Source organism: Epinephelus moara, chromosome 20 (genome assembly GCF_006386435.1).
Source record: "Epinephelus moara isolate mb chromosome 20, YSFRI_EMoa_1.0, whole genome shotgun sequence".
NCBI lineage: Eukaryota > Metazoa > Chordata > Actinopteri > Perciformes > Serranidae > Epinephelus > Epinephelus moara.
In genome coordinates this window covers 28762043-28832386 of record NC_065525.1, presented here as the reverse complement: position 1 = coordinate 28832386, position 70344 = coordinate 28762043, and the positions used below count along the sequence as shown (strand labels likewise).

Genomic DNA, 70344 nt, shown 5'->3' with positions numbered 1-70344 from the left:
TTTAACAGTAAGCTAAATAATTTTTCTTAAACATTTTAGGTGGGAAAAAAGCAACTCAGTAATAGAATCATCGTTTTTTTTTTTTGTTTTTTTCCAGACTCATTTTTGCTGTCCAGAAAACAGTAGGGGGGGGCTATCTAGGCACTGGTTAGATAAAGGGAAGTTTACTACAGTTCATTTACACATACTACCCATATTTTGATATAAAGTTGGTTGAAATTTGGGGAAGTATCCCTTTAATTAGTTGCTTTGAGATTGAAAATGAAAATGAAATAATGTGTTTGAAAAACTACTTGAAAGCCCCTGAATTTCATTTTGTAATGTCTGCATGAACCCGGTGTTTAATGGCAGTTTTGTTTTCGTTATTGATGTCTTATCTTGCTGATTTCACCCGCAGCTCCTTCAGCAGTTAAAGCGCCTCATTTGTGATCTCTGTCGGCTTTACAACCTGCCACAACATCCAGATGTAGAAATGCTCGACCAGCCTCTACCCGCTGGCCCAATTACCCAAGAGCGAAAGGTACTCACCTAAAGCAAGAGAAGAATTCAATATCTTTTTATTGCATTTTTAAAAGGTACTTTTTGTCTACTCACAATGTTTCACCACACTGCAGAATGGGCCATCAGATGAGGTGACATCTGAAGAGGAAGAGGAGGAGGAAATGGGAGAGGTATTTAATTGTATTCCTGGTGGTTTAGCAAATTTAGATTCTTCATAACCTAATGGTCCAATTTGTTTTGCATCCTGTCCCTAAACATATTTGATTCACTGACAGCAGGACATTGACCTGGACCAAGACCTGGACCATTACGACATGAAAGAAGAGGAGCCAGTTGATGGAAAAAAGTCAGAAGATGACGGGATAGAAAAAGAAAATCTGGCCATCTTGGAGAAGATTCGGAAAAATCAGAGACAGGATCACTTGAATGTAAGTGCCTGATCCATTCAGTGGAGTTGTAATGAAGCTGAATCCAGTATCCTTGTTCCTTTGGATCCCCCCAAGAAAGTCGTGGATAGCCCATATATTTGTCCAGACATCCGACCCTTAATTAGGGGATAAATTAAGTAATACCTAACTGAAACTCACAAAGTCAGTTTAGATTTGTGATCACCTTTTGGTTGCTGAGAATACTTTAACGCTGTACTTGCAAGTGGCATCCCAAATAATGTTAACAACCTTTCACTTTCTGTTATCCTGGTAATTAGATGAGCAGCATTAGATATTAAAGTTGATCGAGTTGATCAAATTCCTGCTCCATGAAACAGATGTTTTCTGCATTGCTCTTTATGAATAAAAAAGAATAAGGAGAGATAAAAGAATCGATCTGGCAAAATGGAACCCAAATCTTCTCCTGGATAGTTTCACAGTACTATAGTATTATACTACATCCACTGGACATAAATTCATCTTTATGTTCCTTGTGTCAGTTTCACCATGTTCACATCAACAGCAGCACAGTGTCCAAAACGCAAACTCATCGTTCCTTTCAGTGCTGACACAGTGTGGCTGCTGCCGCAGAGGGCTCCAGCTGAATAAAATGATATAGGCTGTCCAGCAAAAAGTTTAGTTGGCTCTCAACTTTCAGAGCAGCGCAGCCCAGCATCATTAGACAAGGCAGTGGATGAAAGATGGCTGCTGGAATCAGGAGCAAAACACCAGACTGTTGTCGAAATGTCAGTGGACTGAAACATACAGGACTCTCATGTCATGATCTCTAATTGCCCTGATGTAGCCCAACCTCATTTTACAGTGCCCTGCATCTTCTTATTTATCCCGCTGTCCTACCATCTGTGTGATCCACTTCTGTGATTTTACATTGCAGGGCGCAGTGTCTGGCTCTGTGCAAGCCTCAGACCGCCTAATGAAGGAACTCAGGGAGATCTACAGATCACAGAGTTACAAGACAGGTGACTGCAGTGACACATTTCCCCACAGAGGTGGCTTTTATTGTTTTAATGTCCTGTCAGCAGATTGAAGTGAAGCTCTGTGTTTGTGTCACAGGTATTTATTCATGCGAACTAGTCAGTGACAGCCTTTATGAATGGCACGTCAAGTTAAGGATGTAAGTTCTCACATTCAGTTGCCTTTAACATTTTCTAGTATTGTGTTACATAGTGTTTTCTGTTAGATTTGACTCGTTGTTCTTTATTACAGGGTAGACCCAGATAGTCCATTACATAGTGACTTGCAGGTCTTAAAAGAAAAGGAAGGAGTGGACTACATTCTGCTCAATTTCTCATATAAAGTGAGTCCCGTAATAATATTTGACAGTTGTTTTGTTCGGGGAGAGATTTTTCTCGAGACTCAAGATATGTTTTTGTCTTCTTCTTCTTCTTCTTCTTCTTCACATGACAGGATAATTTTCCTTTTGACCCACCTTTTGTACGGGTTGTCTCACCTGTGCTCTCCGGAGGGTGAGTGTGTAGCGATGTCCCCATGTCCAGTTTGTATATGAAGAAAGTATTCACTCAACTCATTGGGACTTGATCCACACTTGTTATGCACACAATTTTGAGATTGTTTTTAGACCAGTGGTTCCCAACTGGTTCAGCCACAGGTTCCAAGTTTCTCCCTAGTCTTTAGTTCGGGGTCCACACAGTTAAATATATTCAGTGTCATACTTGTGTTAGGCAGTGTCGTTGAGCTAGTTCGTTGTCTCTGTCAAGTAGCTGTCCGTTAGTCACTCATCACTCAGTCTACAGGAGCAAACGGCACTTTAAAATCAAAGGTCTGTGCCTGAAATTCACTGTACTTCAAAACGAAGTGTTTTTTACAAACTTGACACATTCACGAGTCACTTGTGATCCATTCAGAATGGACCTGCAACCCACCAGTTTGGAGCCACTGTTTTAAACTTTGTTGGGAGAGATTTACTCACAATATTTCTTCCATCATGGATGAAATAACTTAATTTAGAAATACTAACGCCAAAGGTTTCACATCAGATGTTGTGCTGGCAGCTGTTGCGGATGTGTTGACACTACGCTTTGCTTGCTTACAACCTGATGTCAGAGCCTGTCAGATGCAAATGATCATCTCTGACTCTTAAAGTAAATAAAAGCATCGCGATACATTAGTGCAGGTGGCTATCAAATGAGAACAAGACGTTTTGGGAATTCATTCAATGAATTGACTCTGTGATCAAATCCATAGTGTGCCTCAAATTACACAGATCCTTTAAGGGTTCTGATTATTAATGAAAGGCATAAACAAATCAGCCTGGAAGATACTTTTTTTGTATCATAGTACATCCAAAAATTGTATGCACAACAGTTTCTAGATTCAGATTTCCTTTCTTTGAAAATCTCTCCCGCAAGGCAAAGCAAGATATTTTGAAATCAGTTTGATGCACAATAAATTTGCGAACACTTTCTTCATCAAATGTACAAGCTTGCTCTAATACATGTATTATTTAACACTAAAACACACTTATGCTGATTTTTTTTATTTTTGTTTTCAGTTACGTTCTAGGAGGAGGGGCCTTGTGCATGGAGCTTCTCACAAAACAGGTTTGTAAATGAGTTTGATACATTGTTAGACACAGTGTTTGTCAACTTGAACAGCAGCAGCATTAATGGTTTTGTGTGTTTCCAGGGCTGGAGCAGTGCCTATTCCATAGAATCTGTCATTATGCAGATAAATGCAACTCTGGTTAAAGGAAAAGCCAGGGTGCAGTTTGGAGCCAATAAGGTAAGCGTTGTCATCAGTCTTGTCTCAGTGTGCTTAAAATGAACAAGGTGGTATTACATGTTGTTCGACCACTGGGGAATCCAAGGTGAGGAAATTTCCCACCGGTTAACAACACCGGCATCATCGATTGCACTTACATTTCATAAGAAGTTTTTTTGTTATTTTCGGTTGTGACTTGTGGCTCCTTCCGCCTCTTCATCTCTCTCTTTTTCCACGGGGTAAGCTCCCCTCTTCTTTTATCATCCTTATGGTCTCCTCAACATACAGGTCAAAGTCACCCGGTTGGTAGCATGGGTCCGTGAATATTCCCTTGTATATAGGGTCCCGGCTCGCTTGTGTTAGACCTCGCTGCAGTCACGCTATCTTTTTTTTCCTCCCGTTAAAGGTTTTTTTTTTTTTTTTTTTTAGTTTTTCCTTGCCGCTGCGAGGATCCTAAGGACAGAGGGATGTTGTATGCTGTAAAGCCCTCTGAGGCAAAAAGTGATATTGGGCTTTATAAATAAAATTGATTGATTGATGATTGATCATCTACACTGACAGCAGTCAGCTCTGTGTGGCAGCTCTGCTGCTGCTGTACAGAGCAGACACTTTCAGTTTAAAATTCTAGCATGCATCATCCAAGTGATAACAGCAAATTAGAGTTTTTTAATTTGATGAACGTTGGCGCTGAAATGCAAAAATAAACTGAATGGGTTTTATTTCTGAAGGCAAAAGTGTTTATAGCTGTTCCAAATAGCCACAAGGTAAAAGAGCCTGCTGTCAGAGAGAGGCGATGAATCCTATAAATGAAGAAACCCGGACGTGCTTTAGGACAGTTTCTCATCAAAGGCTTTCACGATGTTGCACGCTGTCGTACACATGCTAAGTAGCTGTCTGGGAAAAAAAGTATGCTGGAGTAGGACGAGGTTTCAGGCGCTGTTTGAAGATAAAACAAGCAGCACACTTGAAGCATACTGAGGCTTTAATTGTGCAGCAGTTTGATACAGAAATTGAGTGATGGGTAAAGTGTCTGAAGTTAAATCATAGGTCCCATTTGCACCCATAATTTCAAGTGTCTCTTGTGTTATATTTCAGAGGGCTAAAGGTTACATATGCGTCTTGCCGTTTTTAGTAGAAAGATGACGAGTAAGAGTTATGGGTAAGAGAGATGTGGATTGACATTCTGTGCATCTTACAGAACATTATTTGTTTTTCAGAACCAGTACAATCTTGCCAGAGCACAACAGTCGTACAAATCCCTCGTGCAGATCCATGAAAAGAACGGTGAGTAAATATTTCCAAATGTTTGGGCTCAGCAGACACAAAGTGATATGGATCCATTGGCAAAGGGGTTTCTCTTTGTGTTTCTACAGGCTGGTACACACCACCTAAAGAGGATGGATAAGGAGCTACTACCACTATGCACTGGGAACATGTCTTTGGGTCAAAGTATCTTGTTTTCTTTGGAATATTTTCCCCCCTCTGACTTAACTGGGGATATATCATCTTTCTTGCGGAAACCATCTCGTTGGCTCATCTGACAAGTATTCCTTCGCCCCGCTCCGGGAAGAGACTTTATTCTGGTATCACTTTGCTTCTTTCCTCAGTGTTTTAGTGAGGAGGAGGAGGATGTGAGGGGTATCACTAGTCCTGTTTTCTAAATATGCTCATTTGTCTTTAAAAAAAAACCTTTTCTCCCTTTAAATGTGGGGAAATGCTTTTTCTTTAGCTGCTTCGACAAAGTGGGCTTCACAAACAGTCAGTTAACCCTCTTTAAATGGGAATTTTAACAGAAGATTGATACTGAAGCTCTTGATGTGGCACGTCATAGCACCTGTTTTTATTGGCCACTTTCCCCCCTCCCATCACATCTCAATAAACAATCAGTTGAGATGACCTACAAACTCAGTATCTTTTAGCTCTTACTTTTTAAAATGCGCGAAGAATATTGGGCCAAGCAGAATCAAAATGCTGCAGTGTTGTTGAACTAAGATTAACTGTTGTCTGTGAACAAATCCACCCGTGGTTGATAATAACACAGGGCCAGTGGACATGAAATATCTCCAAATCTGTTTGTTGCATATCTTTGGAAGAAGACACCTACATTTATTTTCACCAGAGGATGATAAGACGACTGTTGCAGCATTATTTTTGGAAGTTTTAACAGGTCTAATGTCAAAGCTAAAGAGCGCTTTTTGCCTCAATTCTGTTAACACAAAGGCCCAGCAAGCACTCAGTTTGGCTATTGGTGTTTCTATTGATTATAGCTGTAGAGGTTGATGGCTAGTTTGATGCTGAAAATGAAGCCATGTGTGTGCAAAGTTAACAGCATACTGCACCGGAGCCTTGTCTCAGCCACTGTTATAAACAGGGTTCCCACTGCCATGAAATTTGTGGAAACAGTATGAAACTTTTTCCAGAATGTTTTGGAAAAGTTTTGAACATACATTGTTTTGGCTTTTGTTTAAAATATGTTCATAAAAATCCCAAAACACGTCTAGCATTATGTAAAGTATGTTCACCATATTAATAACTTAAAATCTAGTGCTAAGCTGCTGTTGAAATATCACTGGTCTCCCATAATATGCATAGACCACACCGTCATCACCAACGACTTGTCCCCTTTTGGGAGAAAGAAGTACATATGAGAAGACAAACAGGAAAATGCCAAAAAGCTGTTATGTAGCCAGTTAAACAAGGCTTTACGCTGAGATTTGAGGCTCAATAGAAATGTGAATATTCACTGTCAGTGCGGTAAATCTCTAAATGATGCTAGTGACAGTTATTACTGATGGATAGCTAACATTAGCGGGAGTGCCACGCTGCTGCAGTACAGTCAGTCAGTACAGCAGCATCAAGCTGTCATCACCAGTTAAATCTCAGCCTATAGATCGAACAGTGTGCCATTAACAGTTTGATTATTGACAAACACTCAGCCTAATGATACCTGGCGATCCAGTCCAATATTTATATTTGATTGAAACACCAGGTATCCTGATCAGGACGTGTATACGTGTCTAGACATCCTGATAAGCAGGGGTCATTCCTCCACTGTGATGTGGGAAGAAGGAAAAGACATGACGGCAGTCAACCTCAATGTAGTAGGGTATCGTGAACGCTCAGGTTCAGGCAACATCACAAGACAATTATTAAACATGTCCATAAAACAAACATTAGTTTAACTAGAAATACTTCCATACAAACATGTAAAAATTATGATCCAAAATGCGTCACATTACATCTGCATCTACAGCATCTTTGGTTTTCTGTCCCCCAAATGGTCGCTGCCTTGACGTTCCTTCAAGTACCCATATGTGCCAGTCTGGTCTGTTAGCATAAGAGGGCAGTTAGTGGCAGGAATATCTGACTGAGACATGAGCAAGTGCTAGCAGGTGGCTTATCCGCAAATGTGTGGGAAGTGCGTATTTAATTATCTATGGCTATATTGCAGTGTAGGCTTACCCAATTTAGACAAAGTTTATGTAAAGACATGGAATATTATGGAAAAGTTTTGAAAATTCATTAGTAAAAATATGTGGGAACCCTGTACAGAAGGTAGTTGGACTTTTTTCAGTCACTCTGTGAAGCTCTGGGCTTTACAGAGGCGATAAATAAAGGGTGTTTGGATGTGATGTTTTCATCATTTTGCCCAGTTTAGCAGATGCCTGTATGTCACCTCCTCCTGACATACATCGAGTGTAGTGGTTTGCCCAGTTTGGAGTTGAAACTGCTTCCCTGTTACGTGACGTCACACATGCAACTGGATTCATCCCCTCCCGTCTTTTTTTTTATTTTTATCAGTCAGCAGTTAAACATCCACCATCTGCAGGGCTTCCTTTGCCACAGCAATGTAGCACAAACATTTTGGGTGCCACTTATGGTGTGTAACAAGGATCCTTCAGAGCTGACCTGGAACTCAATGAAACCGTAACCATGCAATATACATCACAGTACATCTTCACTACTGCTGTTCCCCCATACTACAGCGACACACACTGTGTCTATCAATCTGTCAGCTCTTTTGCAGTTTATTTGTTAACACTGTCTGCAAAAGTACGTTTGAATGGCAACTCAGGTAACAAACAATACTTATGAGGGGAATCTGTACATGTACATGTTGAGTTTGGGGTTCTTTTCTTGGGTTAATTAACGCTCTGTACCGCTGACGTTTAGGCTGACTCACCCACTGATCTGATGTCAGACACAGAAAATGTAAAGAGCTTTATAAAAATATGGGCCACATGTTTCCTTTAATTCGAGCGATGTAAGAGGAAGATGCCATTTTAATAGGATTGCAGTAGCATGATGATCACCTCATGTAACTGCTCATCAACACCCACTGTAGTATTGTATGCTTTGTTTTCCTCCCAAGTACTGAAGTAGAGTTGATTTCTTCTTTAAATATTCCTGATAAAATAATATTTGCACAACAACGTCCCGGGAAAGGTCAATTACAACAAACACACACTGAGCGAAATAATTTAAAGTCACGATTTTTTCCTCTCAGCACACACATCCTGTTGTTACATGTCCGATAGAGCCGAGGGGGGGAGGAATCATCAGGTCTCGTTATCAGAAAGTGTCTTCACCTGATATTCAGAGATGATTGGAGTTTGACAGTCATGCCGTGGTGAATATAGACTTGCACGCTTCTCTAACTGGACTGTGTGTTGAAAGGATTCATTTATCTCGTCTCTCGATTTAATTTTCTGGCACCAACGAGACACGATCAAGTCTGGCACCGTTGGCTCGCTTTGGTTTTTCTTTTCTTTTTCATTTTCCATTTGAAGAAATTTTGACCATGTACAGTAATTTGTAAACTTGCATCAAGTTTATGAATAAAGAATTTTAAGATTATTGCTGTTTTACTGGTTTCTGTGTGTATTATTTTTCCCTGTTGCTTCATGAACTGCAGATGTATTGAGCTGATATTGATATTTTATTAAATGTGTAAATGACACGGTGGTGCAGTGGTCATTGTTGCCTCACAGCAAGAGGGTTCCTGCTTCGAACCCAGGATGGGGGAGCCCTTCTATATGGAGTTTGCATGTTCTTCCTTTGTTAGCGTGGGTACTCCTTCTATATGGAGTTTGCATGTTCTTCCTTTGTTAGCGTGGGTACTCCGGGTACTCCAGCTTCCTTCCACAGTCCAAAGACATGCAGGTTAATTGGTGACTCTAAATTGGCCGTAGGTGTGAATGTGAGTGTGAATGGTTGTCTGTCTCTATGTGTCAGCCCTGTGATAGTCTGGTGACCTGTCCAGGGTGTACCCCGCCTCTCACCCAATGTCAGCTGGGATAGGCTCCAGTTCCTCCCCCTAACAGGATAAGTGGTTACGAGCGATGGATGAAATTATGTACTGCTGATACAACTTTCATACTGATTTGTGTTGCATGAAAATGTTTTCTAGATGATCCTTGTCAAAGACTTTCTTCGTTCAGGTTTCAACTGAAGATTTGCAGGTCCTTAAAAAGTCTTCAAATGTCTTAAAATGTGAAAAATCATCTTTAATTTTATTTTTGTCAAAATGAGTCGAGCTCTTCAGTATGGAAGTCCACATTTCTGTAGTTAAATATTTAAACCCACCAGTGAACCTAAAACTGTATTTTTACTTTATACTTGGATTTACCTGTTGGCAAAATGTAGATTAGTCTAACTCACTCTAATTACCATATTTTTACATTAAATGCATGGGACCACACATACCAGAAAACTCTTACTAGCCTGGTGTGGCTACACATTTTGACAAATAAAGGCCTGTCTTAGTGAGACGCCTGGTCTGGTTGCCAAGCAGTTCATTTTTTCTATACGTTTTTTTTATGTTTTTTAATATTAAACAGGTTGTTGCCTACTTACTTGACCTAACATAAGTTAGCTGCTTCAGTGGCCCACACAGATATAAATGTTAAACTTCTGTCAATATGGAGATGCTACATATTGTTAGCTCACTTAGATTCTCTACAATTCTATCATTAAGTTTTATTGAAACTAATGTATGAGCACCAGAGAAGACAGTAATTCATTGAGATTTACCTGCCTGATAAACGAGGAAAAAAAAGTGGTGACTCCCCACGTCACCTCTGAAGTGGTCATTTAGTCAGACTATGTGTCCATACATTGATTTTCCTTCATATTCCATCAAAATAATCAAGAGGGTTTTTCATAGAAATTAATCCAAGTTATGAGTATTGTTTTAACAGGATAAGGTGGTGTTGTGTCAGTATGCTGAAAGTTATAAGATGAGTGTCGTAACTCTGAAGTGCTGTCTCTCGGAGCCAGATTAAATGAGTGATTCATAATTGATATGTTAATGGAAACCTAATTTTTATACAAGTAATATTCATACTGGTTTAAATAAACTTTTTTATTGTATTCTCTCATCTTTGCTGAGAAAAAGTTTGTGTGAAAGGAATTAAAGGCCTGTCCCACATAGACGCCCGTTGAGTTCAGTGATTTAAGCAAATAATAGCCAGGATAATAACTGAAGTTTACAGTATACTACTTGTCTTAATAACTTACCTGCAATGCCTTCACAAGAAAAAGATTATATGTCCAAAAATCAGGCTTAAACTTGGTTAAAAATTATCTTTAAAAGGTCTAAAGGTCTAAGCTTTTCATTGTTGCTGACGTCGTTCAACACTTTACGAACAAATCAGTATTCATCACAGGAGCAACTCTGTTCAGAGCAGCTCACAATAACTTTGATTTAAAGCGAGTTTTAAGGACGCAATAAATAATTCACTTTTTGTTGGAGGGCATTTTATGGATAGGAGGGTGTAGACCTAAAGTTTGTGGCAGCTGTTTTTTAGTGTGTTTTTTTTCTTTCCAGTCTTTCAAACTTAAAAAAAAGATCCATGTTTCTTCTACATCTTCAGCAGTGTGGGACCAGTGTGCAAACTCATCAAATAACAAAACAAGATGCAACAAGAACTGTTTAATATCTATTAGGGTAAGACCAAATAATACAAAAGTAATACACAAAAATGTATTCCTCATTTACTCCACTCATGGAGACACAGCCTCCTCAAACATTTCATTCACCTAATTAGAGCATGTTTCTATTGAATGTGTTTATCCATGGCAAATATTTACCTCACCTCAAGTAATTATATATTTATATCTAGTTATGATATAGTACATGATAATACATATCAAACAACATACAGTACATGTGGGAACGTGGGGGAGTTGATGGGAGATGGCTTTCCGAAGCTTTGATACATTAAGATGAAATGCAGAGTCTTAGTACCCAATGCACTGCAGTTCCTGCTGCACGATTACTATACAGCTGTAGTTTCCAGAGTCACATTAACTGTGTTGTATGTACATATGGCAAAAAAGAAAAAAAAAACAGATCCAAAATTCACCTACGCACAGAGAAAAGTAGCTTGTTTGTTCACCTCTGCAGACTTCACACTTAATTTATAGAACAGATCAGCTAAACTTTGTGCAACAGATGAGCGTGTGGATGGTTACGGTTTACAGGGTTATACTTCATAACTACTGTATGTGCATCTGCTGGTGAGAATGTTATGCAGTTGTACAATTATACTAGTGGTGTCCAACTTGAAAACAGGCTCCTTGTTCATTTCGTAACAGTTTATGTTACGGTCATTACGTCTATATTTCAGGCCTGCACAACAGGACCCTGCTTAATCTACCATACTAATGTTGGTATTGCTCCACTGTGATCCACTGTGACTTAAGTTTGCACTGACGTCGACAGGTAACCCAGTGCAAAACATTATCTAAAGTTTTTTTTCAAAAATTATAATTAAAAAAAAATCTCAAATTTCCCACAGCCATGGAAAGACACAAGGAACATGTGCTTCAGACTCATCCACACATCATCCAAAATACACACACGAGAAAACAAAAGGTCGGTACAAAAAACAACAACTGAAAATTAAAACAACAAACAGCCTACTGAATACCACGTCATCACAATCAGACAAGACGACTCACAGGTTTTGAAATAACGAGCATTCAGACACGAATCTTCACATCTGTTTCAAGTCTAATACTGTATTACTGTAATAACCACCTACTGAATCTTGAAGACGTTTTTCAAAGAAGACTTGAGAGACACTGAATTCAGCATGACGCTGTCTCTGACCGAGTGGCCACACGCAATTATCCTCTCTCTCAGTTTCACCTCATACAGAAATAATTGGCTTGAATTTTATATTTTCTTTTATATAAATATCATATTACACCTACTCATAGATTAAACACCAACAGCCACGAAATGACACACTAAGGCCTGAAATCCAGAGCTTCAGAAACAAGTAGTCATTTAAAGCATTTACATGGAGGGGTAAATTGGGAAAATTTGCCAAAGGGGTGAAAACATCCATCACTTCATACAATGCTATGACCACCTACGACAATGATTATTAATATTTACTGTGTGTCCAACCTGCAAGTGTTTTGGTTTTCTTTTAACCTGTACAACGTTGATTTGGAATGTTTTATCCAATGAACTGCAATCCTAATCCTGCATGTGCTTCACTTTAATATGTCATAATAATTAATTTCACCGAAATCAACCCGCTGAACACAAAACCAGTGTGCGATGATGAAACCAAACACCCCGGATGGTTGAATGATGGAAATTAAAAGGAGACAAAAGCCAGACATGTTAACACTTTAAGGGCTTTTACAGGAAGAATTTAAAACCAGCTGTCACACCTTTCCTGAGAATGTAAAAAATAATAATAATAAAAATAAAAAAATTAAACTGAGAGGTTCACTGATGTAGAGCAACTTCTCATCGGTTAAAATAAACTATCAGGTCACCAAAACATAAATTTTAGAATATTTTCTCTGGGATTTAAAAGTTTTTGGGTTGGGAAAATTACTTTCTTCATAAATTTTGTGCCATCTGATTTCAGTCATGTGCCCAATTACATTTTTATTCATCTTCCCTTAAAATTTCATTTTATTTAGGATTCTGTTATGGAGTTTTGGGTCAGGTTAAACGTTTTCTTTCTCAACAAAAAGTACCAAAGTAAGAAAATTATTGGCCAGTATTAAAAGGATACTAGGCTGCTAAAAATATAACTTATGCTGCATTCACAAGGAATTAGCAGACAGTAGATGGCAGACGGAAAACAGCATCTGGACAACACGAAACATCTATGACAATATGTTGCAATGGTGATGCCACCTTTTAACACCTTTTAACCAAATTCAGGACAGATTTTTTAGGTATATTTTTTCAGTATTATATTTTGTTAAAGATTTGTAATATTAAAAATGTGAACTTTTACATAGAAATGCTCCACTCATATTCACAAGAAGAAATAAAAAATGGATAAATGAAATTAGATAAAAAGTATGTAGTAGTTAAGACCTCACAAAATAAAATTTAATACTGTTTAATGACTTTTAAGGCCTTGTTTTATTGTTGTAATATTGAATTTAAGACTTTTAAGGACCAGTAGACACCCTGCTAATTTTAACGTCCTGCTGCCATCCACTAAAATATCCGGTTTGCTGTCTACTATCACCCTGATTTCACGTGAACACAGCATTACAGTTTAGTTATACCCTAAACTTGTAAAAAAAAAAAAAAAAGAAAGAAAAAAAAAAGATTGATACCGCTATCATGTCTGTACAGCTAATATGAAGCTATGGCTAGCTGCTTGTTAGCTTAGCTTAGCACAAAAAACCTGAAAGCAGGGGGAAACTGCGAGCCTAGGACTGTGTATTATGTGTTTCCAGTTTTTTTTTTCTAAGCTAAGCGAAGCAGCTGCTAGCCATACAGTTAATATGAAGCTACCGTTAGCCACTGGTTAGCCTAGCTTAGCACAGAAAACTGAACGCAGGGGGGGAACTGTCCGACAAGATATTGTGTGTTTATCAGTGAGTTTAGAGGTGCTGTAGGTGGGTTTTGTTGGCTAACTGTTTTCCCCTGTTAACATTTTTTTTGCTAAGTAAAGCTAACCAGCTGGTAGCTATACAGTTAATAGGAAGTTAGCTTAGCACATAAAACTGAAAAAGCAGGGGGAAACTGCTAGTCTAGCTCTGTCCATTAAGTTATTATGTGTTTATTAGTGAGTTTAGAGGTGCTGTAGGTGGGTTTTGTTAGCTTTGTTATGGAGCCAGGCCGTCTTCCCCTGTTTCCAGTCTTTTTGCTAAGCTAAGCTAAGCTAAGCATCTGCTAGCAGTACATTTAATATGAAGCTATCGTAAGCCGGTGGTTAGCTTAGCTTAGCACAGAAAACTGAAAGCAGATGGAAACTAGCTTTGTTACAGAGCCAGGCTAACTGTTTTCCCTTGTTTTCAGTATTTTTGCCAAGCTAAGCTAACCAGCTGCTAGCAGTAGCTTCATATTTACTGTACAGACATTAAAGTAATGGCTCTTCTCATCCAGCTCTCAGCAGAAAGCAAATGAGCATATTTCCCAAACTGAAACAAGCAGCTACAGTGCATCAATGGAGGGGCAATTGTGTTTGGTGACCTTCAAGGCTAATGAAAGTAAACACTCTTGACAATGTAGTTACTGCAATACATCAAAAACACATTAAAAGTAATTAAAGATGTTTTCAAAGTGTGACCGAGGCAGAGGCAGAGAAGTCGCTGACCACAGATGAACCTACCTGAATAAACTGATGAAGCTCAGGGGACTGGTTTGAGCTGTTATGTGTCTCCGTTAGAAAGCAACACACACATTGATCGGCTAAAATTGAGCAGCATAAGAGATTAAAAACCTTAAATAACTGGCTGTTGATTTAAATGTGACTTAAATTAATAACTCCCACGAGTCAGAATTCAACAAGAGTACACTTCCACCAAAAACAGGACTTTTCTCTACGTTGTTCTGGTTGGATTCAGCTTGTACAGTGTTACAATGAAGGGCACCTAATTCTGAATTGTGTTCTTAATTGATCCCTTTTTATCTCCCCCACTCGGCAGCCTGGCCCTCTCCTCTGCCCTACATTGGGTCGTCGTAGTTGTAGGTGGGAGCTGCTGAGTATTCGTTCTGTTGCATGGCTCCCTGCGCGGCTCCCATGGCCGCCTGCTGGGCTGCCTGCTGAACGTGGGGGTTCTTCCAGGCACCAGTGGCCCACTCCTCTTGGGCCTTACCCAAGCTGCCACCACTGCCACGGTAGAAGTTATGAACCTGGAAAAAAAGGAAGTGGTAACTTATGAGGCATTTTACTATTATCATTGCCTTTAACCCTTTAAAAAACCTGGAGGGACATCACTTTTCCTGTGCCTTTCCTCCAGCTTTCACAAGTTTTTAAATATTTGAAACCTGAGAAAAAATAAGTTTATTATCATTATTATTACATTTTAAAATTATGTTACAGAATTTTAAAATATTTTTTAAGCACTACTTCCAGGTCATTTCCTACTTTGTTTTTATTTATTTATTTTTTTTTTTACTAATTTCTTAAATATTTTTGGGGTTATTTCTTCTTTCATTGCCGATTGCCTTCTTCTCATGTTTTTAAAAGAAATCAAGAAGATTAAGGAAAAAAAGACTACAGTATTAAAGTCAAATTGAAATTAAAACACTTTTTTTTAATTCATCTTTCTGCAGTGATATAACTACATTAGTGCTCCTCAGGTGGCATGAATTTTTCGTATCACTACACCCACACACAGTATCTTTGTGGGCGGCCACCAGCAGGGTGACAGACGTTATCAGCCTTTGCTTGGTCCCATCTGTGATTTGAGCACTCTATACTTTACTCAGTGACTGCGTTCATCATGGTCAGGTCATATGGGATGGATGGTAAAGATTCCCATGTTAACAACTTGTAAGCGTTGATATCATCAAGACAGTTATGTTGTAGTATTTTGACTGTAGAGTTAATCGTGTAAGGATTAAAATATTGTGCACTGACAATATAACATCATATCCATAAAATCTGGATTTAATTACACTGATCAATGGTCTCTGGCTGATGTCAAGCCTCCATGTTGGTTCAGGTTACAGTTGCTTCCACATTATTAAATGCCAAGTCAGATAAATAAGAGCTTTCTGAGAAATCTGAGTTTGCCAGTCAACTTGAATAGGCGCTGCACCTAAGCTACATGAACATAAAAACAAATGTAATGTGTAATAGTATCATTGTAGTTTACATTTGTCGACTTCACCAAACGAGAGGTGAAGTTAAGTTTTAGACTTATAAGAGCCTCTTAACCAAACATATGCCCACAATATATTTCTGTAGAAACAGCTAAAACAGTTCAGAGTGTTTATTTTCTGAAAGAAGAATGTGGAAACGTCTGGGTCACCTTTGTGAGGGCGATGAAGGAGAGTACAGCCACCGCAGTAAACATGATGGTGGGAATCAGCATGACCACAGCTGAGCCGATGTTGGTGCTGAAGAAAGTGATGGTAGCCAGCCAACCACTAATGGAAACAAGAAAAGAGTAACATTTCAAAGCTATGGCACTCATGATCTGTGACAATGCAAATTTGTGTCGTCACTGGTTTAAAGCCAAGGGTTTCAAACTGTGCTGCACATCTCCCCAGGGGGGTGCGAGAGAGAGAGAGGGAAGTGAGGTAAAAGAGGCAGGTGCATGTCGGTGCAATTAAGTTACTTTAAATCCTTAGCATCGCATTGCCGCAATTTGCATCCAAACTCGCACTCATCCTCAGAGTCAGAGCACAGTCAATCTTAACACTCAGATATGATAGACTTCCCAAGGATAGCGTTATCTCTCCATTGAAAAATGAACATGCAAAAACCTGCTCAAGAGTAATAGAAAAAGAAATGCTCCCCATATGTGATAGTAGTCTGTACATCCAGGGGCACACTGCAAACAGGGGCCGCTAATAGCAAAGTCGGCGTAATTTTAGTGGTGTCAATTTACCAAAAGGTGAACAAATGCAGGGTCTCAATATTGTCTGAGGAGGGGCCACAGTGTATGACTTAAAAACATCTCCTTTAAAGATACATACTATGCAGGATTTCCTGAAAACAATGTATAGACTCGTACAGAAGTAATCAATCATCACTTAAGACCCAGTAGAAGTGTGTGGCAGTGTATTTTTCTGCAGAGACCCGTAAGCAGCTGGCATCCATGAAACACAACGCCAAGAAAACCCTAATATAGCGAGGTGAAATGCCAAACGAGAGTGAATCTGGAGTTGGGTTTTACTTTCACTTTCGCTGGTGAGCGTGTTTACACACAGTAACCCACAATCCTGCATAGTATACCTTTAAGTTAATATGGGACACAATTTGAGGGCTTTTTCTAAAGGTAAGCAGCTGATAACTGTTCTTGAAATTTATGTAGAGGTTTTGTCTCCATCCTATGTGAACCACATTGTTCTGACCTAAACAGTAGTATATTAAGGGGGAAAACATCTCTTCCAATATTCAAATATGCTGAAAATGTCCCTCCCCAATATATTATTAAAAAATGGCTATGACAGGCAACCACGCACCAAGGTCTGAAATAATCATTACCAAATGTAATCAGAATCATAAATAAACTTAATAAACTTGCCATTATTATTACTACTGGTTCTAATGTTACAGTGTACTAGAGTTGTGCTTGTGGTTTATCCAAATGGTGTTTCCATACCCTAGCAGACACCGTTGCTTGACTGCTGTGGGTAGGTACAATCAATAGCCCCTTTAAAACTGCCTGTTCAGTGCGGGAATATCACGCTGTTATGTCGCCTCGCTGTTCTGTATATAAGGTACGATCGCGGAAAGAGGGCACAAAGTGGTCTCGCCAAAACTGTGTCTGTATAAACAGGATATATGACAACATGTTATGTGTGCAACCCACAGTGGGAGATTTAAAAAGCAGCTGTTAGCAGTTAGTGGCTAACTCAAAGAAGAACACCGGCCGTAATTGTCTGCAAATAGGGAAAACAATGAGTTCCATGCCCTCTGAGCAGAGGACCAGGTCAGCCGCCATATAACAGGGATGGTAAATGATTGTTATCGACATTTTAATGCCACTGTTATTGTTTAGAAAGCGCCGCCGATGCTTATGTTTTATGTCACACTGGAGGCTGATGCTGTTGTGTTACATGTCATGCCCATCAGGCCTCTTTTGATTCCAGAAGGCCACGATGCTGTTTGCAATCACACACGGGAGCAGAATGATGCTGCCATCGTTTGGTTCTGTGTAAAAATGCAAAGGTTGCATAAAGAAGGGACTTTGTAGCGGCCTTACCACGATCTCTGTGTGAAAAGGGCTAATGTCAAACACTGTTCTCTCTATTTCTTCCCCTTCAAATGTATTTAAAAGTGGCAAGCTAGAATGTAATATGAGTGTAACACAGGCTTCCTTCACTGTATCCTAACAGTGTGCCAATCCACCATCCGACCGCAGCACGCTGTGAGGACGGAAACAGAGTGCTCAACAGGGATGGAGAACCTGGGAGGGGGGCAGTTGATTATGGCCCTGGTTCTGGCAAACAGAAAGCCTGCGGACTAACCTATTCACACCTTTAAGTGAACTGTGCTGTGTAAAAAATACCTTCTGTTTAGTGCCGGTTATGGTAGAGCACACAGAGGTGATGGAAAATGTTAAGTATTTTTGCTTTAAACTCTTCATCTTGGGTACAGACTGGGTGACAAATTTAAGGAGAAATAAAAGAAGTGGAGAAACTTACTAAAGACAAATACTTGGATGCAGAGATCACTGAATTGTTTGAACGGTATGAAAATGAGGTGGACCACCACCACGCGAGTATATTTTAGAAGAGCAACAACTTGTGCAAACAACTTCATGTTATTTTTCTTCTTTACTTTGTCACCCATCTGTATTTACACTTCACATCAAACATATCAGATATCTGTGTTTGATTATCATCCATTCAGGCCTCTTACCATACTCCCCAGCCTGGAATGCCAACAGTCTGGATAATACTGATCACCACCTGGGCCATGAAGACGAAGAAGAAAGCCATAAAGTTGAAAGAGCTGTCGGTCCTGCACGGGGAGAGTAATAAATGTCAGGAACGATGTGATTCAGCAGAACGGCAGCAGGTACAAAATGTTGAGTAAGCTCAGAGTGCTCACTTGAAGGCCTTATAGATGGGCCTGAACCAGCACACGTAGGAGCAGGGGGTGAAGAGGATGAGCCACAGGATGGCCATGCCGAAGTTGGTCGCTCCGCCACCTCCACACATCCACGCCAGACAGCCAATCAGATTAACGGCCAGTGTTGCACTATTCACTGTCAACAGCACAGAGCAGGAGCGAGGATGACCAAAACATGACAGACTGAAGACAAAAGCCTCCGTGGTGAAAATCCCACAGGCCGCATTACTCATAATTCAGCAGGATTGAATCACTATGAATCTCTGCAACGACCAAACACCAGATTCTCTGTTCTATATTAGAGCTATAAGACTGGAGCTACAATTTATTTAGCACACACAGCACACAGTTTCTACTCTACAGGTACCAAACATCTTGTGTAAACTAATCTACTTCTTCACCAGACTTACATTCTTGTTTTCAAATGGAAAAACCTATAAAGTAATGAAAAAGACACCATGATGCACATGTGAATATTACAGTTTGATTGTACTGTTATCACTGGAGCTGCGACTGTAACACCTAAATCTGTGACCCATCAGATTCTGTCACCCAGTACCAGACTCACTTACTGGTTTGGGTCACAGATTCCGACGGGTCGCAGGATTTGGTGTAACACAGCTAATGACTTTGCCTTGTATCAGAATTGTAAACTCAATCCATCTTCTGTCTGACATTACGTCCACTCCAACTGATTTCCCGAGGGGAAGGGGATACAATTCTCCCAAACCAAACACTACAGACCAATATAACCACCTGAATCCAATACCGTTTTATATCCACACTGATGTGTAGCCATGCCAACATACATGTTTTGCCAGAGCTTTTAAGAGTGTAGTGGAGGAAAGTAAAACAATCATTGATGTCAGCCAATATTGAGAAGACATGGCAATTTAGAGCAGCCTCGATAGCAGCATGTAACATATTTATAGCACTCGCCATTGTTGTTATTAATCCTCATTAGTTCTGCCGCACCCCTTGACAACGTTTGACATCAGCTTGACAACGGTGTTAGTCCCGTCCATGGCCCTGATTGGCTTGGCATAGTCTCTCAGTGGCACTCATTAGTTATGTTTTATTTTAACCAAAAAAACCTGCTGTTTCATGTCACCATGCCAAATGAATCGGTCAACTCTGTGTAGTGAGTGGATTCCAAATTCTGGACCCAGCTAACCAATTAATCCTTTTGCAACTGAATAATTCCCCAATTATTTTCTGGACGAACAGATAAGTCGTTGGTCTATTTAAAAACAAAGAATTGTGATAAAAAAGTTTCCAAGAGCCCGAGATGTCTAGAGATATCTTGTTTTGTCCGACCAACAAACCTAAACTCAAAGATATTCAATCTTTAATGATTTCCAACCAAGAAAAAAAAAGCAAATCCTCACATTTACGAAGCTGAAGACGGAGATTTCACCATTTTGCTTGAAAATACTTAAAAACAATTATTTTTACGGCAACCTCAGTGGCTCTCAACCCTTTCTGTGTAAAAGTGATACACATTAGGTCACAGACCCCCATTTGATAAGATTTTGCTTCAGGGAGCTCCATCTGAAAAGATTTGGGTGTTAGACATCTTCCAGGTAGAAAACCTCCCAATCACGCACATAAAACGAAATGGCGCTGAGCAAACACTTCAACTGATTAGTTTTCAGCCTGCTTAAAAAAAGGCTGACCAAAAAAAAATCATTATGACTTTAAGTGTACGCTATACTTAGAATATTTCCACTGCTTTACCTTGCTGTCAGACAGCGATTTCCCCAATTATCTCAAAGCCACCAGACTCCATTGACAAAAACAGCCATATCAGAACTCAGGATGTGCTGGTCTACCGCTGCCTCTATGAGTTCATTTGTGAGGTAAAGCAATGAAAATATTCCAAATAAAGCACTTACTAAACCTAATATGGATTTTTGTAGGTGAGTCTTTTTAGGTGACTAAATTATGTTTAACTGTAGCCCCCGTCCACAGCAGCTGGCCTCCATCGCTTAGCTTCCGTGCCGGTAGGTTTGGTTTATGAAAGACAGTAGCAAAGCAACACAGAAGGCACAGCAGAACCATCAGATGGGTCAAACCACCTTGTTTAACTATATATCTAAAAACGTTACAGTTACAGCTCAAATTACAACAGAAATAAACAAGTTTGCCAATTTCACATATGTCCGCAATTCAAAACAAATGCCGGCTGTCCACAAGGAAGTGTTAGCGTAACGTCACGGTGATTCAGTCTAGAGTGGTCATCTACAGTTGAGGAGATAACAGTGGAGGAAGTGAAACCTATGATCAGAAAAGTTACTCCATACATCCATTTTCAACTGCTTATACGAAGCCAGGTCGCGGGGGCAGCAGGCCGAGCAAAGCACCCCAGATGTCCCTCTCCCCTGCAACGCTTTCCAGCTCCTCCTGGGGGACCCCGAGGTGTAGGCTACCCAAGCCAGATAAGATATGTAATCCCTCCAGCATATTCTGGGTCTACCTCAGGGCCTCCTACCAGTGGGACGTGCCAGGAACACCTCTTACAGGAGGCGCCCAGGTGGCATCCTGATCAGATGCCCAAACCACCTCAACTGACCCCTTTCGACACGAAGGAGCAGCGGCTCTACTCCGAGCTCCCTCCGCATGTCCGAGCTCCTTACCCTATCTCTAAGGCTGAGCCCAGCCACCTTTCACCAGTCACTCATGAGTCATGACCCTAACACACATTAGGCTCACTTCTATTGTATATTAAAGAGTGAAAATAAACTATTCCTCATTTTTCTCAGGACCTCCTGGGACTCCCCGAGGGTCTCTGGACTCCTGGTTGAGAACCACTGCTCTAGCTTACCTGGTAGAGCCTACACCCACTATAAGCTGAGTCCTTAGCAGCAGCCAGGATTTGAATTCAATGTCATCCCCTCCCTCTACCCACTTTCCTGTCACTCTCCAGCTATCTGTACTAATACAGGCATTAAAAGCCCCCAAAAGTAATCTTTAAAAAGTCATTTTCTGCCGATCAACTTGATCAAAACTAACCTCAGGTCCTGTTTTAGATTTGTGAAGAGCAAAAAGCAAACGTGTCAAGCAAACATAGACACAATATTTCAATCTGTGCATGAAAATGTACAAGAAACGGGGAACCTGACAGTGAGACCGGTCAATCTGGTCTCACAGCTATACTGGAGTGCCTCTGATGTCTGTCTCTCTCATGATGTTTTGGGTAAAACAAAGTGACACGGCATGGAAACACAGAAGCTATGGACATGTTAACAGCTTATACCATGATGCAGGAAACAATCCACACTGAAACTTGAGTTGTACTTAAAGATGTTGTAAATGTACATGCGATACTGCAACTCAACAGTCAATGCACAAACTTTTAAAGCAGGTACACTCACAGATCCAGAGGTAGTAGAGCCTCTTGCACATGGTGCGACACTGGTCTGGGATCTCATTGAAGTCTTGGTAAAAACATGGCTTGAGGGGGATGAACCGAGGCAGGGGAGGGAAGTTGTTTTCTAGGACACAAAGACACAGTTCAACGCAGCTGCCCACACACCAAATACATAAAGAAATCAAGACAGCTGCATGAAGGATTACAATTTAGCCTTTGTAAAGGGGCTGTGCATGGACTCCAAAATCACACGCACACTGTGTAGTTGGCTTACCTGCCATGATGACCACTCAGTATTTTCCTCCACTTGCAAACAGGCACACAAAGTCCAATCTCAGCTGCCTTTTACACCAAACTGCAGGGGAAGGAGCAGAGCTGTTTTATGAAATGCAACATCACTCACTCACACTGCTCTCCTTGTGGTGGTCTACAGGGCCACAGTCCTCCACAGGCCTTCCTGTCCATGCATTCACACACTTCACTGGAATCAAAGACTTTAAATCCCTGTATGATTTGATCAGAGGTGGTGCCCAGCCCGTCCAGTGCATCCACCCACAATGCTGCATCATTCATTAAATCGACAGAGACAAACATGTTTTCTTGACCACACATTACAGCTGTGTGATCCGCGCGGTGGGAAACTGTGGCCTTGTCGCGATTCCTAAAATGTATTCATACCCTATGGGCGCAAATTAGGCGTTTACAGGCCTGTGGAGTCCACAGATTGGACTATAGCTGATAGAGATGTTTGTATAGCTATAGGATATATCAACCACCTTCCACATTATATCTGAATGTGTCTGTGAGCCACATTTCAATGCATGCAATGATGGTGGATGAGTGCAGCTCTGAAGGGCATCTTTCTGCCTCAAATTAAAGCCATCTCAGCTCAGAAAATCAAGCTGATCCTGGTGGATTTTTGTTCATAATGATGCTAAAACTGTCCTCTATGTGTGTTTCTGTCGGCGGATGGCAGTGATGCTGCAGTAGGGCACAGTGCATCGTGATCACAGGCGATGGAGAAGCGTCCTTCAGCCTGTGCGACACGGTGCATCGGTGCTTCCTCTCCATCCGGACGGAGCAGGTCAAGCCCAGACACTTCTCACAATAACCCACCCAGGATGCAGATATCGAGGCTTTACTGAAGCTTATTTTAATACATTAATGTCCCTCCTCCGGTAATGAATGAACGTGCAGTGATTAAAACGCCTTACCTCCAGTTTAGTCCGTGAATGTGGCTAAAATCCCTCCGTTCGTTTAAATAGCATCCTATGATTCAATCTGCCTTTGAACGCATCAGAGGAAACGGCCGCGCGCTGCTATAACACATATATGTTATTCCTCAAATGATGGGTTTGGGAGTAAGAGGCGGTCACGTGACGTAAGGTCTTTTCTTTACGCACATACACCCCCCCTCCCTCCTCATCCGCTGCCTTTACCCGCCCGGGCAGGACCACGGCCCCGGGAAAAAAACGGGATTTGTTGCTGGCCTGAACTGACCAATCAGAGAGCAGGAATATTCCAACAAGCCCCGCCCCCTCTCTGATTCTGTACACTGCTGAAAATAAGAGGATAATTACACAATCTGATCTGTGATTGGCTGCCTGATAAATAAACTACTATGCAAATATTACACAAAAATAAAAAGATGTTTGGCAGGCCTGGTGTGAGGGAGAAGAATATCAGCTGCAGGCTCAGTGTGGTTTATTCATAAATAATACAATGTATAAACAAATAACTATAAACAATACAAATAGTATAAACAAAATAGTGACTGAAAAGGCTCATGAGTAAGAAAAAAATAATAATTCAGACTTGTATCCCTCAAAAATAGCTTTTTTTATCCTTTTTTAAACCATAAATAATTTACATATTTTTTAATTTGAATAATGGCATTGTTACACAGTTTAACCCAAACAATAGAAACACATATCTTTACAATCTTTTTTGGCTTTTTGTACAGTAAATTTACAAATACATGTCAAATTGTATTTGCTCTCCTGTGCAAAATTTAAAAAATAATAAAAATAATAATAACTTACACAGTCTGGAGTGACTTTATTTCTGCTCTGAACATTATCTGCATTATTTTATGATAAACCAAATCATTAAAAAAACAACACATTAGTGTGATCATAACCAGCCTTATTAATAATACACATAGCTTGTTTTTGTTGTAAGGCTATTGAATTTGTAATCATTTTAAAGGCCAACCCCACAATTCCACATGATAAGGAAGAATAAGTGAACAATAAATTATATTCATTATATATAACATGTTTTTATTGTCTGTACCAAGGGTACGTGCAGAGTTTGGTAAGAGAGTATTTATGTATGCAGCTCCTTATATGTGGAATCTTCTGCAGAGGGGAGACTTGGATTTGCACTCTTTGGTTCCTCTCGGCCGTTTCAAAGCACTGTTGCAGGATTTTTGTACACAATCTTCTATGTGCTTATGTCACGGTGTGTCTTAGCTGGTCTTTGTAATCATGTGTAGTTGCTGTTTTTTGCATTTTTGTGGTTGACCTCTAGTATACATTATCATACTTTTTGGCTTTTCTTTGTAGTAATCTTATTTTGTGTTTTATATTGCTTGTTTTAGAGCTGTATTATTCTACATTATTTGTCTGTCTATAACTTATATTGCTGCCTGTCTCGGCCAGGACAGTCTTGAAAAAAAGATTTTTAATCTCAAGAGGTTTTTCTGGTTAAATAAAGGTTAAATAAATAAAATATACAAGGCCTTACAGTTGACTTCATACTATATAGGATTGCTACTGACTGACATTTTTCTTGTAATATAGACAATATGTTGTTTCCATGTTAATCACAGTAATAGGAGGGGGTACAAACTTAATGAACAAGATGGCTACATATGAGAGTTACATTTAGCATGGTCTCGCCACCAGACAATCAGAGATCTCCGCCTTCTGATAAGCAAAGCGTCTAAAGACTGACTTGTGAGTCTACATTTAGCATACTACTTTAAGCAAGTTTATTTGTGTTGCACAGTTTGTATACAGAGACAATTTAAAGTATTGAACATAATGCACAATATTAAATAAACTTAAAAAAGGTTATACAGCATGAAACATTTCAACACAAATGAAATGGACAGCAAAAATTTTAAACCAAAACAATAGAAAAAAACCCTAAATAAATACATAATACATGGTGCACGGTTCAGTTAAAGGCAGTGAATAACATAGCCTAATGTTTCAATCACACCTCTCAATAATTTACTCCTTACAAAGGGTTTATGAATTGAAACATTTACTAACAGATGCTAAATTGTTCACTAATATTTTATAGCAGTGGTTCCCAATTGGTGGGTTGCGGTCCAAAAGTGAGTCACAGGTCCATTCTGAATGGGCCGCAAGTGACTCACGAAGGTGTCAAGTTTGTAAAACAGACACTTTACTTTGAAGTACAGTGAATTTATGGCACAGAGCTTTCATTTTGAAGTGCTGTTTCCTGCTGTAGAGTGAGTGACTACTGGACAGCTACTTATTAGAGACAACAAACTAGCTGACATGGCCAAAAGCAGGTATGATGCTGAATTTATTAGACTGTGTGGACCTTGAACTAATGACCAAAGAGGAATCTGGACCCTGTGGTTGGACCAGTTGGAAACCACTGATTTTTAGAACAGTTATAATGTATATCTTGTATATCTTTTATGTTTTTTATTGTGTTGTTGCTTGGCTGCAGCTTGTCTGTATGCTGCTGTCTTGCCCAGGTCTTCCGTGATGATCAACAGGATTTACCTGGTCAAAAATGGGTTTTAAAAAGTTAAGACAGTTTTCAGATTACAAAAAATCTCTCTTGAGTTAAATGATTTATAGACAAACAGCAGTAGATGTCACTTTATTCTATGAAACCAGCACAGATAACTACATTTCATTGTATTTGTTAGAACTGAGTTATGTAGGCCTTGACAGGAGTCAGTGTCAAGGTAAGTTTCAGGTTGACGGGTTGAATAGACTGTGAAAGTTCAGATTTTGCAGCTCGAGGCACAAAGAGAGTTTTAAAGTCAGATCTGATGTCAGCATCAAAATAGTCTCAGGTAGTGTGTCAGCTCTGGACTGTAGGAGTAGGAAGATGTTGCCTGGAGCATGTGGCTTTTTGTAGTCGGGAGTTGAGTGAGCATATTGTCATCCCTGGCCCTTTTAGTCTTGAATCCAAAACAATGTATTTTAGGTGGTACATATAAAAACAACCATACTCCCTGTTATGTACATCATAGCTACAAAAACTGCACTGACACTGATTTTGCTGTTAAAGTGTGAGAAAGCAAGAAAAGTTTATGCATGTTTGTGCATTCTGTCACAATCGACCATGCCCTTATGATTTGGGAATATTGCCTTTGACTTCCTCATGCCTGACAAAGTCTGTCCCTGGCTCTGGGCAGCTGTTGGTGCAGGAGGAAGAGTGATGTTTTGTTTCTGCTGCTCTGGAAGGTCGATCCCGTGCTGCTTTCACTGCTCCTCGTTAATTACAAGTTATTGGTGATTCTCGCACATGATAGAACGAAGATGAAAAGCGCACACCAAACTTGTATAAACGTTTTTACAAGAGTTGGTTGTGTGCTCTTCTTTTGTATTCATTTACTGACACATCGCCCCACGTATGCCTCTTTTTTGGTTATGTATCTGCCACGCTTGTGTTAAGACATTTTGCTTTTCCGCTATTTCCACTTGTCATGAACGCAGCAGTTCCTGAAGCTAACGTTAGATCTTCCTGCAGTGCTATGAGTTGAGGAAGACTGAAGGTAACGGTAAATAACGCTATTAAACTAGTGTCTGTCATGTGAAATAGGTCTGTGTGCCACAGGGGTGTATTACTGATATATTCAGGATCCCACAGCAGTCCGACAGAGCTGTATTTGTCATCAGTCGGCGACAGATAGCAGCCCTTCACTTGTTGTAGCTCGGCTAATGCTAGCTAACGTAGCTTCCTCCTCACACCCTCCTGTGCTAGTGAAGGGACAACATCACCAGCTAACCTAACACAGCAACTTCAGGTATTTACAGCAAAGTTGTCAGCGTAGGAAAAATAAGGTTTGTGGGACTTTTTGTGTTGGAATTACAGTTCTTATTTTGACGTTGACCATTAAAGTTACAGTAGACGTTAACTGTTGACGTAGGACTTAATTTAGCAGTAGCTTTTGACTGTTTGCTAAATTAGTGGATGAGGTTACCTAGGTCAGTTCACTACAGGTACAATAAGAGCTAAGCTAGGTGTTGTGGTAAATGGTATATCCCTGTCAGAAAATGTTCTCCCTTTAAAGTAAGGAAGGATGAGGAGGAAGTAGACCTCCATCACTGATTTTAAACTATGAAGTTAGAAGAGATTAGTTGATTAATATATTAGTCGGTCGCAGAAAATTGATCTAGTGTCATTGATTGTGATATTGATTGGTCATTTATTTTTTAACATGTCAAATACTAAATGGTTTCAGTTTCTTACATGTGAGGATGTTGTACTTTCAGTTCTCTTGAATCATAGTAAACTTAGTTTGGAAATCTGTGCTGTTGGTTTGACAAAACAAGCACTTTAGTTGCAGGGCAATTGTGACTGCCTTTTCTTACAATTTTCCAAAGGTCAAATAATTGATCAGTTAATTGACAAAAAAAAAAAATAATCTGCTGATTAAAAATGAAATTAATCTGAAATTTTTAGAAAAATTCAGGAAAGAGATAATAATTCAATTATGAAAGAGGATGTTTGGAAAACTACAGTGGCCAGTGCCATATGGTCAGTTAGAGATGCACTGGGCAAATTTACACAAATCAAAATTATATACTGGTATTATTATACCTCATTTAAGCTTCAAAGAATGGGACTTGTGGAGGATAATTGTTGCTGGAGGTGTCAAACAGGTCCCTGCTGCTGCCAGGTATACCTAAGCAACAATTTGGGCTTGCACTGGCAGGTTTTGTCAGGACATCAAGGACTTGTATTTCAACCGTTTCTCAGTTACTCAATGTGGTATGTTGATTCATATTGCAGTCTTTTGTTTATGTTGTGGAAATTTAATGAAATACTTTAATTACAAAAAAGAGAAAATAATCCTTAAGGGGGAAGATTCTGATGAGTGTACACAATCTGACACACCACTTTTTACAACTCCTCCCTCAGGGTGTCAGAAGCACTGAGTCAGTGGACTGGTACCTAGGATTAATTCACCCATCAGCAGTTATAATTCCATAATTCATTTATTATATTTCAGCTGTGCAATAGGGACCTAAAGGTGCAGTAATTATCTTTAACACTGTCTTACTGTATAATAATTGGTGCAATAATTGAACTAGAGCAATACTCTGTGCAATTATTTAACTGTGCAATATTCTTCAGTATCCTAATTATTAACAACACCACTTTTGAATGTATATTTAACATGATATATATCAGATATATTTCTTACTTAATTTTTATTCATACATATGTAGTGTTGCACACACTGTTGCATAAAACACATTTTTATATTTCTAAAACTTTACATAGTAGTTTTATACATTGTAATATATATATATAGGCTATAGCCTATATATTTTACACACTTTACATTCTAATCATATTATACACATTTTATATTTTTAAATGTTAAACATTGTAGCACAATGCACATATTTTTATTTTTATATTTTAGGTACATTGCACTTTTATACTTATTATTTCCACTTCTATCATTCTCTATGCTTACATCAGAGTGGGGATGTGTGACGTTGAATTTTTTGCAGATATCCGATATGCCTATATGTAATAAACTCATCTGACCAATAACCGATACTGATATTGATATATTCCTGTTTTTCCCTACCTAGTTTTATTGATCAAGTCTCTCATGTTGGCTGATTCATTTTAAAGCCAATATCTGCCGATACCAATGATGTGCCGATATTATCGTGCATCCCTACTGAAATGTATCAGGGGGATCAATAAAGTATTCTGTATCTAATTAATCAGTTTCTGTTTGCCCTCACATATGTGGTCATGCAATGTAACTGTGCTGTTAAAAAATGAATTTATTTTGTGGCTGTGCCCTCTGTGTGCTATCTTATCACCTCTGTTTGCAGTGCTGGGAATGCAGCCACCGCTCCCACCTGAGGCAGTCAGAGAGCTGGTGTGCTCCTGTCTGCACAGAGACCCGGTCGCAGCAGACCTCCGCTGCAGCCTGTTTGTTGCTGCTGCACAGAACTACAAGAGGGACTCCTTGCTCAGACCTTTCCCTCCTAGATACATAAGTGGGGACAATAAGGACTTTGAGGAGCTGGTAAGTCATAGAGTGACAGTCAAAAGTTCTTGGACACCCTATTGTAGCATTTGTGCATAATTGAATTATTTGAAATGCCTTTTAGATGTTATAAGTAAGCAATAAAGGCAGTAAGTGAGTTGAGAAAAAACAAAAAAAAAACCTGCTTAGAAAGAAAGCACATGCACACCATGAGTATGGTGGTGGCATGATACACCTGGTGGCAGTAATGTGCTGTTAGAGGCAGCAGTGTGTCAGTAAAGAAGGCAACATACAAGACTGCAAGACAGTGATGCAGATCAAATGTCAGATCAGTGCATTAAAATTGATTTGGACATGTTTAAACATAAAAATAATATATTTTGTTAGGAAACACTGAACATACATTAAAAAAGAAATCCTCCACAGACACTTTAGTGAAGCACAAATTAGGAGTCACAAAGATTTTTCAGCTTGGCAGGTGCTTACAAATAAGATTTATGTCTTTGGTGGGCCACCTTAAGTGACTTGTTAGCCGCCATGGGATGGAAGTGTCAGATTCAAGTAAATTGTCATTACCCTGAGAAGTGAGAGGCTGAATCTGCTTGTATCCATTCTACAGTATTTTATCATTTTATTGTATTTGAAATGAGCATGTCTCCAAAAACAACGATGTACAGAACATTTTGATTGGCAGTGTGTATATCTACTCTATATTACAGATTTGTATCTTTGTATATACTGATTTTGATATAGAATCATTTACATGGCCAAATATTCGTTATGACGTTGAGGCAGAGATGATAACTCAGTCTCAGAGGAACGACAGCACATAGGCTCCTCCTGATGTGTCGATATGATTAAAAGAAGTTTGTTGTCTCTAGTTAGCAGATGTGCACTCTCTGCCTGGTGTGAGGGAGTTGGTGAGACTACGGCCCAGAGAGGGAGATCATCATCTGGCTCTCACACACTGGATCCTCTCTTCAAAGAGCTTCGCTGTGAAAACACTACAGAAAGAAGAGGTGCGTTACTGCAAATATAAACACATAAATCACAGAATCTTTTACTGCTCGCTTATTTGTTTACAGTGTGTTTCATCGATCTCTTCCAGTATGCCAAACTTTGTGACTTGACGCAAAATGAAGGGATCTCTGCGCCTGTGCCAGACTTCCTGTTTGAGCTGGAGTACTGCGATCAGATGAACGCCAGGTTCGAGAAGACGAGGGAGGGCAGAGACGTCTTTTATGCATTCCATGGGAGCCGCCTAGAAAACTTTCACTCTATCATTCACAATGGGCTGCACTGTCACCTCAACAAGGTTAGTGCAGTCATCACTGCTTCATCTCTTCTGTGACTTAAGATGGCTCTTAGCTTAAACACTGAAATCATCCCTTATAGACCTGCTGTTGTGCAATATAGTAAATAAGACTTCATGGAGCTGTTTTTTGTCTGCGTGTTGTGTGCAGAATTCAGTGTTTGGAGAGGGGACCTACCTCACCAGTGACCTCAGCATGGCTGTCCTCTACAGTCCTCACAGCAGCGGCTGGCGAGAAAGTCTCCTGGGTCCACTGCTCAGCTGCGTTGCCTTGTGTGAAGTCATCGATCACCCAGATGTAAAGTGCCAGGTGAAGAAAAAAGGTGTGTGACTCACTGGACTCGCAGCATAACACACATTTGAAATCAGAATAAGATTTATTACCAAGGAGGTTCTCAGTTACAAGGAATATGCTGTGGTTTTTGGTGCATACATGAAACATACAATTAACATATGAAGAGGAAATAAAAAATAAGGTGAAGTACTGCAAAACTCAAAGTACTATAATATAAAAAATATATAGAAAAATATGAAGCTGTTTCAGAAATAAAGCTGTACAGTTTTGTGCAGGATGTGCAGAATATTAGCCAGGGGATGTGCAAAATTCCACAGCAGAGCAAAACCTGTAACCTTGATTTTTAAATTGCTTCATATCAAAACGAGTCACTCATTTCCCATTTCAGATTCTGAAATCATTGACCGTCAGCGCTCAAGAGCAAAGAACAGCGAAGGGGGAGACGTCCCGCAGAAGTACTTTGTAGTTACCAACAATCAGCTTTTGCGAGTCAAGTACCTGCTTGTTTACTCTCAAAGGAGGCACCTTTCCAGGTAAGAGTCACCTGTGGGTAAATGGTGAAAGTGCTGGAAAAGTGTTTATAAGCTACATTACACACAAAAATGTTGCTTTGAAAGTGCTGTGCAAAATACACATACAGTCCCCGTGATGGAACTTTTTCAGTTTAAAAGATGCATGGAAATTCGGCGTTCAGCAAATACTAGCTTCTTTGTCATGAGCTGATCCAGTGGCATCATAGGCAAATATCTGCCCAGTTGCAGCTGAGTATGTAAAGTCTGTGCTAAATGCAGACATTAAAGCAATTAACAGTCATTTAAACCATGAAATAAAAATGTCTGCAGTATTTGTTGCTGCCTCTCTACAAATGACTGAAAACAGGAATAGAGAACAGAAACCGCTCCTCAGACGCTAACAGAAATACGTTTCAAAACAACATTCATATTATTATATAATTACTATTCTACTTGTTATTTATTTAAAAGATAAAAAGACCAGAAGTCGCTGGAAACAACACATCAAGTATGAACAAAGTGAAATGTGCCAAGGTAACGGCCATCTTGGTGTTGGTGACATATTTCTTGCGAGACCAGAGATGTAGTTCACTGATCGGTTTCACACTAAACTAAATGGTACGACAATCTTAAGACAAACTGCGACGTTATTGACTGGCTGAGTTATCTTTTAAACTGAAAGACATCATGTGTGTAATTCATGGCATGATTCTGGATCAAAAAAATGATTGTTTCTTGCTGTTGACTGCTTATTTTGGCTCCTTTTCCAAAATAAGGTTCCATGGGGGACACTAGAAGGCCTTTTTTTGTTTCTGGAAACGAAATATTACCAAACCCATGAGTCAGTTTTGGTTGTTGCCAATAAACAAAGGGTAATTCCTGTGTTTTTCCTCTCCAGACGTTCCCGCAGCACCTCCTGGCTCCTCAGACACCATTTTGCCATCATGATGAGTCTCTACCTTCTGCTGCTCATATTCATCGGTGCCTTCAACTCCACCACCTTCGTATCCTTTTGGAACAGACTGTTCAGGTGACGACACAACCGGACAGACGGTCTAGATGTGTGTGATCCACAGTGCCTTCCTGATCGGAGACTGACTGGAGGCCTGAGCAAAGATAAAGTCTTATGCACCTTTATACTGTTTCCTCTCTGCAATCCTTCTTTATTTGTACAAATAACTTTAATTACTGTTATTCCAAGATAACATATCTTTTCAAATATTGGGATCATGTTGTGTTTCAATTTTGTTGAAATGGGTGATAAGGCCATTCTGCATTTTGACAATGTTATGCAATGTTACGTTTGTAATTTGTTTGGTTTAGTAAACATCCTGTTTTTTTTTTAGATACGTTCTGTTGCTGTGTGGTTTTAGTTATCTGAGGACACAGTCTTACTAACAAAGGGTTAAAAGAAAAAAGCATCTTGTTTAAATTACTGCACAGCGACGAGTCAAGCATTAAGATGTTTTTTTGGTTTGTTAGGGCTTAAGTACGGAGGATTATCAGTGCATTAAAGCTGGGGTAGGCAGTTTTTTGCATGACTGGGCAAAAATCCCATAATAACCTTTCAGCATATTGTAAATCAACTGGTCTGAGAGAACACTGGGCCTCTGCACCTCCTCTTGGCTCTGTCTTCTGGCTTTAGAAAATGTAGCCTGTGACGTGAGACTTCAGCCAATCACAGGTCATTTCAGAGAGAGGGTGTTCCTATTGGCTGTTCTTCAAATGCAGATGTGCCTGCATGTTCCTTCAGATGGTGAGAGTCTGATTCAGAGGTGGAAAATCATGCAGAACAAGATGCTATTCCAGCGAACATTGTAAAGCAACCCATAAAAGGAAGATGGATTTATCAAAAAGGGGGTCTGACAGTAAACCACGTGTCAGTATGTAAGCGTTTCAAAGATGAATGGAAAATGTTGCTAATAGTTTAGCCTTTTGCTAACCGTAACCAAAGTTTCACAGCTGTTGCTAATTATAAGTTCATGTAGGGCTGTCCCTGACTCAGAATTATGTCAGTCGAATCAGATTCGGCCATTTAATACGAATATTGGATGACTTTTTCATCTTTTTTTTTTTTTTGCATTTTTCAAGTTTGAATGGGACTTAGCCGGACGTTCAGTTTGACAGCGGCATTTATGTAATATAGTAATCAATCTAACAGCACTAACAATGGAACAGAAATGTGCAGCAACATTTTTGCCGACACTAGATATCAAACAAAAGCCAGAGACTGTGTCGTATTAAGTATCTGTGAGCTGTAAATTCACCATTTCTAAGCAGAGAGAAGAGAATGTTAAAGTTTCTCCTCCTTTGTGTCACTGCATCATGTCCGCAGCTGACTGTACCAAAAAGTAGCATGAAAGTCCAGAGAGCTCACTCCACAGCAGAATCTGGGGGGTAAAATGTCTCAAAAAGTACACTGCACAGCACACTGAATAGCAATAAAAAAGACTGCTTGACTTGAAGCTATCTCAGTCAACTGAGGGGTCTCCGACTGATTATTCGAATCTCCCACTTTCAAGGGGCGGCCCTAAGTTCATGTTTCAAATCACAGTATATCATCTCAAAGGGCTTTACAGACCCACAGGATGCTAGTTCTCATAGAAATGCTGCAGCCCAGTCGCCAGAAGAAAATGTTGCCATTGTACATTTCTGAAAACCACGAATGTGTTGCATTTGCATGTTTCTTACGCATCACGTCAGCATTTGTAAAGTGACGTAGTACATGAGCTAATTTTATCATTGGTAAAGGGTTGGTGTGATGCCTAAGGGAGATGCCTGCCAAGCTACAGACAACTGGTTGTGACCTACTGAGTCATTGCAACCAGAGCGTTTTTTTTTTAGGTACAATTTTTCTTTTTTCTTTTTTTTTTACTGTGACATTGCTGCTTTCTCCTGCTGGGATTGTGCCCCTGAGCTGGGTATTTTCAGCCCAAACCTGATCTTTTCCTGACTGAAACCTGACCAAAGTGTTTTTTGTGCCTACACCTAACCACATGTTAACCACAGCGTTGTTGAAACATGAAGTTTCATGCAAATGTAACATATTTTTGGTTTAAAGAAACGTTCAGTGCCAACATTTTTTCTGGCAGTTGGGTCGATGCTGCTATCACAATCAGGATGACTGAAATGAATGAATGAATAGTTCTTGTAGTACAAGTTGCTGTCCGAAGCATGTGCATATACCTGTAATCGTCTGGTGGGATGGACTCAGGATAGAGAGGGAAGAGCTGCAGGAGGAGGGTGTGTTTTCACATTCTGGCATTTTTTTTGTTTGTTTGTTATTTGCTTTTTCGAGAAAACTGCCTCTCCCATCTTTAACTGATCACATTGACTCATTCTCACATCGCCTGACATGCAGGCACTACTGACAGTGTCTCAATTTAAACTCTTACTTTTTAATGTTATGATTTTGAGTCACTCAGTCATGGGTAGGGACCGTTTATAACTCATGATTTAAGTGTAACTTTAAGGTTTTGATTTTAACGGTTACATTCAATAAAGGAGAAATATATGAGGTTTGTGTGCTGACGTAATGTATTTATAAGGACGGATCACAGAAAGGCCGATGACGACCTCATGATATGCTCCTTTATCCTGATATTAGTAAAGGAAGTAAACTGTACATCCACAGGTTCTGAAAATGTGTTACAATTTTTGACACTAATAAAATTATACTTTGATTTAAGTTGTTTTGAGGGGTCAAATGAGGTTAGTTTGTTCTAAAGGTGACTTAAATATTATTCAGACATGCTGTGAAACTCTGCCAAAATCTACGTGAAGGTCACTCCTTCATAATAATCTCTTGTACTTTTCTATTGTTTTGTGTCGTATTCAAACTTTAACATGAGTCTCCTCTGACAGGGGCACATTTATTACCGCTGGCACGCAGACAGTCCTTTGTTATCCGTCGTTTTTATCAGTAAAAAAAAAAAAGTGAGACGGCTATATGGGATTGATAACAGAGGCGGCCCGCTTTGGTGACAGATCCTGTCCTTCTAATAGAGACCTGATATGCTGCCGTGCTCCACAGTTAGAGACACAAGAAATGTACGAAAGAAAGACATTTTAAACAGTTGTTGTTATGGTTTGCCTTTAAACCTTGTAAGAGGACAAAATATTAACTGATATGAGTACTTTGATTACAAATTTAAAAACAGTTAATATATAGTTTTAGCATTAAATATATCTATTTTCTTGTAGGTCTGTGAGAGCCAGAGGTGTAAACAATTAGATTTAGATTAGATAATTGCTTGTACAGACACAGGACAAGGCGCCACACACTCCTCATCTGTCTGATTAAACACCGGATATTATTTAGATATCTCAGCACTCCAGTGATGCAACTGACTGACAAGTTAAAGGAAGATGAAAGAAAACGCAGGCCTTTGTTTTGGTATGAAAAAACAATTCCTTGTTGCGAAATCCCTTCCAGATAAACTGCGTCTCCTCTTCAGAAACGGCTCACATTTGAAGGACACAGAACAAACTGTCCATTGTTGGTCCCACACTTTATTCCCTTTCTGCACAAGCTTCATTATTGCTGCCTCATAAACCGTCTGTTATTCAATAACCATCAACTGTCAGGGGGGCAGCGACGGCAGAGGGGACTCGAGACGCTTCACTTCTCCCGTGAACCACAATAACTCCCAAAAGGGGAGCCGTTCAAACAGAAGCGACACGGCGCTACACTGATATGATGGTTTAATTTATTACGTTGTTGTGCTCATAATATTTCACCTCATTTCTCTGTCTCAAGGTCAGTTTTGTTTCTTTAATGCTTGCTGCATTGTTTCTAATTCTAATGCGGTGTCCACATTGGTTCAGACTAGAAGACTAAACTTGAGAACAAATGCTAATACAATGCCATAGAGTGCTGGGAGTGCTAGGTTTATTGGAGGCCAACATGAAGTAAACATCGCCCTGGTTCCCTCATCAAAAAGCCAAAGAGAATTTTCGATTGGATTTTGGATTTTAACAGAAAATAAGCTCTGTGGCAAACAAAAGTTTTTGAGATTTACATGTCTTGTTCAGCAAGATAATCTTCACAGACCACTGATTCAGTTTTTGAGGTGTAAATGCAATTGTCAGGTATTTGGTGTGTGAATGGATGTAGTTTAAAAACGCTTTGTGTGGTTGGAAGACTAGACAGGTGCTGTACAAGTGCAGTGCATTTAACATCTATTATAAAGAGCATTTATGCCTAATGGATAGTAAAAAGGCAACCAGACAGCCTTAGGGGAAGGAGACAAAGTGAGAACTGAAAGAAACGGAAATTATTTAAGAGGTGTTGGATTATTTACACAATATAATCATGTGTATTAGTAACATGATAGTGATATTGCATTTTACATATCATGCTTATTGTCAATACCGGTATAAAGTGACATCCCGAAGATCATAAACCACAGTAGTGGACAATTTTACATTTGAACCTCATGATGGGGTGACATGTAAAGTCAGATGGTTTATCCTCAGGAGGACATGAATGTCTAAACTAAGTTTCTTGTCAGTCCATCCAAGTTGTTGAAATATTTCAGTCTGTACAAAGTGACAAACAAATATTGCCATCTTCAGAGCTAAAACTGTGTCTGCATCGTGGAATTAACTGACTCCAAATACATGGAGTGTAATCATTTCAACAGAGAACTTTTTAAAGCAGGTGGAGTTTGTGAACTGGTGACTTTAACCTTATTAACTTTGTGTCCACATAGGGAAATGTGTCTTGCAGAAAAGTAGAAATTCGGGGCACTGTCAGGCGTTAACATAAGATGCACATTTTTTTCTTTTTTAAATGCTCAAACCCACAAGGTCACTGATAAAAATGTACATCGAGAGATATGTTAACCCATTCATGAAGGGGTAAAACATCACCATTATTACCATGGAAATAATAAAATCAAAGAAAGTACAGTATGACATCATTTTATTTCACATGATTTAATAATACATTACATTTCACAGTTTTATATTCAGGTTTACATGCATACAAAATGTGATTGTTGGAATAAGAATCTTCAGTATACACAAAGTTTATAGATAGCTGCCTTTTTCCATGTTGCTACATGAGCTGCTGAAGACTTCCTCTCTTTACGTTGTTGTGTTTGGACAGGCTGGGACCAGACACAGAAAGTGTCCCTCAGGATTTGCCTGCAGAGAAAAGAAGAAAGACACAGTGTTGGATTAATGACTGTTTTAAATAAGCACAGTGTAATGAGGAAATACAGGTTGTTGGTGTAGCTCTCACATACCTGCAGGTTGTTGTGGCACACAGCGTTATGAGTGGCTATCAGGTGATTGTGCACACACTTCCCAAAGTGGTGTAGACAGGAGTGATCAGAGGGGCTGCAGGTCTGAGGACATGACGGCGGTTTCAGCAGCAAGCAGCTTGAACAGGAGGTGTGTTGGCAGGAGCCTTGGCACTCTGTCTTCTCCAGAGACACAAACCTACAGAGCAGCACGTTCAGATTTCTGTTACAAATCCAGCACGAGACATTACAAAAGAAAAAAACATCTTTGTTTTCAGTCACCTGGCGGAGCAGATTTCAGAAGGGTTGGCCTGACAGTATTCCCTGGTGCACTCTGGGCGACAGCTCTCCTGATCCGACGATTCAATCACTGCACAAAACAACATTTAAACACTTATTTATTACTTCTTTTCCTGAGCAGCAACAAAACATGAAGATCTCTAATCTCGTACTACGTCTGATACTGTATCAATAACGGCGACAACTCTGGTTGCCATGAGGAGATAAGAGGTGTAATTATGGCTTAACTCAGAGCAGAAACCTTTGAATCAAAGGAAGCCTTGACCACGCTATCAGTCTTCACAGCTCATAAACAAGATCTACCACATTGGCACCGTTCCCACTGCAGGGGGACTAAGTGTGACTGAATATCAGAGGGAAATCTACTTTTTTACCTCATTACCTTTATTTCACAGCTATAGCTAGGAGTTATTTCCATAACATATGTGTTGGTGTAGCTTAAACTTCCCAATAGTATATAAAAAAGTCCAAACTAGCTTCCCCTCGATCAGCTGTAACATTAAAATGCAGCTTATATTTTAGTGAATTCAAGGGCACATGTTTAGTTTTAACACTGGAGGAGGGGGCGCATATTGAAAATGGCGGATGAAGGTTTTCCGCCAGAGAATTTCTAAGGTCAAACACTTACATTTCTGCATTCTGATGAATTTTTATGCACCATTTTGTGCCTTTGCTACATCAGTTCAAGGTGGAAATGTCTTTAATTTTGTCCTCTGCTACTTTAATGCCTATGAATTAATCTGTAATCATGATACAGTATTATAATAGATATAAATATAACACAGGAGCAATTCTGCTGCATGATAGGTACTTTTATTTTTGATACTTTCAATACATTTTACTGATATTGCTTCTGTACATTTATTTAAGTGACATTTTGACCTCAGGATTTTTACTTGTAATGGAGTATTTTTACTTTTCTGCTCCCAAAATCTTTGTTTAAGTCCATATAATTGACTTTTTGTGATTTTAAAAATTAATTTAAAAATTTACATTAAAAATTAAAATTTTTAAATTTTAAATTGATTTTGAAATAAAGTTGAAAATTAAAAAAATTAATTAATTAAAAAAATTTTATTTTAATTTTAAATTATTTTAAAAATAAATTTAAAAATTGAATAAATAAATAAATAAAAATTAAAAGATTTTATTTTAAATTAATTTTGAAATAAATCTAAACATTTAAAAAATTAAATGAAAAACTTTGAAATATTTTTTAAATTAATTTTGAAACAAATTAAAATATTTAAAAGATTCAATGAAAAATTTTAGAATTTTAATTTTAAATTAATTTAAAAAAATACTGCATTTAAATTTTTATTTTTTTTAAAAAGGTAACTGATGCATCAATAAATTTGTCTCACTACAGCATATTGTATTGAAATGGATGATTAAAAGTCATCTGCTTAGTATTAACCAAGGTTATAAACTCTAGTCTCACCTGCTTTACAGATCCCTTTGCGCTCTGCGTCTGGTTTGTCAGCCGAGTCCTGGTAAACACACACCAGCCCCTCATCACACTTGCCCAGATAGTCCCACGTTCCTCCGCAGGTCTCCCCCTCTGCTCTGGCACACACGGGGCAGCAGCCACACACACCTGTCGTGACACCACCTTTACACTGCAGCTTCAGCGCCCGCTGGGTGGAGCAGTGGATCTGCTCACAGGGTGGGCAGTGAAGGGTCTGAAGCTGCTGAGCTGCCCCCGAGGCCGTATCCAGTGGTGACCCCAACGCCCCCAACAAGGCACTCAGAAAGAAGAGCATCCACATCCTTGATCGATCTGATGTTGTCCTGAGGTGAGAGCACCTGCCAGCACCTTATATACACCTGGGATTACACAGTTTATGAGCCACAACCTCCACCCCCCACCCACAGCCAATAGATGAGGGCAGAGGGGTTCTCACTTTAAATGACTGTCCCCACCTCTTATCTTCACACTATCAACACTGTGATTTTGTTTGGAAATAATTCCTCCTTTTGAACGCCTGTTAGATAAGTCTGATGAAGACTGGCCCCCTTTGTATTTGGAGTCACATGACCTCTGAAGGGGCAATTCAGTGCACACCTGCAATCAGGTAATGACCTATTTCTCCAAAGAACAAAAGGATTAAGACATCAGCGGGGTTATCTGATCAGGACATCTCGTAAGTCTCCTATCTCCGAATAAAAACTCAGACGGGTTGTGTACATAACAGTAAAAGATGGCCACTGTCACTGGAGATCTATTAAACTGGAGGTGTCAATATAAATGCTTTTCTCTTTTCATCTGGGCTCCTTTGTATAGGACGACACACAGCTGAGGAGTGCAGTAAGGTCACACTGAAGGATTTAAGGCACAAGGTATTTTAAGGTGATCAAACAATTGCTTCCTTAACTCAAACTAAATATTAAAAAAGCTGCTTTGTGCCTTAAAAGTGAGGAAAAGCATAATGTAGCATTTCAATATGTAGAATCTTTATTCATGTTTGCAAAATATGCAACAGTCCCTGAAGGTCACATGACTAAAAATAGTTTTTAAAAGTACTGCAGGTGGGGGAGCCCTTCTGTGTGGAGTTTGCATGTTCTCCCCGTGTCAGCATTGGTTTTCTCCAGGTTCTCCAGCTTCCTCCCACAGTCCAAAGACATGCAGGTTAACTGGTGACTCTAAATTGCTCGTAGGTGTGAATGTGAGTGTGAATGGTTGTCTGTCTCTATGTGTCAGCTCTGTGATAGTCTGGCGACCTGTCCAGGGTGTACCCTGCCTCTCGCCCAGTGTCAGCTGGGATAGGCTCCAGCCCCGCTGCGACCCCCAAAATGAGCAGTTACAGAAAATTAATGATTACTGCAGTTTGTGGCAATGATAAACCCATCTCAGTGTTTAAAACATCATTAGCCTATAAAACTAAATGAAAAAATGAAGAGGCGTGTTCACCCCCAAAATACCACTTATTCCTAAGATATTAAAAAAAGTTTAAAAAATAAAATAAGCACACACACACACACATTTTGATGATTTGTGTGGCTCTCGAGTTTTCCATTCTTAGGTTACGTGCTGTTAGTGTGATGGTTGCAGGCCTGTGTTAGGTTTTTTTCCCATCCATAACCAAACCTTTTCAAACATACCTAATGTTTTAATTTGAAAGAATGAAAAATGTTCCAATAAAAATCAAAAGCTCAAAACAAAAAAAGAGCAAAAGGAGACGTCTTTCGTTTCTCAGCTTGTCCCAACAGGCTCTTTTCACTGCAGACATTCTGACCTGTCAAAGCAGGAAAATCACAGGTGTAAATAATTACATTAACAGTGAGGCTTTCAGGGCCATTCAGTGATTTTGAGTTTGTACTTAGAACTCAAACTGTTGTTTTGATGTTGCGTTTCTCAAAAGACTTGAGCCCATGAGCTTCAGTTGGTCAAGAGACCATTTAGTGGATATCATTTACCTTAAAGTAAGTTTCAGATTTTAAGGTGTTCTTCAAAGATAATTAAACAAACCCACAAAAATGCATGCTGACATGCAGGGTGGTTAAACACAGAGTTGAATATTCATGTTGAACTGCAAAATTAAATTTGAGTGATGTCATTCTGACTGGGGTATAGCCTTTGTGTTGACAAAAAAAAAATTGACTCAAAATCCACTTACTTACATGACAACTGAGCAAACAATGAGGACAGTGACAGGGTCAAAAGTACTTAAGTGAATGAGTAAGTGGCCTTTGAGTTGAGACAGACCTTTTTCACAGCAGACATTTTGACATGTCATAGTAGGGAAAGCACGGGTGTATCCAATAATGTTAATGATAGCTGCATTACGCTAAGGGGAGGCCTGGTATTGTTCATCCTAACTGACTGGAATATCTTACTGGGACACTTGTTGGAATTAAGTAATTGTTAATGTGATAAGTTTCACCTGTGCTTTTCCTTCTATCTCAAAATGTCCGCTATGAAGAAGGTCCGTTTTGTTTCCAAGCTCCAGTTGACACCAGATTTAACATATTTACCAAAAGTTAAAGAAATAAATCAAAATGTTCTGAAATATAACCAGAGTTATGTATTTAATAATCAGCAGGAGGCTGTGAGTCGTATAAAAATGTATTTATTTTCAAGGAAACCATTGAGTAACACTGAATACAACAGGAGTGATCATTCAATAGTCAATAAAACTTGTGACTCCTACATCATAAAGATCCCACATACAAGACGCCTTGGAAAACAAGATTTCAAAGCAAACATGTTGGCAATTTGCTGGTGCTACAATTTCATTTTTTTTTTTACCCCCCCACATAACAAATCGAGGTGATACACACCTGTATAGAAAAGTGACAAGATTTTACATCAACTTACAAAGGGCTGGATGTCAAAGTGCAAGATGCCTGAACCCCCCACCCACTCACCCCACCCCTCCCCTCATCAAAGAGGACGATCAAGGTGTCGAAATCAGAAATGGACAGTCAAATACAAATCTCCAAAATTATAATTCAGCCATTATGGCTTTGTATTCAGTTGAGACCCAAGTCTAGCTTACATTACATAGCTTTAAAATATCGTTTCAGAAACATTTTTTCTCCCAAAGAGACTGTTTTTTTTTTTTTAAACTGCACCTTATTACAGACAACTGCATGTAATGGAGTAAAGCATCACAGGAATAATGCAGGCATACAACAGAAAAGCAGCTGTTCATCAACAACTTCAAACAAAACACACTAACATTTTGTTGGTTTATAAAAGCAACCGAGTCAAAGAATAACATACTAAAATCTGAAGTGAAAATAAAATGACTTAAAAACCTTGAAGAAAAAAAACTATGTACACGTATTTACAGGTAAATAGAGTGAATATTATACAGGTTTGACTGGCCTTTCGAGGTCAGGCCGAAGCCACCGAGGTCCATGTGATCCAACACTGCATGACATTCAGTTTTGTCAATCCAAAATGGTTCTTAAAAAGACAAAATACCTTCCAGGAAGCCGCCTTCAAAAGTTGCACTAAAAAGAAGCGAGCGAAAAGTGGAAAGTCTGTCAGTTTGTTTGTTCTGAATCTGGTGTGAGCGAGTAGAAAAACATCCAGGGCTTTTTGACGCAAACGTAACTTTCAATTTTTTGCATGATTTTCTTTTAAAAATAATAATAATTATAATAATGGCAATGTTTGCAAAGAGAAATCCATTGAATATATTCTTCTGGGAGTCCGTGTTTTTTTTTTTCCAATGTTGATACCATCTTGAACTAAAAGACGAGGTCATCAGTCTGGAGGAAGGAGGTTGTGCAAACGAAACTGTTCTCTGATGTGCGGTCTGACATCTTCATTCTGTGATAACGAGACAGAGAACAGATCAGAGACTATTAAGAAAACAGACTGTTCAGGTCTTTGTTGATGAAGAGGGACTCTAGTTTACCAGCAATGTGGGCAAGCTGACAGTAACAAGACTCAAGTGACACAGTATTAAGTCCAGTTCAGACCAAAGATTCGTGACAATAATAACCTGTCAGTTCACACTAATGCAACTAGATGAGACGGCGTATCATCTCTATGCAACAACTCTCTGTACTTCTGTTCTCATTTCCAGCTTTTCAGGCTTATTTTGTGGCTGAATATAATTTGTAGCTTCTTAAAATATGAATGAGGATAGTGATAGTGAGATACTGGCTACAGCTGCATTTGTAGTAGTGATGAAACAGAAACAAACAAACTAAACGACCATCAGATGGACTGTGATCATAATAAATACACCACAATAATATAAATAAGCAGCACCAATTAGTTAGTCAATGAGAATGTGTGTGTGTGAGGGGACATGAGCACATACAGCGAGCAGTAGCAGCGACCCACTATCCGACACCAGCACACCGTGAGCACGGAAACAGAGGGCTCGGCAGAGACAGAGCACCTGTCGCAGCAAGCGAACACACCGTCTGTGGTTGACTTCACTACAAGCCGACTGGCTGTAGAAACAGGTGACATGTTTTACGTTCTAAAACCATCAGCCAGCAATTTGACCAGCTGAGTTGCAGGCGACAACATCAACCGGCTTGAGTCGAGCTCAGACTGGTCATTTCACACTGCTGCAACTTTTCTCTGTAACGTTCTAAAACTGTTTTGTCTCGTCGTGAATCTTTGGTCTGAACTGGGCTTAAGATCCATCAGTGTCCAGACTAATGCAGTCCAATACAACAGTCCTGCAATAAACCCTAAATACCTTCATGGTTATAATGGCGAGTTCAAACTGCTTTAGAGAGGTGTTGATTCAATTCCACTGTCTTTCTGGAGGCTGCAGTTTGTGGTGCTACTGCACTGTACAGCATTATACTGAGAGGTGTTTGTATTATTTTGTCCACCACACAAATAGGTAATTAAATATTAGAAACACGTCTCATTATAACACAACAGCAGCAATGCAAACAGCCTCCAAAATGATGATGCAGTCAAATCAACACCTCTCTATCAGCCTGTTGATACCTGGTATTAGTGAGTAGTATTAGTGATCTAAACTCAAGTGGACAGCTGAGACACATCTTCCTTCACACCTGTATGTATCATGTGTCTCCAGCTGACCACTTGTGCTCTGATTTTGTCACTGCTTTGTCATATACTGGAAGGTCAAAGGGCCCTGCACATGGTTATTACGTCTACATCCTCATTAGCTGCTCGCCAGTCATGTTAGTGGTTGCGTCGGTACACCTGGAGATTTTGCTGTCAGGCGAATTCTAGCATCTAACTCATTGTTAAATGTGCAACCACCACGTCCTTCATTTATGACATAGTCCTTGTCAGGGATGCACCAGTAAACCGCAGCGTTTACACTACAAAGACATGTGGTCAAATGCGTCCCCGACCACCTTAGCAAGTGGTTTGAGAGGTCACATCACAATACACCTGAGTGGTCGTTTACACTTGTATTTGGTGCTATCCGCTTGTGACCATCTCGCCCAAGATGCATGTTAATACCAGGTATAAACAGGCTCTAAGACAGTTCAGTATCTTACAATGAGCTCAACACACACTGGACAGAAATATAAATGCAACACATTTGTTTTTGCTCCCATTTTTCATGATTAAAGTCAAAAATTAAAACTATTTCTATGCACACAAAAGCACCGTCCCACAGCCATTAAAGAGGAGTGGGTCAAGAGGCCACAATCAACAACCTGATCAACTCCATGAGAAGCAGATGTGTCACATTACACGATGCAAATGGTACATTTGATACTGATTTCTACCTATGACCCATAAAATGCAGTTCTGTAGAGCTAGTCCTGTCAAGTCCTAATAAGGGTCTTTTTTTTCCAAGATAAAACTGCACATTTAGGAGTGGCCTTATACCCCATTTACACGTAGGAAAAACGCACATATTTTCATGCGGTTTGGCCTCTTGTTTACACGCAAACGGAGTTTTTTTTTCACGGAAAATGATCATTTGTAAAAACTCCAGCCAAAGTGGAGATTTCTGAAAACGCCGTTTATGTGTTGCCGTCTAAACTGGGTCAAACGGGGTTTTAGGTTCTGAAACGTCACAGCATGCGCCAGCAAATGCTTGACGTCATGTGAGCGACCTATGTTTACACTTTGTTTGGCTACTGATCATGGATGCTGTTAAGGTGGTACTCATTTTTACGTTTGTGCAAACGCTTTGTTTAAAGCGACACTTAGGAGTAGCTCCACTTCACTGTCAGTCCACACAAACGAACCTCTCGCCAGGTTTACTGTTTTGAAAGGAACAGGAAGTCGCGCGTCTTATTCGTTGTTGTTGTCGTCGATTCTGAGGATTCTGATTGGCTTGCATGGCTTCATCCTTCTCCCTACACTGCCGCCCACAGGTTTGGCATAGTTATGACGGCGTATTTATCCGGGTTCATGTAAATGACAACATTTTTGAAAACGATGTTGTGTGCACGATGTTATTATTGAAAACGGAGGGGGGGAATATTCGTTTCTCTAAATACCCGGCTATGTGTAAACGTGGTGTTATACTGTGACCATCCCAAAGCACACCTGAGCAGTAATCATGCTGTTCAATCAGTACTCTGATATGTCACACCTGTCAGGTGGATGGATTATCTTGGAAGAGGAGAGGTGCTCACTAACATGGATTTAAACAAATTTGCAACCAAAATTTGAGAGAAATAACTCTTCTGTGCGTAAGAGACTCTAAGATGTTTAACTTAAACCTGTGAAAACTGCAGCAAAAAAAGTGTTGCATTAAAATATGTGTTCAGTGTGCTTGGATTATTTTGAGGAATATTTTAAAATATATTCCTATGATCTTTGTCATCTGTAATAAATCTAAACCCTGTGACTTCATCCACATTAATCTTAGAATTCATCATAATGCAGTACATTCTGTCGTAGCTGCTCAACACTGATGACATGTTTTTCTTACATCAGCTCTTATTATCTGTAAATATAAAATGCACTGTGTGTCTGTGCATCTAATCTTGAATCTGTCCACAGTGGGAGAGTAGGTGGATTAGTCACAACACACCACCGGTGGTGTTAAGGTGTCAGTCTAACTAGACAGAGGTTGAGATACATACCAGCTCCACAAGCTTCTCGAGGAAAGGAACAAGCTTTAGAAGCTCGTTGTCATTTCTATCCACAAACCAGCTCTCGATAGGGATTCCATTGGAGAGCTGCAACAGACACAGAAATCTGTGCTCAGATATCACGGTGACACACAAACACTGGCAGAAACAGCAAGTTTAAAAACAAACTGGTTTACTGGTTGGTGTGAAAATGTTGTACCTGATAGGCAAAGGCTTGGGGTGAATTGTCGATTATTATCGTCTTGGAAAGATCCCGTCCAAGAATGTTTAGGTCTTTAATATAATTTCCTTGAACACACACACAGTGCTCACGAAATAGCCTATGTCTAAAATGAAAAGAGAGAGAAAGAGAGACTAATGCAGTAATACAGCTTTACAACAAGATCTTCACAAGACAAACAAAAAGAACTGATAATATCCCTGTAGTGGAGTATTTAAAAAGGCCATATTGACTTAAAATAATCCTCATTTACTTAAAAAAACAAAACAAAACAGCACAATTAAAGAAGAAAGAAACTGGTATAGAAAAGGACGACTTCTTCACCTCTTCATACTGACTTTGGCACTATCCAGATATGTCTGCTTTTTGTTAGCAAAACAGGTTCCTCTCATTTGTTTATTTGACAAAAGGAAGAGGAAGTTACTGCTGCATCCACCCAGACTATTGTACAGACTGTATTAATGGATGGAGATTTATTAAGACATCAGAGGTGTGGAGGAGATCAGAAAGCACGGGTGTGTGTGGAGGATAAACAAAATCATCAGTGCATATGTTGATGCTTGTTTCACTGTTGCTACGACAAGCAAACTTGATTAACTTGAAAACCAGCAACAGCACTATGCAAACATCCAGAAACATCCATTACAGACCACACCCACGACGAGGAAGTCACAACGAGGGAGGAATATTTGCTGTCAAGCAGAAAAAATGATTTTTATTTCCTCATTTATTTGTCGGAAAAAGAAAGCAAAGAGCTCAAGCTTTCTTCATCGCACAAATTTTCTTTTTATCTTTCATCTGAATATCTTCATCTTACTTCTCGAGGCTGTGTGTGTTCTGTGTTGCTGTCCCTTTTCCCTCCACTGTAGATCTGCCCAGGTGTGCTGCATTACTTAACGAGGTGCATCACACCTGGCATGGAGGAGGTGTTTAAGAGCTCCTGTGCCAGCAGCAGAGGAGAGAGGCCTCTGGTGTGGGGACTGCTGGTCCTGCTGCCTCTCAGCCTGGGATTTTTGTTGTCTTGTTTGCTTGTTTTATTTGTAATAATTCCCCTGGCTTTGAGTGTTATAAAGGTGTCTTATGTGGTAATTTGGGTCAGTGGTGGAGTTTTGTTTGCCCCATTGGGCCACTTAACGGTGGGGTGTGTGTACAGTAAGGTTGGTCAACTTTCCTGGCTGAATCATGCATGATAGGGCTGTAACAGTTCCCGTATTCATACTGGACTGGTGCACGTAATGTGGTACTAACGTGGAACCAAAATTCACAAGCACAAGTTCCGCCTGGATATTTTTAGCCTTACGCCCTTAGCAACATGTTGAGGTTAGACAACAAGCTGACTGGTGTGTGGCAGAGTTGTGTATAAGACAACAATGGTGTGTCTGCACTGCTCAGCCATTAGAGGAGATGGGAATGGAAACACATCGTACATGCTAAGATACGTCATTTGCCAGCATTCAATGACATCACTCAGATGTGCCGATCACCAGGATGATTAATGTGAGCACTCTAAATGTTAAAATTCAGCCACAGTGGAACTTACTGTAACACTCCTCCTCATCCACAAGTTTTGCTTTTACTTTTATTTCTCTATTTAGTTTGTATTTGGATATATAATGAAAAAAGTTTACCAAAGTTGCCAATGGGAAAAATGTTATCTCATTAACAAACCCAGCAAGAGGATTTCGTCTGTCTTCAGACTTCTGCTGACTGTTCGAAATTGATTTTGTTTTTTATCTGCTGCACTGAACTTGCACCAAAGTGACTTCTGTGCACCGTTACACCCCGACTCGATAGCAAACTAGTTCCTCTAGCTTTATTGTGGTTGCGCTTGTACATCCTGTTAAAATCTGAGCTGACACTTAATTTCCTCCTCATCTCTACAGCTAACTCGAGGCACATTCACACAGAGTGTTAAACACAATATTTATCATAAAAGCTACTTCAGAGTCTCGTGTTGTCACTGACCTGACCAACTGTTTCTTCGGATCCAGGATGTTGAGCAACTTGTCAGCGTACACTTTCTTTGAAGCGGTGAAGAGAATAATCTGAAATTGAAACGGACAGCAGCAATAAATGAGCAACATGTAAACCTTAATTTGAACAGAAACTTTCTGGAGTCTCTTGGAAACTGAAGCTGCATCTCACCTCATACATTTGAGACATGCGCTCAAGAAACTCACGGAAAAAGGGCCTCAACCGAACATACACCTTGAGATTAAAAAGAAAAGAAGAAGAAATTTAATCACCGCAGCAAGTAAATAGAGACCATTCAATTAGAGAACAACATTTAATAGTTAGTACCTGGTATATTACATCTTGAAAGAGCACAGGGAATGTCAGGGCTGCGTCTTCTAGCTCATTCAAACTACAGTGCACCAGAGTTTCGTCCTGATGACAGAAAAAGAAGGGAAAAACCAATTACAGTCAATGTACTTTCATTATGTTATATATAGCAAGAAACGGTTCACTGCTTACCAGATCCAAGACGAGAGAAAACTCTGGTGTGCTGCGTGTTTTCAAAGGTAGCGCTGGTTTGCGTGTTAACTGCTCTTCTGTCAGCGGAGGCACGTGCTTAATGAAGAAGTATCTTAAAGCAGAGAGACAGTAAAAAAGGCTCTCATTTAGTTAATCAATTACCCGACAAAAAGCAACTTTTACAACAAGGAAAGTTTAATGTTAGTGTTGTTAATCCAGCTGAAATATTAAGAGGTAAGAGCACAGAGTCTGTCTTGTCACCACTAATTTAAATACTGCAAAGGTCTGAGAAGATTTAAAGAAGTGTTTAAATATTTAAAAGATGAGTGAATCAGCTGAACTGTTATATAATCTTTAGTCTCATGTAAACATGCTGTCTCATGACATCACAGAGGCTCACAGTCCTGTGTTTGCTGCCATCTAGTGGTTCAAGGTTGGCAGCATGTAATGTCACCTTGGATGTGAGACGACATCTGATCACAAAAAGCTCCTTATTTTTGCTTGACAACTTATTTTTGGAATTATTTTTAATAAACACTGTTGTTAAAAGCTGCTTACAAACCAACTTACGGATCAAAAACTTCCCATTCCTCTTCATACGTTGTTTCTGGAGGAGCTGCAGGTAACGGATCTTGGTAACCACTGTCTGGCATACAACCAGGAGCTGATCGGCAGAGAGATGGAAAAGGAGTTAAAATATTATGTTCCTGAGCAACAAAGAGTCAAAGTTATGACTAGGCCTGTGGTGGCATGGATTTTTTTTTACTGCAGTGACTTATTTAAGAGCATTATGTGCATGTACATCATAAATATAATTGTATATAACTGTATAATTCTCTGGTTTATCAGTGTAGTGTCTGAACAGCTCCTCAGAATGGCCTCTCTATTCACAGCTGACTCATATGAACAGTCCATTGCAGGTTGAATGAGCATCAGCAGCACCGTGCCATCTCATTCCCTTTACTTCTCCTTGCAGTTCTTGCACTCATACAACTGAAGTTACATCCAGTAACTTCAATTAGCAGTCCGCTCGCTCACCAGAGGAGCTCCAGTCTCAGCCTTTAACTGTGGCACAGCAGCCTTCAGTGTTGATGGGCTATTACTCGTCACGTGTAACCAATGAGACAATGCTGTCACGGGACACTGAGTGAGGCTACAGAGTGGTGACTGCAGACAGAGGGGCTGCATCAGAGCCAAAACAGCATGTTTTTCAATGAATTTATTGTATTTATATTTTTAAAAAAAGCAGTGCTGACCACAGTGATGCACTTATCGTCACAGCCCTAATCATGACGTCACATTCAGACTACCCTCTGTTCCACCGGCTTCTGTACATCAATATCTTATTCACCAACTCTGTCATCGGTCTATCGTGAAGCCTGTTCCCGGGATTTACTGTCCATAGTCACATGAGACAAATCAGCAGCACTTGCTATTAGAAGTCGAGGGAGAGGCTGCGACATGTGACTGGAAGTTAATGTCGCGGTTTCTGTCTCAGTTTCAGAACCTTTACACCCCATAACGTTTACTCACAATGGTCCAGAGCTTATAGGGAAGGCTGTTCGTTAAAGGCTAACTAACTTTCACTACCATCTTTACCTAAACATATGGACACTGTTGAGAAAGGCTCTAATCCAAGGCTGGATTTTTAGTTTTCCAACTAATGTCAGTGGGATTCTGAATGAGGTTTTCTTACTTCTGAAACGGGACCTGAAGTTTCACTTTCACTTCGGCTCTCTAGTGTTGAATTACAAGGCTGAGCGACAACCATGTTAACAGTTTGACTGTTAACGACACAGAGAAAACCCAACTTGAGAGCAGTGTCATGTTTACAAATCTGCATGGCCCAAAGAAGATTAATTTGATTTGACATCCTACTATTGCAAATTCCACCCATCCGATCATCAAAGCAAAAATAAATGACAACTGTTAGTGTTTATCTTCTGAAAGTCAAGAGAGTTTCCCACATTAAAAGAATCCGCACAGTTTCTCTCTGACCATTGACAACTCAAAAGTCTGTCCATCCCCTCAGGTTAGAGTCTGGGTGTCATCCTGGACACCACACAGTCCTTTGAAGCCCACATCAATAATGTCACTCAGTCTGCACAAATTTCATCTACGAAATATGAATCATCTTCGCCCGTCACTTACACCTCAGAGCGCTGCTATCCTTGTTCATTCTTTGGTTACATCTTGTATTGATTATTGCAGTTCTGTCCTCTTTGGGCTCCCTCTCAAGTGTCTTCATAAACTCCTGTTGGTCCAGAATTCAGCCGCCAGTATCATTTCTACCTGTCTGAACTCCTACACATCTACACACCCTCCCCTACTCTTAGATCCTCTTCTGCAGTCCAACTCACATCACCATCTGCCCGCTTGACTACCATGGGTTCTAGCGCCTATAAATAAAATGCATTATAATTATTATTGAGAGTGGTCGTACCTGTTAATGGCGGCATGTCAGTCTCTGTGACTATTTCTCCTTCTTCTATGGTTGGATCGGAGGTAATCTGAAGCCTCTGCGGTAACATCGGGGCAGGGTGACACGGAGTGATGCCCTCTGTGGATGTGAGAGTGCTGCTTGGCATTTCTTCTGCTGGCTCGATGTCCAGCTGTTTCATGATTTCCTCTGCCTCCACCGCTTGGCCAGGAGAGTCCGAACCAGGAGTGGCTACATACAGATGACAAGAGCGGTCTGTCAGTCAGTTTGGTCACATATCACAGAAGAACTTTTTTTAATTACTCCAAAACATTTCAAACATTAATTATTACCAGTTTTAGTTGCTGGTGAGAAAAAGTTGAAGACGGGAGAGAAGATGGTTCCGAGCAGGGTGGTGCGTGGTGGGCTGCTTGCTGCCTCGACGGGGACCTCTAGTTTACCGTTTGGTTTCATGGGTTTACTGTTGCAGGTCATTGTGTCTGAAAAACAACATCACTTTAATAACAACCCCAAAAATATCTGTAAAGATTTCTGTTTATCCGTGTATGGTTTCTCTTTTTCGTAATCTTAGAAAAGGCGAATGATCTGTTACACTACAGACAAGATGAGACATTTCTTTTACAACACTTCTTACTGGGTCTTAAATACCTTTATTTGGACTTTTTCGGCAAACTCTGGAGACTGATTTGTTGGTAAGGCCTCTAGTCTGTGGTGTTGAAGTAATTAGATCGCTCTCAGAATTACAATCAATACGGCTCCTCTTTGCAGGGATGTCCTGCTCCACCTGAGGAAAATAAAACCAGAGATACAGAACAAGCCAATGTTTGAAATTGTTCACATGAATACAGCTTCCTTTGTGGATTTTTGGTCTTTTTATCTAAGGCCCTGATACACCAAGCTGAAGCTCGGCAGTCGGTCAATGTCGAGCTGTCGGTGAGCGTCTGTTGCCCTAGTTTTTTGTGGTGTGTCCCGCACAGTGAGCACTACTAGATTCAGCATGTTGTATTGATGTCGGAGCTGGTACAGCCCGTCTGTGAATGAAATCACTCTGGCAGTTCAGGTCAGTGCACCACAAGGGAAACTAAGACGAGCAAAGCAAACAAACAACTACAGTCAAGAGGGTGTAAAACAAACTTTTTGCACTAGGCAAGATTATTTTTTTGCCATTAAGCCCTTAGCAGAAACAGTTTGTACTTGTTATGTTATTGGTAAATATGTTCTTTCAACACTGGGTTGTGTTGTTAAAGTGCTAACTGGCTAACTAGCGTCTTGACTCTGTCCTGTCAGTCTTCTGGTTTCCCTCAAATACAGACGACCGCTGCCTGCTGGTAGGGAGAGTTATTTCCTCTCATGCAAGCGCAGAGCGCCCATACTAGTTGGTCGATGGCTGTAGTTTTTGCGGTGTGTTCAAGCACAATATTTTGGCCGAGACACAGCGACATGAGGCAACAGTCAGTCGTCTTTGGCACTAGTTCTTTTATGTAGGTTTGGTGTGTCTGGGCCTTAAGACTCTGCACTTTATTATGATGAGAAAGCCAATTAGTAGTGTTGTAGGAAAAAAGTAATGATAGCAAATAAAATCATGGTACCATTGTGTCTCAGTCCACATCTAAAAAGAAATGTACTAAATTTAGAAATTATGCAAAATTATTTTTTTCCACCAAACTTATTTGATTTTATTCTGTGCACAGGAGATGATAATATCATGGTGTTTCATAGAGTTTGTAGAGTGCAGGGAAATAAGAGACGTATTTAATTTTATTCATTTCATACTCACTCTGCATCTTTTTACTTTGAGCTGCTGCACCCTTTACTTACATTCAATTTCGACTGTGTTGAAAGAGTCACAGACATGTTACAAGGTCCGACCCAGTATGATTGTCGTTAAGACTTTCATGTAAAGCGACTCAAGTGATATTTAGACATCCAAGTAATGAGATGCATGTCTGAAAGTGGCTCAAGTAAAAAACAATTTCATTAGTGAGGAAATGTTTTGCTTTTAGAGAAATGCTCTCAGCCTGCTCTATTTTTTCTGTTAAAAACAGACACTATGGGGCTTTACAGTTGGGAATTACCATACCATTAATCATTATAATTCATAACAGCTGTCACAATGTAAACAGCGGAAGTTCAAAGAAACTTAGTGAGTAGGAAACAATGTTGGCTGTGTTGAGACTTTCTGTCAGGAAACTTAAAGCACTCCTCGCTATTATGTGTGAGTCACTGTTTCAAATTATCAGCACAAAATGCAGCTGAGGCACTGCTTTTCTCTGCATTAAGCAAGAGAGTGTGCTCCCACGTGTATCATTATGTTACAGCAGCAAACATAAAATGGTAAAAGAGCAGCTGGGAATCTTAATGCGAGCTCACCTTAACAGCATTTCCACGGATGAATTTCTTTATGGTGGAGAACAGGCCTGTTTCATTCTTCTGCATCTTGCCTCGACCTCTCACCGGAGATGGCTCCACTTCACGGTGTTTCCGCTTGGCCTGGGTCGGGTGGGTTCGGCGGCCTAAGTTTAGCTGCTGAGGAGCTTTACGCACTCTCAGCCTCATCGTGCTCCGACGTCACATAGAAAAATCTGACAAGAGGGAAAGGAGAGTTAAGAAACAATGCTTAAATGATGACGGCAACACCAAACACAGCAGCCTGAACTTCTTGAATGTTACAGGGTGTTACAAGCAGCTTTACAAGAATATTCCCTAATTAAAATCAGCTAAAAGTTTTAATTAAAAGGAATACATCATCCCCAAAATGACAATTTGTATATTAATAACTTACCCAATGCTACGTTTAATTCGTGAAGAAAACTTGATTGACAAAAACAGTAATATTACCTCACTGAACTCGGGAGCTGCTGGTGTACCGCTGCCTTGACAGGCTTTTTGTGTAACTCTGTGACTTTGCTGAATCTGAACTAACCCCTTTAAAACACCAAAGTCACACAAACTAACTGACCAAGGCAGTGGTAGACAAACAGCTCTTGTGTTCAACGAGGTAATATTTCTGTTTTGTCAGTGGAGTCTGGCTTTATAGAGAGCATAGATATGTTTCACTTATACTTCCCCGTCGAAAAGTCCTGTCTGTTTGGGAGAAACTGATCATACGACTGGTTAAATGAAACTTGGTTTGTACTACACAATAGCTTTGCTGTTTAAACCTTTGACCTTTGAGCAAATTGGTGCAATTTCTTTCAAAAACCTGGGGGGTAGAAGGCAATGAGCAACTTGGTCAGAAATATCCCACAAATTGCAAAAAGTTAATAGATTTTAAAAAATATCTAAAAAATAGAAGAACAAAAAAGGTAGGGAAAAACTATTTTTATAATTATCATTATTATATATTTGAAATTATTATATTTTTTAAGCTCTTTTTCCAGGTCATTTCCTTGTCTGTTTGTTTTTAACTTTATTTTATTATTATTATTATTATTATTATTATTATTATTATTATTTTTAACTAATTTTCTGGGTTTTTTTTTGCTAATTTCTTGCAACACCCCCCCCTCCATTTTTTCTTTCATTGCTCACTGCCTTCTTCCCATGTTTTTGAGGGAAACCAAGCTAACTTGCTTAGGTTTCAACGGGTTAAACATTGTTAAACACAAACCCCTTTTACTTCAATTCATCAGCAATTTTCTCCATTTTTGGATCCTTTGCTCGTCTGCGGCATGCCAGAAAAACAAAGTTTTCTTCACAAATTCAACATCAATGAGTTATAGATACACAAATGATTATTTCTTTATGAGTATTCCTTTAAATCCAGAAATTATATAATCAACAGGTTAACAAGATAACTCGGTCAATACCGAAAAAGGTACTAGGCTTTGATACCCAGCCCTGTACACTGCATGTTAAATTCACTGATAGTTTAACTAGTTTTCAATTCAATTTTTCAAAAGATATGTGGTGATTTTTATACATTGATATATTGATGTTTTTAGACATTTTTTGCTCTGTTTAAAAAGTAGAGACAATAATTTCATGGCATTACTGTTTTTCTATTCTTAGCTTTCATGTAATGTGACTCAGTGAGTCATTAACACCAATGCCAAAAAATATTACAACACTGACACCCTTCATCAGCCTGGTCATATTACATGAAAGCTATTGAAACAAAACATCTAACTTCTAAAACAATACTTTCATACAATAGTAGAAGAACTGAGCCATACTGACTGAATGGAAGCTACTGGAATAAATGACATTATTTTCTATAAAAAATATCTGAGTAAAATAAATGTATTACGCTTGAGAAATCAAAATGAGTGAGCTACATTAGACCAGTTTAATACAACTGTTTGATCATAATCATGAAGGTGCTGTAGCTTCAGTCTAAATGTTACGATCAAGTAAGGATAAATTCATATTTCACTGGTTGCCACGGTTACCTAACAAGATCATAAGAAAGTTTAGGGTACAAATTATTAATGTACAGTACGCCAAACAGACCGGTCAGTGGAGCAGGCGGTGCAACTTAGGTGATAAACTACATTATGAGAGGCCTTTAGTATGTTCAAATTAAGCTGATGTTTAGTAAACGCTTTATATATGCATGTTTGGTGCATTATGCTGCAGCTTTATTATCTACCTGTTGCTAAATCATATCTGGTAGCATAACACCATCGCTGTCTGTCGTTATGTAACATTGGACAGGCTGTATTAACACCAACGACGTCAGCTAACGCCGTTAGCCAGCTGCTGGTATTTAGAATCAAAAGCCAAGTGTACAGCCACCGCTGGTTTGACGCTGGTGCTCAACACATGTTAGGACAAGACTGTGCGTTAATGTGCCAACATCTGGCACCTATCCGCTGAATATACCTGCTATCAATATGACTGTCTTAACGTAACTTAAACCAGATGCTGTCAGTGGGTTCCGCGGCTAGTTAACACAAGCGGCTACAGTTAGCTTCCAGGCTAACAAAACGCCAATGGCAGCAAAAGCAAGGCCGTGACATTATTCACTTCAGCTTCCACAGCACGTCTCACATGTGTCCCCGTGAACATATCTGTGTTTAACATGCAAACTATACATCTATGCATCGGTAACATAAATCTATTTATCAGCTAGCTATGCTGTTGCTAGCGCGTCATTTAGTTCGCTTCCATAATTATTTTCAGCCATTAGACTACGCCCCCTTCGCTGGCTAACGCTAGCCGCTAGCTAGCTAGCTAACAGCAGTCGGGCTACCGGGGGGGAGACAAACATTTTTTGTTTACATGTTGACGCCGCTCGTTACTTACTGACGATCCAGGGAGCTCTTCAAACTTGCCGCAGCGTTGTCAGCTCTCGGCCACGACCGTGGCGGCCACCGGTGGAGGTGGAGCCGTGGTTGTTGCTGCCAGCTGTGTCTGTCGCTCGGTAGCTAGTCAAAGACCAAACATGTCTGCGGACGCCATTTCCCGCCTCATCACAAACATAACGTTGGTGGTGCGCAGGGGAATGCGACACACACACGTAGGAGAACCAACGTGGCGGAGTCAACAGAAAAAAGCCCACGGTGCGTGTGCGCAGCCTGACTGAGACTCAACACTGCACTTTATCCCTGCTGGTATTGTTGTGCGACTACAAGGAAGCTGTAAAGAATGTAAAGACTGCTGCAAACAATCACCACAGCAGTTACATTATCTGTAGTGTGTGTCACACATTAAGAAGGACAATACTTTTTGGCATCTTTTTGCCTGAAGAGTGCCAGAAGTTCTTACATGTTTGCAGCCATGTTTAACATTACAGTGATTGAAAATTAAAGTGCATAACAATTAACATTGTTTTTTTTAGTCTTCAGTCCAATGCAGCTGAAAGAGCTCATGTGGGAAACTGCAGATAAGAGATTTAAGTTGGCTGGTGAGCAGCACTGTGATTATAAACTGTTACTGGAATATCAAACTGAGTATACAAACAAGCAAATACGTGAGGCGTCATCTGAATTTCATAGCTTTTTGCTGTATCCCAGCTGTCCAAACTTTACACCAGCAAAGAAGAGCATTTGAGACACATTGTGTATTCAGCTGCATTATTAAGAAATAGATATTCACTAAATCAAATTGTGAAGCAAATTTCAGGCCCTGGGGGGATGAAACTTGCTTATGAAATGAAGTGGCTGCCTGGAGGGCAGTCGCACCCAAACTACCAATCAACCTGCTGCAAAAAGGTCTCTATCAGTGCCTCCCCGAAGTGGAATGCAGCTATCATTAATGTTATTAAATACACCTGTGCATGGCATGTCAAAATGTCTGCCTTGAGGAAGTCTATCCTGAAGATTTTTGACGACTCAAAGGCGTCATTTTTCAATGTGAAAACAATACTGCAAAACTATGGGAATTTCAACAATGTAAAAACATTCCTAACAACCCTTTCTGCTACAGCACCAGAGTCAAATGGATGGTGTGCATTTACAGCCAATTTAGTAGAGTAAACACTACACATCTGAATGCAGACCATGTAGAGGCTGCCAGTTGTACACCAACTGCAGATTGTGCTCTAAGCCCTTAAAAGATCATATTAATCAGGGACCTTAAAAAGCAAACAATAAAATATAAAAATCACAGCACAACTAAGTCAAATATAACATTCAGTGTTTCAGTAATACCAGCAGATGTAAAATTCCACACAGTGCAACAAGACTGAAACTATACTGAGTATATATTTATGATTTTTCAGCAACAATTTCACTTTGTTCTTTAACAGCGTAATTACAGTAGATTCATAAGTGTACACAGTCATTTAAATGATTAAAGAGTAATAATTTTAAAAATACAATCACAAAGTCAGCAGTGACTGTATAACCACCAAGATGTTATAACTCTGTTAAGCACTCAGAAAAATAATCACTATGTACAAAACTCTATATCTGACATTCATGTTTACGTGTAAGAAAAGCACTTGTGGTCGTTTCCATGTTAATGGTCGACCATTCCCAGAAGACAGTGACTCATACAAAAGGTTTGGTAGCACAAATGATTGACATAGTACTATGAAAAAAATACATTTTCACAGACTGGATGCTTTAGCGTTTAAAATGGAGACTACCAAAATCCTTAAATGGCAAAACAGTACACACACAATAACTGACTTCCACCAATACACACAATTTGTAGTGGAGCAATCTGAAAAAGAGCACATCGTACACTGTGATTAATGAGAATAGTTGTTCAATAATGCTACGTGAAAATTAACAAATAAAATTGGATGCAAGTGGGCAACATGGACTATGCAGCAAGAAGCTGAATGAACCTTGGAAGAACCTGGCTAACCCCAGTAAGGCTGTGGGACTCAGGTGAAACCTACTGGCTTATAAAAGTATAGTGGTGCACCTACAGTAGGGTTGCAAATCAAAGAATCCTCTACAAACTTTTGTTCTAGGCTCCAATAAAAATCTCATATCTGGTTGGATAATGGGGTTGGTGAAAGCAGCAAGACATTACATTCAATGAGCCCCAAAAAAACACAAAACATTGACCTCTAAGCAGCTAGAAGTTCCACACAACAGCAGAATTAAAATTTAAATCTCACTTTGTTTCTGCTCTTTCTCATTACAGGGAGTCATTTTATTCCATGTTAATATCAGCGCACCACTTACAGCAGATTTAATGTTTCAATATTCATGATAACTTGATCGATCTTCTTGTAATTAGTCTTGATGTCCAGGCCATACATGTTACCATTGTACTGGCCCCTTTATGGTGAATTTAATGTGCTACGTCTTTGCCTAAAAGTTTTGGGAATGTAACTGTTATCCTGCAAACTGATGGTGAGGTTTCATTTCATCCCAAGATGGAAGAGTTTCCTGAATGGTCCTGGTCCGCCCCACAGGCCCCTGACAGAAGGAAAATAAACAGACCATTAATGAAATGTGGTATGATGCATTACTACCAACTGTTAAAGCTGGAGTGCAGAACTTTTGTCTGCTACATCTGACAGTGAGAGTTATTACAGAAACTACAACATGCTTATCACCATAGACTGTGCAAATAATGGGTGTAACCGTGAGGTCACCCAGTGGTTTGTGGACTCCCATTTCTGATGGTCACCATCTTGGAATTTTTAAGCCAAAAGTGACCCTATCTGGATGTGAGGGTAGAGATTAATTTAATTAATTTTTTTTTTTTTTTTCATTTTTAATTTTATATACTTTATTAATCCCCCTGAGGGGAAATTCAATAATCCTTACACTAGCTGCTAGCTTGATCAACATGGTGCATTTTCAGCTATAGCTGACTGTGACAATGACAATCCATCCATCCATTTTCATCTACTTATCTGAGCCAGGTCACAGGGGCAGCAGGCCAAGCAAAGCACCCCAGATGTCCAACTCCCCAGCAACACTTTCCAGCTCCCCCTGGGGGACCCCAAGGCATTCCCAGGCCTGTTGATATATATATAAATCCCTCCAGTGTATTCTGGGTCTACCCTATAAGTGTCACATGCCCAGACCACTGACAATGCTAATGCTAATTTTTGCTAGGGAACAGGCTTTAAACCATCAAAACAAAATGTACGCATCGCACAATCTAAACATATGACTCCTGAGAGGGTCTTTAAGTGCAACCAAATGCTAAACAAATTTTTTTTTAGACAACCAAAATATTACATTAACTTTCATTAACTGAAAAAAACAAAAACAAAAAAACTTAAATAGCCACAGTTACGGCTATTCATTTACTTTAATTATTATTCTCAAATTTATTTTATTATTATAACATTTAAATAGTGAGTTTTATAAAAATGTACCCCCTTACAGTTGTCAGGAACGAATAAACTAGCTACAGAGACCAAAACTTTTTATTTCTGCTGTAAGTTGAACATTTTAACATGGAGGTCTGTGGAAACTGACCCACTCTTGGAGCCAGCCTCAATGGCCATTCAAGTTTCAGTCATCCATTCAGTTTTTGGCACTTCAGCTTTGGCTTCATTTCTCAGACCAGCAGGATGCTGCCTGCTTATGACGCATTCCTCTGGCCTGCTTCCCCATCTCCCCCACCCCACCTGAACACTCTCTTAAAGTCTTTATCTTATTTTATCCTTTCTCTTAGCGCCAAGTTTCTTTTATATTCGGAGCATCAACTCCAGAGACTTCTTAGGATTTTCCACCCCAGCTTCTGCCATACTCCTAGCCGCTGCTCCGTGGCTATGGTCTCTCCCTCCTTACTTTCCCCTTTGGCTCCTGTTAGTTCATGTAAAACACATTGCTTTCATTGTCCCAGCTTGGTAAATGTTACCGCAGACACCACAACTCCAGTATATGTGAAATAAGGAGAGCTTTCCCTGGTGGCGATAGGCTTAATCAGCATTGTGAGAGCTCGTCTGGTAAGGGCTTAAATGTAACAGACGCTCATTTAAATGTAAAAGTACCGCACTCCAGCTTCAACATGTTATTGGTAAGCCTATAACCGTGTACATACCGTAGAAACCCATGCCAGTAGAGGATAGGCATCACATCAGCTTTCATGTGGTACATGAGTCTTCGTTCTTTGGCTTGGTTGATGGGAAATGTCTCAAGGGGTTGTCCATTGTAGTCAAACTCTGCCAGAATCACTGTGTTGTAGCTTGTGACCAACGGACACGAGGTGTAGCCATCATACTGTGAACAAGGAAGTTACTCATTATGTATATGCACATTTTTTTCAACAGAGAACAAATATGAATAAGGTCTGATGTTAATTTGTCACTTACTATCTTATCTGGCTTCTCATTTTTCAGTACTTTGCTGATGGTTCTGTTCAAGACGGCACTCTGTGCAGCTGAGAATGAGAAAACAAATGATAAGCTCTTTGAAATGAATGTGTTAGTTCTCTTTTTAGGAATCAAGAAGACTTACACTGTGTCCAAAATCCATCCTACATGCTAGTTCTGTGCAGTGAGTATTACAACTGTCACAGTTGTAGCAGTAAGCACACACACACACACACACACACACACACACACACACACACACACACACACACACACACACAAATCAGTACTTTATACTGACAAAATGACACAATATGTCCATCAAACTGTGACTTTGAAATGTTTCTGCAAGTCAAACTTCACAAATAAAAAGCAAAGTGCCATCCTTTAGACTCATTACTTATTTTTGTTCTCCAAGATCTTTGTGGAGATGCATCACCACCATCTACAATTTATTTTAGCATCCATCTACAGCACTTTTCCAGTGTGAACATACTATAAAATAAAAATCTGCTTAGAATCAATATGTAGTATGGATCTGGGACACACCGTAGAAGTTTAGAGACCAGAGGGGCTGTAGTAAAACACAAAGGAAAGGAAAATAGTTTGAATAAAAAATGGTAATGTAGCTATTCTTTGGTGCTCTACCACTAGTGTGGCAAATAATTTAAAGTTTAACATTTAATGATGTAAAAGAAAATCCAGTGTTTTTTTTACTATCTATACATGCATGTTCATTATCCACTTATCATGTGAGAGGGTGCAAGGGGCCTGGGGCCTCTCCCACCACACACTGGGAAAGAGGCAGTGCACACATTGAAAAGGTCAGTAGTGTATCACTGAGGTGACACACATGTACAAACACTCACACCCATGGAGGATTAAGAGTTGCCATTTTACCTAGCAGATGTGTCTATGGACTGCGGACCCAGAGGAAAACAGGGAGAGCATGCAAACTTTACATCAGCGGCACAATGCAAAAATCTACATGTGCTGCCTGAGTGGGCCTGAAGATCTTCTTACTGTGAGGCAACAGTGCTAACCACGAAACCCCCGTTTTCACCTAATCCAAAATGTATCCTCTGTAGCCACGATTTTTTTTAGACTTAGAGTGCATTAATTTTCATATAATCCATGTAAAATGTGTGTTGGACTTCCCATGAGTCAAGAAGCAAACACCTGAGATGACTGACTGAAGCAAACTAAGTGAATTTGATCTACATTCTGCCCAAAGCATTTTATGTATTTTAAGGAGAAGTTTGTAACAGCAACATATTCTTTTATTGGATGAGACAAGCATTTGATTTATAGTTAAACTGATGTACATACAAAGTTTCATCAGTAGAGGGCTCACTGAAGTAGGGCATCAAGGGAAAAGGTGCTCAACAGTCATCCAAGCTCTAAGTGGTGAGCCTCAGCTGTTCTTTAAGCTTGCTTTCTAAAGTGGCATACTGTGTTAGCAAGTTAGTCATCTCTATAAAAAGATACATGCCTAAGTATTTAGAATCTGTAGGCAACGGGACAAGATTTTGTTTACTTTAGTGTTCTGATGTCCATTTGTACTCTGAGTAGTACTGACGAATCATGGTTGAGCTGCACGTAAAAAGTCAGTGTGGAGAGACAGAATACATTGACCGAAATGCAATCTTAGATCACACCGACTATCGTCTGCTGATGACTTCGCCTTAAGAGCTTTTTTAAATGTATCTGTATTCATATGCTGATATTGTCATATCGATTAGCTGAAATGACCAGCGCTAGGAAGAGAAGGTCTTGGCCCAGGTATCTGCTTGCTACGCTGGATCTCCCATATTATTGGCCACTGGCCCCCGAGGCTTTTCGGCATCAGACCAACAGTCGATTGATTCTGAGACTGTCATGTTCATAAAGTTAACTTTCCTGCACTAAAATGTTAGCAAGAATTAAGTTAGCCTGTTCAACATGCTTAGGTTAAAATGTTAAAAACACAACATTAGCTTTAAAGGTCTAGTGTAGGATTTAGTGGCATTTTTGGTGAGATTACAGAACTTAAACTTCTCCCATATGCCAAGCTTGTAGGAGAGCGACAGTGGCCAACGTGAAAACATGACAGACTCTGTGAGAAGAGGATCCACACCTTCTGTGTATAAACGGCTCATTCTAAGGTGATATAAACACAATGATTCTTGTTTTCAGATGATTATAAATGAATGAAAACATAGTTATGAGAGACATTATTAAGGTATGGTATTTCACTTATGGCTAGGTGTGTCATTTAGCATGACATACCTTGCACGAATACACTGAATCTAAACATGATGAGCACGATTAGGCTAAATTCTTTACTGCAGTCAGACTGCAGTTGTGCAAGAAGTCATAACACAAATTTACAACCTGATGCTATCATCAGTGATGTGAAATTGCCAGGAACTTCCCATTACTAACAGTTAACAGACAGGAAATGGCACAGACACAGTTAGTTTAAATTAGCCAGGCACAGAGGGTTATTTTTGTTCACCATATGTCTGCATCACATGCAAAACATTTCTCAAATGTAAGGGTACACTCAAACACAAAGGTAAACTGAGATAATCATACAACATGTCAGATACCAATCATTAATGTCCCGACATTGCAAGCTTTATCAGGCGTGGTCTATGTTTTTATAGTCTTGTGTAAATACACAATTGTGCAATACACTGAGGACAGTACGTTTCAAATTACAAAACCCACAAGCAGTTAACAAAAGATTTAAGTACAGGGACTGCATGCAGCAATAGAGGGCTTTCCAGTGTTGCGTTATTACAATGTTCACACTAATGACACAATGATCACCTACCGACAGCAGCGCCTGTTTTGGCTGTGGGCAGGTTGGTGCAGTCTCCAATCCCAAACACATTCGGATACCTGTTATGTTGGAGGTTGTCTTTGTTGACATCCAACCAGCCAGCCTCATCTGCCAGCGGACTGCCTTTGATCACAGAACAGGGTCCCATTGGTGGCGTGACGTGAAGCATTTCATACTAATAAAGACAAACAGCAAAGTTTATTTCCTATTTTGGCATATCTTTAGGTGCAAAGGGAGAAATAATCTGTTCTTTATTAGGTTGTTCATAACACACAGACAAAAAACTAAGAATTTAAAGAGGAAGGAACACACACAGCACGTGATGGAATAGGTTGTCCATTGTATGAAAGTTAATACTACACTATGATGTTGAAATTATTGTTTACTACAACAGTTTTACCTCCACCACACTGGTTTCGCCTGGCTTGTCGAGGTTTTCAAACACAGCTTCTTGCTTGTCTGCCCGCACTTCAATCAGATTTTGCCTCAGGTTCACTTGTAGGTCACGCTGTTTCACAATGTCCCACAATGAGTCAGCATATTTCTTGATCCCGAAGAGCACAGGAAGCGATGTGTTGTACATTACGTTGGCCTTTGCTCTTTTTCCTGTCTTGGATAGAAACATAAAAATACCTTGATTTAATTTGGAAAAATCACACTTGATAGTTTCAAATTGTACAACGTTTACATGACATTCGGAATTTTAAGTACTTTTCTGAGAAAGGCATCTGATAGGTACATGATCTTCTGTGGAGCTCCAGCACATTTCACAGGAGTGTTTGGGAAAGTGAACACAGCGTTGCCCTCTTTGAAGTTCTGCAGTGCTTTCCACGTTTTCTCCACAGTTTGGACTGAGTAGTTCGACCCAATCTTTGGATGCTCAAACCCCTCTGGCAATCCTTTGATCTGCAGCGTAGAAAAGCATACATTTCCTGGGATTTACTGACTTTATATACAATGGTACAAGTTTACTATAAATGAACAAAGCTTTACTTTACCTTCTCATAATGGAGTTGCATACCGAGAGCCACAATCAAATAGTCATAGGAGATCTGTGATGTGAAAGAAAGTAAATATTCAGTGCCAAGCCAGTAAATGACACATCATTAAACGATTTTATAACTTCAATGCACACGGCAAACATACTTCAGTCCCATCATCTGTGCGGACAGTATTTGTGTCTGGGTTTATTTCCTGAACTTTGGATTTCACCCACTTCACTCCAGACGGCATAACACTCCCTGTGGGGCGACCTGATGAGGCTACAGTTTTTGCACCAGCACCAACCAGCGTCCATATTGGCTGATAGTAGTGCATCTGAAGAAAACATAAATGTTACTGTCATGTTTCTGAGGAGCTGAAACATAAAAATGTAAACACGAATTCACAATTTATAGCTTGTTTTGTCTTCTAGTGACACACAAAGAGAAGCGTGGACATTAATTATCACAGTCTACTGGATCCTTGCCTCACTGGGCTCCACAACAGCCACATTCTCAGCCCCCATCATCCTCTTCATCCGTGCACTCATCGTAATGCCACCACTTCCTCCTCCGAGCACAAGCATTTTGTAGTGCTGCTTGGCAGAGGCACGGCTGCTCGTGTGAAAATGTGAGATAGCAATGCCCGTGGAGTGGCACTGCTTCAGACGACGCAGTGCAGCCATTCTTTGTCTGTAAAAAAAAAAAGTGTCAAGTCATTTCATTTGGCAACAATTCAGTGTTCTGGACTCAAAATTAATCAACATGCTCTACCCATTATGCTGATGCACATTTACAGTCTGACAATTAGGAGGTAGAAAGGCAGTAGATTTGGCTTTTGGAGTCATGACTATTGTAAATAACCCAGGCAGCAATGTTTGGAGAGTGGCCTGGAGACAGTGTTCTGACATGCACTAATGATAAACAATGAGGTCATGATTTACAGCCCATAGCTTCATAGCTTAAACTGACATGAGAAAGCAGACATAACAGGAGCACATTCATACCGGTGAACTCTTCTTTAAGGTGACATGTCCTGACAATTGTGGGAGTACACGTTAGCATAATAAGGGCACCTGCTTTAGCTTGAGTGAGACACCCAGACTTTGGCACATACTTTTCAGTCTCTACCCTACTTTGACAGATAACAGAGAGCCGTACAGCCGCATCATAGGTAATGTATTACACATAAAATGTAGATTATCTGGGGCGTTTACATCCTCTTCTGTGAAGCCTAACCTGAGCTCAACAGTTGCTGCAGCATGCTGCGTAATCAACTGTCAGCGCCTCAGCACTGTAATGTAGGAGAATTCAACACTTGTTTAATACTCACCTTGACCACCACTTGTGTTCACCGCTCGTTAAACCGTCTGTCTCACCGTTAATTCCCAAAAACCGACAGGAAATAGTCCCACTGACTGTGACACGGTGAGGAAGGCAGGACTTCCACAACCTGTGAGCGTTACCCCGACGTGAACTTGCCGTGGCCACCCCTGAAGTTCAGAATGTTCGTCCCGCCCCCTTTCACCTTTCAACCAATCAGAAGCGATCATTACTGTCCGTTTAAGGTTCCTGGTTGAACAAACGTTATTTAGCTAAACTTCATAACAACCGAGCCGATATCAGTCACTTTCACAATTTGACGTCCTCCAGGTGTTTTGTTGTATTAATAAGCTGTCGAAACAATTCCGCTTATCACAAAAAATGTGGATGTGGCTTCAGGCACATTAGGGTGGGCGTGTTTGGATGTTATTCCGCCCTGTCGAGTAGATTATTGGCTCTGTCTGCAGCCCTGTCTGCCAGCACGTAGCCCTATTGTAGTGTACTGTAAACCATATTTAGGCTACAAAATAAACTTAAAGGTTTTGTTGTTTTCCTGTGTCTACAGCATGAATTACTGGCGAAATGGACGAAACGGACAAGTGCAACTCTAAGTGGTGTTCGGAAATATCAGATTTTCCTGATTTACGTGAACGCAGCATGTACTGTAAACAATGTAGAGTGTCATGTTCCTGTAACACTGATTGCAGCAAATGCAAGAAACTGCAGGATATTATGTCTCTGTCCGTGTGAGAATCAGTCTACAAAGGAAATATAGCCCCCCAAACTACAGCTGCACTTTATATTCATGACTTGACAATTTTCTGCACATTTCCAGACAGATTTATAATAAAGAAATGGTGGTTTCATAGGCAGTTTCTCATATTAGTTTAGTTTAATTTATTAGCTTCCCTATTAGCTACTGCATTGCAGCAGCTATTCTTCCTGAGGTCCACAACAACTTTGCATTTGTGACAGTTTACAAAACAACTCACATAAAACTGAACAACATAAGATGACTAGACTAAAACTTTGGCACAGACAAACAAGGCAGTTCCTGGTAATACAATAATTAAGATATGCTTTTTTTATGATTTCATTTGGTAAGTTACCAGCAGTTTGGGGCTTACTTTTGCTCTGATTACCTGATGATGCTCCATTATAAGATAAGATAAGATACACCTTTATTGATCCCACAATTAAGAAATTCCAGTGTTACAGAAGTCAAGGGTAAAGAGTCAAATCAAAGATTTCAATATTTAAATTTTTTTTTTAAAAATTAGGCATGCAGAAAAAAAGTACAAAAAATACAAGAAACAGCAATAAATAATAATAATAATAATAATAATAATAATAATAATAATAATAATAATAATAATGAGCAGTAAATAAAAAGTGAGCAATGGATTAAAGTGAACATATTTAGTGCAAGTGAATATTGAATGTGCAAATAAACAACAACATGGGGGACAACAATGCTTATTGTGGTGTTTATAAAGTGTCCATAGTGCAGTTTACTGTGAGCAGTGCTGGTTATGTAGCCTGACAGCAGCAGGCAGGAAGGACCTGCGATAGCGTTCCTTCACACACTTTGGGTGAATCAGTCTATCGCTCTCCAGAGCTTTTATCTCCTCCTGCAGATGATGGGAGTCCTTAGTCCTCAGAGATGACAGCCTGGCTGTCATCCTCCTTTCTCCCACCACCTGCACAGAGTCCAGAGAGCATCCCACGACAGAGCTGGCCTTCTTGATCAGCTTGTCCAGTCTCTTCCTATCTGCAGCCGAGACGCTGCTGCCCCAGCAGACCACTCCGTAAAAGATGGCTGATGCCACCACAGTGTCAAAGAAGGTCTTCAGTAGCACCCCCTGCACTCCAAAAGACCTGAGCCGCCTCAGCAGGTAGAGTCTGCTTTGGCCTTTCTTGTATAGTGCTGTTATGTGGTTAGTCCAGCCCAGTTTATTAAGATGAACACCCAGGTACTTATAAGATGTCACCATCTCAATATATATCTCATATATATATATATATATATATATATATATATATATATGTATGTATATAGGATTGCCTTGGCTGCCTGACAGAGGTCCAGGCTACGCTCTAAATGTCCTCAAATCTTAGAAACACCCCTGCATATACACATGACCCATGCATGGCTGCTGCAAATGGATTTGTCTCTTGGCAAAGACGAGCAGGTACAGCAGATGTCAAAAGGCTGAAAACAGGCATTTCATTTATTACATATAAACTAACAAATACATTAATGCTTGTTTATTAACTGGCCCCTGGCCTTCAGTCATTTTGCAAAAGTGACACCCGAGCAAAGCAAGCTGAGGATCCCTGGTCTGTTGTCTTGATAACTTTAGTGCTACGAAAAAAGGTGTTAACTTGAGTTGCAGCATTATTTGAGAATGACCCACTGTGCCATAAAGAATAAACAGTCATCGCCTTTGGAGATGTGTGATCTCTTAGTATCATGTGGTTTTATATTCCCTGAAAGCCTCACCCTGTGCACACCTGCTTATGTATTACACAGTAAAGAATCACTAGTCCTGTATTCAGTGGAAATCTTAAGAGATATATTCTAATTGTGCTGAAAGAAAAATAATTACTGAGATTATAATTTTAAAAATGTGTGGCCATCATAAGAACAACACAAGCTAGGATCCACGTCTACCTCGCCCACGTTGTTTTCTGTTTCACTGTAGGAGACTGGAGCTGTAAATGGAGGAGACTTTTGAGCAAGGAGCCCAGTGTCACTTCAGTTTACAACTTTTGGAAGTATTACCTGGTGTGATTTGTGTCCCATCTGGTTCTTTGTGCCTGTTTTATTGAGGGATCACAACTATGGCACTGATAATGGCTGCAGGCAGCATAAAACTGCCCCACCCTGTCTCCTCTAAATTATATTTATATTAGGCCTATTCAAGGCTCCATGAAGGAAATTAAGTATAATGGTAATGGCAAGGTTATATGACTGTGACAGTGTTTTTTCACAAACAGTTGTATCCATTTAGTTCAAGAATAGCCTACAGATCAAGTCATACAATAATATAAATACAAGACAGAAGAAACAAACAAACAGCTAATTTCTTATCCACAGATTCTTACTGTTACATTTCCTAAACGCACAGTGATAACTTTTATGTCTTAGTGGCATCTATAGCAAATGAGCCAACAGTTCATTAATCATTCACGTGGCCTGAAGAAAAATGTAATAATAAAAGTTTGTGACGCTGACAAATCAGAGCAATATGACCCGATATGATTCACAAATGTTGCCTCACTCTTCTCTGTCTGAACTTTAATATGTCTGTGTCCAAGGGTTGTGACATATCTGGACTCCAAGTAGCACTCACAGTGTTGTCATCTACTGCACTGATCATTGTCATTTTCTTAATCTTAAATATGGAATTCACTGAGCGGTTTCCAGGATTCAGGAAGTTTGTATTCACAACAACACACTTCTGGCTGACCTTTGATAACGTGACCATGTGATAGTCACTGACTGTGGAGGATATTGTTTGGTACACATTATTTTCTCATCATGGAGCCATTAATCACAAGCTACTATCAAATACTGATATGCTATCTAGACATTAAGAGATATAGTGTATGTCTGTGTATTGTTTGATCAATATAACAATGTATATGTACAGTTGTTTTTTTACAAGACAACTTGTGTACATACGTGTGTAACAAAGCCAGAAGAAATTATACAAAAGAAAAACATTTCCCAGTGACGTAACATCCTGCACCAGAGGCCTGTGAAAACAGACTGTTCCACAAATCCCTCGCTTTTATTCCTCATCTAAAAGCATATTAATGACTGAACAACAGTTTGGTGATGGTACATGTTTGCACTGTCTTTGGGGTTTTGAAAATATAGTGTTTGTCCTCATGGGGGCGACATTGCAACAT

At 39.8% G+C, this 70344-nt stretch overlaps 6 protein-coding genes across 11 annotated transcripts in view; 2 read left to right on the top strand and 4 right to left on the bottom strand.

The window, feature by feature from the left end:
* Nucleotides 1–8528, top strand: part of LOC126407860 (ubiquitin-conjugating enzyme E2 Q2-like) — a 12611-nt gene extending 4083 nt beyond the window's left edge. The window contains exons 3-13 of one of the 2 annotated variants that reach the window (XM_050073119.1): nt 398–520; nt 615–671; nt 780–929; nt 1825–1909; nt 2004–2064; nt 2157–2247; nt 2358–2416; nt 3463–3511; nt 3597–3692; nt 4889–4955; nt 5045–8528. In XM_050073119.1, coding sequence (XP_049929076.1) covers nt 398–520; nt 615–671; nt 780–929; nt 1825–1909; nt 2004–2064; nt 2157–2247; nt 2358–2416; nt 3463–3511; nt 3597–3692; nt 4889–4955; nt 5045–5076 — 870 coding nt within the window. In that variant the 3' untranslated portion in view covers nt 5077–8528. Of the gene's footprint in view, nt 1–397; nt 521–614; nt 672–776; nt 930–1824; nt 1910–2003; nt 2065–2156; nt 2248–2357; nt 2417–3462; nt 3512–3596; nt 3693–4888; nt 4956–5044 lie in introns of both variants that reach the window. The other variant, XM_050073117.1, reaches the window with a different exon arrangement.
* A 2062-nt stretch (nt 8529–10590) lies between these two features.
* scamp5a (secretory carrier membrane protein 5a) lies at nt 10591–23488 on the bottom strand. Its single transcript, XM_050073756.1, has 7 exons — nt 23282–23488; nt 22342–22422; nt 22072–22191; nt 18677–18833; nt 18485–18586; nt 15924–16041; nt 10591–14799 (listed from the first exon to the last, which is right to left on the bottom strand). Exons 2-7 carry the CDS (start codon nt 22346–22348, stop codon nt 14611–14613), a joined length of 693 nt encoding a protein of 230 aa, XP_049929713.1. The 5' UTR covers nt 22349–22422; nt 23282–23488; the 3' UTR covers nt 10591–14610.
* Nucleotides 23489–26762: 3274 nt separating this feature from the next.
* parp16 (poly (ADP-ribose) polymerase family, member 16) lies at nt 26763–34940 on the top strand. 4 transcript variants are annotated; one of them, XM_050073605.1, is made up of 7 exons: nt 26763–26838; nt 29147–29343; nt 30186–30323; nt 30413–30619; nt 30768–30939; nt 31300–31444; nt 32322–34940. In XM_050073605.1, the coding sequence occupies exons 2-7, from the start codon at nt 29155–29157 to the stop codon at nt 32455–32457; spliced, it is 987 nt and encodes a 328-aa protein (XP_049929562.1). In that variant the 5' UTR covers nt 26763–26838; nt 29147–29154; the 3' UTR covers nt 32458–34940. The 4 variants fall into 4 exon arrangements, with proteins under 4 accessions (XP_049929562.1, XP_049929563.1, XP_049929564.1 ...); XM_050073606.1 differs by having other exon boundaries at nt 26781–26844; XM_050073607.1 differs by lacking the exon at nt 26763–26838 and adding an exon at nt 26851–27090.
* Nucleotides 34941–35080: 140 nt separating this feature from the next.
* Nucleotides 35081–40571, bottom strand: si:ch73-330k17.3 (IGFBP domain-containing protein). The gene is made up of 4 exons (XM_050073608.1): nt 39413–40571; nt 37954–38041; nt 37675–37870; nt 35081–37573 (listed from the first exon to the last, which is right to left on the bottom strand). The coding sequence occupies exons 1-4, from the start codon at nt 39738–39740 to the stop codon at nt 37514–37516; spliced, it is 672 nt and encodes a 223-aa protein (XP_049929565.1). The 5' UTR covers nt 39741–40571; the 3' UTR covers nt 35081–37513.
* A 1454-nt stretch (nt 40572–42025) lies between these two features.
* Nucleotides 42026–57369, bottom strand: ctdspl2a (CTD (carboxy-terminal domain, RNA polymerase II, polypeptide A) small phosphatase like 2a). Its single transcript, XM_050073571.1, has 13 exons — nt 56868–57369; nt 53991–54202; nt 52269–52404; nt 51953–52099; nt 51624–51851; nt 49751–49844; nt 49181–49292; nt 49007–49093; nt 48851–48913; nt 48671–48750; nt 46685–46811; nt 46477–46572; nt 42026–43252 (listed from the first exon to the last, which is right to left on the bottom strand). The coding sequence occupies exons 2-13, from the start codon at nt 54174–54176 to the stop codon at nt 43187–43189; spliced, it is 1422 nt and encodes a 473-aa protein (XP_049929528.1). The 5' UTR covers nt 54177–54202; nt 56868–57369; the 3' UTR covers nt 42026–43186.
* An 879-nt stretch (nt 57370–58248) lies between these two features.
* sqor (sulfide quinone oxidoreductase) lies at nt 58249–66599 on the bottom strand. Of its 2 annotated transcripts, none has more exons than XM_050073415.1 (10): nt 66437–66599; nt 65592–65790; nt 65270–65440; nt 65122–65175; nt 64835–65029; nt 64524–64733; nt 64115–64298; nt 61297–61364; nt 61026–61204; nt 58249–59440 (listed from the first exon to the last, which is right to left on the bottom strand). In XM_050073415.1, exons 2-10 carry the CDS (start codon nt 65787–65789, stop codon nt 59383–59385), a joined length of 1317 nt encoding a protein of 438 aa, XP_049929372.1. In that variant the 5' UTR covers nt 65790; nt 66437–66599; the 3' UTR covers nt 58249–59382. The 2 variants fall into 2 exon arrangements, with proteins under 2 accessions (XP_049929372.1, XP_049929371.1); XM_050073414.1 differs by having other exon boundaries at nt 65592–65796; nt 66437–66598.
* Between the last annotated feature and the right edge of the window lie 3745 nt (nt 66600–70344).

Coding starts and splice junctions, on each gene's coding strand:
- scamp5a (XM_050073756.1), bottom strand. Junction 16,042..18,484: donor ATTCCAGGCTGGGGAGTATG/GTAAGAGGCCTG, acceptor TGTTTCCATTAG/TGGTTGGCTGGCTACCATCA. Junction 14,800..15,923: donor CCTTCATCGCCCTCACAAAG/GTGACCCAGACG, acceptor CTTTTTTTCCAG/GTTCATAACTTCTACCGTGG.
- parp16 (XM_050073605.1), top strand. CDS start 29,155: ATGCAGCCACCGCTCCCACCTGAGGCAGTCAGAGAGCTGGTGTGCTCC. Junction 29,344..30,185: donor ATAAGGACTTTGAGGAGCTG/GTAAGTCATAGA, acceptor TGTTGTCTCTAG/TTAGCAGATGTGCACTCTCT. Junction 30,940..31,299: donor GTGCCAGGTGAAGAAAAAAG/GTGTGTGACTCA, acceptor TTCCCATTTCAG/ATTCTGAAATCATTGACCGT.
- si:ch73-330k17.3 (XM_050073608.1), bottom strand. CDS start 39,740: ATGTGGATGCTCTTCTTTCTGAGTGCCTTGTTGGGGGCGTTGGGGTCA. Junction 38,042..39,412: donor CAAAGGGATCTGTAAAGCAG/GTGAGACTAGAG, acceptor TGTTTTGTGCAG/TGATTGAATCGTCGGATCAG. Junction 37,871..37,953: donor TCTGAAATCTGCTCCGCCAG/GTGACTGAAAAC, acceptor GCTGCTCTGTAG/GTTTGTGTCTCTGGAGAAGA.
- ctdspl2a (XM_050073571.1), bottom strand. CDS start 54,176: ATGAGGCTGAGAGTGCGTAAAGCTCCTCAGCAGCTAAACTTAGGCCGC. Junction 49,293..49,750: donor GAATGGGAAGTTTTTGATCC/GTAAGTTGGTTT, acceptor CTCTGCTTTAAG/ATACTTCTTCATTAAGCACG. Junction 46,573..46,684: donor CCCAAGCCTTTGCCTATCAG/GTACAACATTTT, acceptor TGTCTGTTGCAG/CTCTCCAATGGAATCCCTAT.
- sqor (XM_050073415.1), bottom strand. CDS start 65,789: ATGGCTGCACTGCGTCGTCTGAAGCAGTGCCACTCCACGGGCATTGCT. Junction 65,176..65,269: donor GCACAGATGATGGGACTGAA/GTATGTTTGCCG, acceptor TTCACATCACAG/ATCTCCTATGACTATTTGAT. Junction 64,734..64,834: donor CAGATGCCTTTCTCAGAAAA/GTACTTAAAATT, acceptor TTTCTATCCAAG/ACAGGAAAAAGAGCAAAGGC.